The 72,089-nt window shown below is 37.1% G+C and overlaps 1 pseudogene; it reads right to left on the reverse strand.

Moving 5' to 3' along the window:
• Positions 1–14,190: 14,190 nt before the first annotated feature.
• Positions 14,191–59,093, reverse strand: LOC143681586 (serine/threonine-protein kinase RIO3-like; annotated as a pseudogene).
• Positions 59,094–72,089: the final 12,996 nt, after the last annotated feature.

Here is a 72,089-nt window from a genome sequence, read left to right on the forward strand (position 1 = left end):
CTATCTGTTCATTGACCTTCAGTTCAGTTTTTCTGGTCCTCTAGTTTAAGTTTTGTTTAACAGAGGGTAATTTTTCATTTTTTGTTTTCTTGTTTCTTGTCCTGCTTGTAATGTGCTTTTGCCCTCCCCACCCTTAGGAGGGTCTACATAGGTATTACAGACTCCAGCCGGGTTTTCCCAGACTAAGCTGGCCTCCTTTCAGGGGGAAGGAATCACCTGCATCAGTTTTCCCTGAGTGTGAGACCCAGCAGGTTGAAAGACTTTCCTGTGAAGTCTCTGGGCTCTGTTTTTCTTATCTTGCCCAGTATATGGCACTTGTCTGTCTGTGGGTCCCACCAGCAAAAGATGTTGTGGCTCCTTTAACTTTGGAAGGCTCTCCCTGCTGGGGGTGTGGTGGAGACAGAGGAAAGTTTGTAGGCTGGTTTTAATGTCTTCAAATTGCGAAGCCCTGGGGTCTGAATTCCTTGAGAGAGGATTCCACCTGAGTTGTGTTTCACCCCTCCCGTGGGGAAGGTTCAGGTGGGAGACAGCCCTGAAAGCAGCCTGTTTCTGCGTTTGGGATAGTTGCAGCGTGTGTAATCTCGCTGCTGAATCCAGAGGCAGCCAAACCTCCGTAGAAACAGCCTCAAAAGGCTCTGTTTCATCCCCTTTCCTCTTTTTCGGTTAGCCCAATAGGCGACCTCTGCCTTGACCAGTTTCACCTGAGCTGGGGGCCTATTTTTAGCAGTCAGAATTTGTTTATTAATGCCACTATTGGTGTTTGGTTGGACTCAATCTCTGCTACTATTAGAGTTTCTTTCGTTTCCCTCCAAGAAGCCACCTGTGGGGGAGGGGCGCCAGGCTCCAGCCTGGGGAAGTGCGCACAGCTTGGGGAAGTGCGTGCAGCTTGGGGAACTCATTGTTCCGGAGACTCGCAGCCGGTCCATCTGGTCCAGACTGGGGTACACTGTGTGTCCAGTCACTGTCGTGGCTCCAGGAGCTGTTCTGTACTGTTTCTTGTTATTTAGTAGTTGCTCTGGAGGATGAACTAAAAACGCGCGCACATTACTAAGCCACCATCTTGGCCCCTCAAGCACTAATGATTTGATACCATTAGTATTTGAATGGGAATCTACGAAGCTAAGCCATATATTTGTCCTGGGATACTTTGAGTCCCCATAGAAACACTTTGCTTTCACTGTGTTGGACTGATGCATTGGGACACAGGCAACCACCTGCGATGTGGACAGTTGTGGCTGTTCAGCCTAGCACTGACACCATCTAGTGGGAAACTGGGACTATACACAGCAGCCAGTGGGCTGAACTAAGAGCGGTTGTGAATGGTCAACATTCTTGAACCCAGGGATGCACTGACCATTTCTGCAGACAACTGCAGAGATGTGGGAAGACATCTGGATGGCTTGTCATAAATGCAATGTAACTGTTTTCCATGTTTCTGCCCTAAACACTGATTTCACTACCAGGCAACATCAAAGCAGATGCTTTGACAAAGATCTACAGCCTAACGCCTGTAGCACGTGAGACTGCTGGGAGGGGCTGCACCAGAACACAGGTCAGCAAAGATAACAAACCCTATGGCAACTGGCACAGCAATTTCAGTTGCCTATAAAATGACATCAGCTAATGGAATAGTAGATGCCTGCCCTTCATGTTCACTATGGTAGTCCAGGATGCTTCCACATCAACTTGGCTACATTGGCCGTGAGCAGCTCCCAGTCTCCTGGTGGCAGGTAGACTATAGAGGGCTTCTTCCTCTGTCTGAGAGTGCAAAGTACACCTTCCTGACTGCAGTAGGGTTACTGGACTGTTACTGGCTTTCTCACTAAGAAAGGCTAACCAAAGGGCTACAACATGCAACCTGGAAAAAATAAGTGTATTTTTTGGGGTCCCCATGCATGTGGACAGTGATAGGGGTCCCCATTCATTGGACAGTTGACTCCAGCCTGAGCAAAAGAGTGTGTTTTATGGACTTCTCACTTACCCTGCCTTGAACAACATGAATTCTAGACCCAGGGCAGCTGCCCCCACCCCAGTGAGATGGTGACAGCTATACCCATGGAGGCCCCGAGGATACAGGTAAAGGGGCCAGTGGCATTACAGCCACAGAGAGGTAATGGTAACAGCTTGGTTTTGCCTGTGCCACAAGCATTAGAAAATGGGAAAAATAAGGTCGATTCATCCTGGTCCTAGATTATACATCCACGTTGGTTAGGGACCCTAAATCCATAGAGGATTGGGATTGCTGTGAATTTAAGTATTAGGCCACAGTGCCTTCATAATATGTCAAAAAACTGTTTATGTTGTTAATCCTGGGCCCCTCATACCACACTGCATGTATGACTATGGACTCTTCTTATGCCTAAGCTAATGTAGACACTACGGGGACCATGTACTGCCCCAAGGGGAAAAAATACAGTGTTTGAGGCCTCCCCATGACACGCTTTCTCCAGGTTCTCCACCAATGGAAATTTATGCCTGCAGACTGTTAGACTACCAAAATCTGCCCATTATTGTTTCCCATAAACACCTTTCTTTTCACCTGTAGTACTGTGGATAATACACTCCTGCACTGAGCTTCTGCTATAACACAGTAGGTCTCAGCGCTGGAATGCACTGAGTCGCATTGTCCGGCGCCACTTGCCTCCCGTGGGCCATCACTCCTGCCAGCCAAACAATGTGGGATGCAATGCTGACATGGCAAAACACCCACAGGTGGCAAGTTTGGAAAAAAAATTCTTCTCTTTCTCTTCATCACCAGAGACTTTGCCCCTGAGGCTGACTCTTATTCCTATATATATACTCTCTGGTCCAGGAACAAGTCAACAAATCCCGGCCTATCCTTGGGTATTCAGTATTTGATGGCATAGGGTGGTTCACTGCTGAGATGGTCACTGTTGACAATGGCACCGGTCTGCATGGAGCAAACTGAAGGGCACAAGGACATAGGGTAACTGCCTGATGAACTTTGTAATTTGACCATATGCTTGGAAAACAGCAGCCTCTTCCAATGACGAGGTATAGATATGAGGCACCAGGTCTATCCCTCCCCCAAGGGATAGCTCTGGTCCTGTGGGCAAAAAGGCCAGCCCTACTGCCTTATAACTGGATTGGACGAAGTACACGGAGACAGCCCTATGTACCTGCTATTCTTTATGACACCTTACCACGTAAGCCCAGTAATTGGGAAATGGTGAAAACTAGATATAGAATAAAGTGAACTGCCTTGTGGTTCTACCATTTAGCTGTATTCATCTCAGGTGGAGCAGCTATAGGAACTGAAAACATGTAGTGACTCTAGCTAAATACACCACACACACACTTAATGAATCGAAATTAGCCATATCTTTACTTAATAAAAAAAACTACACAATTTAGAAAAGTAGTTTAGCAAAACAGGATGGCACTAAATATTCTCACCACTGCTCACACTGATACCTATGCTTTAATAAATATCAATATTCTTTATGTATACCTGATAGCTCACAAAATGTTACGCAAGTTTTAAATCATATGTAGGGTCACATACAAAATATTGAGCACCTATCAGACGATCCCCTGTCACAGTGGTTTAATTCCCTAACCTGGCCATGGCTCCACTTGCTGGTTAGATTACTCTCTGCGTACGCCAGCTTTTTTGTACTTTGTTGCCTGTTGTACTGCTGCTGTAGACTGTGGAGGCAATGCCTGTCCTATGGTCAACGCAAACTGCTGCTTGGAGGTGGATTGTGGAAGACCAGCAGTGGAGCCATTCCCTGAGGCTTTCTGCAACTCTAAAGCATGCAGCCACTTGCATAATCTGGGCCAGTCAATGTTTATGCTAACCTCTTCACAAAGGGAAAATGCGCAAGTGATCAGTGTACCCAAGAAACAGACTCCTCTCTGAGTAAAATGTTAATCTATACCCTACTTTCCCTTCCCAGAAACATGCTTACTGTTAATTTATAATCAGGAGACAGCCCGCTGACTTCTCAGGCCCTGTAACTAGCCCTGTTGATTCCTGCCTAATTGCAGAACACCTTCAGATTTAGCTCTGTACTGGCCACTGTCAGAGCAGCTTGGTTCCCTGATTGACTGATTTCTTTCACTCCTGTAAGTAGATTCCCATAATGAAGTTTCGTTTCTCAGTCCATGCCTAGTGTTTTCTTTTGTCTCTCGGCTGGAAAAGTCCCTGCGGGTCAGGACACTAACTCTGTTTTTACTGTTTGTATTTTTATTGGTATCTTATCATATCACCTTGGAGAAAACTAACATCTTTATGATGTTGATTCATACCATCTAATTTATATTTCCATTTGTTCAAATATAATGTGAATATCAGAAATGTTTGAAAGTTTTCCTTATACTTTAAAGGGCACAAATTTGCCAGTTTTATATTTTCCTCTTCCATTTTTATTTTGTGTTATTTCCATTTATTCAGAGCTCTTAGGAATTTCTTTCTAATGTTCCATCATTACTCTCATTATCTTTTTTAGTCTTAGATGTACAATTAAATATATGTGACAATGCTCACTAGTGCTACTTTGCCAAAATTCTCTCTTGATTGTGTAAATCTGCCCTGTAGCTGATTCCTCAGAAAGAACTTGGGACTAAAATTTTTCCTTAGTTCTTATATAGCTAAAACAGGTTTTCTATAGCCATGCTACTTGAAGGACTACATATAAAACCTTTGGCTCACAATTTTTTCCTTAAATTTCTTGAAAAGATTGCTCTACTTCTATTAAATATCGTATGTTGGTGCAGGCAATTTTTTAGTCTGAATTTTTGAATTTCTGAATTTTTAGAGTTTTATGTCTGCAATAACTTGTTTGATTAGATTCAGTATTGTGTTATAGTTTTTCTTTGTTTTATGGCTTTTTTTGGAGGGGAGAAGGTGATTATTATCTCACATAACTCTTCAATTTTCCTTTCCTTTTTTTTTTAAAGAAAAAAAGTGCTCATCATTTCATCTACAGCAGGATAAAGGATGTTTCAATATCAAAGTAAAAAGGAGCACAATTTCCCATTATCACTGCTTAGAAGCATTTTGCCCCTCTTATAACTTGATTTTATCTCCCTAGGGCTCAAATTTCTCTTTGCTATCAAACCCTCTTGCTGATTGCCCATTACCTATTTTCAATTATTCTTTCTAATGCTGTCTTCAGAAATGATGAGAAATTGAGCATTTTTTTTCCCTTAGGGAATATAACTTGGCTGTACCTTGCTATCTGATCCCCACATATCCAAAATCAATAACCTTAGTTTCTTTCCTCATTCTCTAAGTTTTAAAGAAAAATTAGAATCTTGTAAATAAATGTAGAACCAGATGCACTCCAGCAAATGATAGCTCTTGGAATAGCATCTGAAATGACAATGTGTACTCACTTGGAATTCAGAAATGAAAATGTCCCAGTGCCTTGCTTCATTACTGAAAGGAATCAGCCGTATACCATGGCAATTGCCTGTTCCCACCAGCTGACAATGAAATGAATACTCTGTAGGAGCTGAGATGATTGTGGCATTAAACTTAGCAGTCTCTCCATGATCCTGCAAGACTGCTACTGAATCTAAACTAAATTGGTTCTGAGAAGAGTCTGTACAGAACTTGTTCATCATTTAAAATCTGGAGGGGAAAAATGAGTGAAAGCAAATGAGTTAGGAAAGACATTATCAGCTAAGTGATCTGTTTTAGATCAGGCTGAGAAAACAGGACAGAAACAACCAAATAGTCTGAGGAGAGTAAACATCATCCTCGAAAGCTTGAGAGATTGTTTTATTATTGTCATCAGTTGCAATGATGATGCTAATCATAGTGATCTGGTGTTCAGTGAACACACAAAAATGTACTAACAACAGCAAGGGCTATAGAAAGAAAAGACTGATAAAGCTTCCCTGGCTGGTCAGCATGACATATAAGGCACCGAGACTATGACCCACAGCAGGTACATGGATGGAAATTTACTCAGGCTCAAGAGAAAATAACTGAGATGAGGCAAGCATCTGCACATACCATGGTATTGCAACAGCCCATATTCTTAGTCCTCTTGTCTAATCTCTTACTTAGAAGGGTAATGAGTGAAAGATTAGCCCTAAGGGTATTGGATTAGAGGGAGCAAAGTGAAAGAGAAGTATATTAACATCTTTGGATAAAGCTTTCTGAATATATCACATTTAAGAATCACAACAATGCAATCAGTTACCTACTATGATTTCCTTTTTACATATGAAGTAATTGAGGTTTGGGAAAGTCAAGAAAATTGTCCACTCATCTAGTAAGTGAAGGCTCTGGGATTTCAATCCAGTCTATCTGACTAGAAAGGTTCATTATTCCCCAGAATAAATGAGGTGTTTTCAGATCTACTACAATAAATCTCATATGATGTTTTAAAAATAGTCTATTAAACATGAAGTACATATGAAAGATATAAAATCAGCATAAATTATGAAGAATAATAAACATAAAAAACAAAACAAAAGGGACAGATGCATCCCTCATGAGTAAGGTAAAGGATACCAACAGCTTTGCATTCCATGGGCCCTCCCTATCAATCCCAATTCTTTTGGCTCCCCACTCTCTGAGGTTACCAGTATTCAAAAATCTGCATTTAATATTCCCATAGCAGATGCTGTGGTGCACTTCCAGTCCCTGTCCGTATTCCATTGATATTTACAGGTTTTGTGCAGCTGGCCTGTCAATTCCCAGCCTCTTCTTCTATTTGCCTAAGGGCAATCTTTGGCCAGCAGACATCAGTCTGCCTGGATGTGGCTGGCTAGAATTGTCAGTAAATTAGCACCACCCTACCACCTCCTCTGAGGTGCAGCTCTCAACGCATGCCTGACTGGAGCTAGAGGATAGATACCACAGCTCCTTCACTGTGGATGGATATGCTCTGAGATCTGTGTTCTTCACTCTCTTTCAGACTTTCCCGGAGGGTTTAAGGTCCAGTAGTCCACCCAAAGGGTGATCAATAATGCCCCCTTTAAAGCCTTCCTTCCATTCCTGTTTCATACCCCAACTCTTATCTTGGTGTTTTCTTGAACCACTTTCCAAATATATTTTCTCCAGGATCCTTGTCTCAGGATTTGCTTCTGGGACAAGTCACCATACTTTTAAATCTAAGTTTGTATCCCTAAACAGCAATGCTTTTTAATTTCACATGCTTTTGAATTTGATGTAACTGGAATCATTCTATATGTATGAAATTCATGCATATGATTGCACATAGCTATAATTCATTAACTTTTGCTATTGTATATTATTAGGCAACATGTGACTCTCCTAAATTTAACCTATTTCTCTGGAAATTTTAGTTTTTCTAGATTTTTTGTTATCAAAATAATTTTTTTTTCTCTAAACATTCTTATGCCTGTCTACAGTTGCACAATGGTAAGAGATTCGCTACGGTGTAATTTTAGGACAGAAATCACTACATCATAAAGTAGGCAGATTTTTTTTTTTTTTTTTTTTTTTAATGGACAGGTACCGGAAATTGAACCCGGGTCCTCTGGCATCGCAGGAAAGCATTCCTGCCTGCTGAGCCACTGTGGCCCACCCAAGTAAGCACATTTTAAACTTAGTTTAAAATAGTTTTCCAAAGTGAACAGTCTATGTTACATTTGGTAGGGAAATCCCAGATACCTTTTAGGTGGTCATCATCCAGACCTCACCTACCACCACCTCCTTCTCTGGGGAAGTCACAAACATACCTTAAGCTGCCATCCTTCAGCCCTCCTGCTACCCCCACCTCCTTTTTTATTATGTGCCACCCCACAATCTGGGGGAGATGTAATTCTAATGAAAAGGCTCAGTCAGACCTTAAACCCAGATATCAGGAAAAAGCAAACCCAGAGGCTTATAAGAGCAGGAATACTCAGTAGCAGCTTCCCACACCCCAGGGTGCATATAAAATTCACTCAAACTGTTTAGGTATGCCTCTACTCTCCAGTGCAGAGTGGGGCATGTGGAATGGCTGTCTACCCACCCTAACATGGAGCAGTTTTCTACCACCCCAGTAGACTCAACATGGTGGGTCTTCTTCCCCAGTTTTTTTTTTAACTCTGTGCCATGTAAGGGACCAAAAGATTATTTACCCTTTGTGGGCTTTTTATGCTGTGCGACTAATAAAGGGATCATTTGCTGAAAGTTTTTGTCATGTCCTGAACCTCTGTCCCCATGATGCACCATTGTAGCAACTTGGACCACAGCATTCACCCTAGCAATTTTAATAATTCCCCTAGTGCTACTTACTTGTCTACACATGAAAGTGCCAGAATTTTAAAAATTTGTTAGGCTTTGGTGTGAAGTGATATCTCAATGCAATGTAGGTTTTAATTTATATTTTTCTGAACATCTTTTTAAATGTTTATTTCCATGTAAGTTTCCTATTCTATGTATTTCGCCCATTTTCCTAATGATTTTCTTTCTTCCACTTATTTTTCTTTTCTCTTAGATTTGCATGAATCTCTACAAATAACACATAAATATTTTACCCAAATTTATCAGTAGTTGTTTCATTTTTTATGTCTTTGATAAGCAGACACATTTGATTTTATATGGTTAAATTTATAATCTTTCCCTTTATGATTTATACAATTATGTCTAATGTAAGAAGTTCTTCCTTACACTAACATTACAAAGATATTCTCCTGTATTATCTTCTAAAATGCTATCATTTTACCTTTAACTTTCAAGTGTTTAGTTTACCTAAAATTGATTTTTTTTTTGGTACTGCTCTTTTCATTTTTTAAATCCATATTCCGTGAGCAGGGAATGTCTTTCTACCTATTTAGATCTCCTTTGATTTCTTTTAGCAATGTTATGTGGTTTTCTGTATACAATTCCTTTACATTCTTAGTTAAGTTCATTCCTAGGGACTTGATTCTTTTAGTTGTTATTCTGAATGGAATTTTTCCCTTAACTGACTCCTCAGTTAGCTCATTGCTTGTGTACAGAAACATTAATGATTTTTGCACATTAATTTTATATCCTGTGACCTTGTTGAATTTGTTCATTTGTTCAAGTAACTTTATTGTAGATTTCTCAGGATTTTCCAAGTATAGTATCTTGTCATCTGCAAATAATAAGAGTTTTACTCATTCCTTTAAAATTTAGATGCTTTTTATTTCTTTGTCCTGCCTGATTGCTCTAGCTAGGACTTCTAGTACAATGCTGAGTAATAGTGGTGACAGAGGGCATCCTTGTCTCATTCCTGATGTTAGGGAGAAAGCTTTTAGTCTCTCTCCATTGAGTATGATGCTGGCTACTGGTTTTTCATATATGCCCTTTATTATATTGAGGAACTTACCTTTGAATCCTATCATAAAGGGATGTTGAATTTTGCTGATTGCTTTTTCAGTAACAATTGAGAAGATCATGTGGTTTTTCCCTTTTAATTTGTTAATGTGCTGTATTACATTAACTGATTTTCTTATGTTGAACCATCTTTGCATTCCCGGTATAAGCCCCACTTGGTCATTGTGTATAATTCTTTGAATGTGTTGTTGGATTCAATTTGCTAGTATTTGTTGAAAATTTTTGCAGCTATGTTCATTAGGGAGATTGGCCTATAGTTTTCCTTTCTTATAGTATCTTTACCCAGTTTTGGTATTAAAATATTAGCTTCATAAAATGAGTTAGAAAGTATTCCTTTTTCCTCAATTTTTGGAAAAGTTAAAGCAAGGGTTGGTGTTAGTTCTTTTTGGATTGTTTGATAAAATTCCCTTGTGAAGCCATCTGGCCTTGTGCTTTTCTTTGTAGGAAGATTTTTGATGACTGATTGAATCTCTTTACTTGTGATTGGTTTGTTGAGATCTTCTATTTCTTCCTGAGTCAGTGTAGCTTCTTTGTATTTTCCCAGGAATTTCATCTAAGTTGTCTACTTTGTTGGCTTATAGTTGTTCATAGTATCTGTTGTAGTTTGCTAGCTGCTGGAATGCAACACACCAGAGATGGATTGGCTTTCAATAAAAGGGGATTTATTTAGTTAATGTATGGTTCTTCAGAGGAAAGGCAGCTAACTTTTGACTGAGGTTCTTATGTGGGAAGGCACAACGCGATCTCTCCTGGCCTTCTCTCTAGGCCTCTGGGTTCCAACATCTTTCCCCAGGGTGATTCCTTTCTGTGTCTCCAAAGGTCTGGACTGAGCTGTGAGTGCCAAGATGAGGTATGTTGAGCTGCTTGGGCAGTGCTACATTGAGCTCTCTCATTTAAGCACCAGCCAATTAAATCAAACATTATTCATTACATCAGGCATGCCTCTTAGCCATCTGCAGATGTAATGAGCAACAGATGAGGTTCACATACATTGGCTCACATCCACAGCCACAGAACTAGGCAAGTTCATGTGGCTAAGTTGACAACTGAATTTCACTACCACAGTATCTTCTTATGATTTCTTGTATTTCTTCAGACTCTGTGGTAATGCACCCCTTCTCATTTCTGATTTTGCTTATTTGCATCCTCTCTTTTTCTCTCTGTCAGTCTTGCTACTGGCCCATCAATTTTATTGATTGTCTCAAAGAATCAACTTTTGATTTTATTGATTCTTTCTACTCTTCTTTTGTCTTTCCATTCATTTAATGCTGCTTTAATCTTTGTTATTTTCTTCTTCTACTTGCTTTGGGGTTAGTTTGCTGTTCTTTTTCAAGTTCCTCCAGGGGGGCAATTAGGTCCTCAATTTTTCTTCTTTCTTGTTTTTTAATATGGGCATTTAGGGCAACAAATTTCTCTCTCAGCACAACCTTTGCTGCATCCCATAAGTTCTAATAAGTGGTATTTTCATTTTTCTCCAGATGGTGACTGATTTCTCTAGCAATTCCTTTTTTGACACACTTGTTGTTTAAAAATGTGTTATTTAATCTCCATATATTTGTGAATGTTCTTGCCCTTTGGTAGTTATTGAGATCCATCTTCATCCCATTGTGGTCAGAGAAAGTACTTTGAATAATTTCAATGTTTTAAAATTCATAAAGACCTGTTTTGTGCCCCAACATATCATCTATCCTGGAGATCATACCATGAGCACTAGAAGAGAATGTTTATCCTTGTGCTTTGGGGTGCAATGACCTATATATGTCTGTTAGGTCTAATTCATTTATCAAATTGTTTAACTTCTCTATTTCCTTGTTCATCTTCTGTCTGGTTGTTTTATCTATAGAGGAGAGTGGTGTATTGAAGACTCCTACTATTATTGTTGAAACATCTATTGCTCCCTTCAGTTTTGGCAATGTCTGCACTTTGGAGCTTCTTGATTGGGAGGATAAATACTTATGATTGTTATTTCTTCTTGGTAAATTGTCCCTTTTTAAAATATATATATTGTCCTTCCTTGTCTCTTATGATGTGTTTATATTTAAAGTTTATTTTGTCCGACATTGGTATACTCCTGTTTTCTTTTGGTTACAACTTGTGTAAAACATCTCTTTCCATCAACAGCATTTGACAGACTGATTAGTATGTGTCTTGGGGAAGGTCTATTTGGATTTATTCTATTTGAGTTTCTTTCATTAGCATATTTATGCCCTTTGTAAGAGTTGGGAAGTTTTCACCTATTATATCCTCTTTTCTTTCTGTGACACCAATGATTCTTAAATTTGTGCACTTTATTTTATCTATCATTTCCCTGAGATCCAACTCAATTTCTTCCAACATTTTTGCCATCTGCTATTTTGAGTCTTTGAAATCAGTTGTCCTGTTCTCTAGTTTGCTTATTCTGTCTCCTGCCTCTTCAAATATGCCGTTGTGTGTCTCTAGTAAGTTTTTTACTTGGTCTGCAGCATCTTTAATCTCTGTGGTATCTGTAATTTTTCTATTTATTCTTTCAAATTCCTCTCTATGCTCTTTTAGTGTCTTCTGAATCTCCTTTATGTCATTAGCCACTCCATTTCTTTTATTTAATAGAGTTATATGAACATCTTTGATTAGTTGCCCCAACATCTGTGTCTCCACTGGTGTTTTAATCTGGCCATTAGGCTGGGCTCTATCTGTCTGCATCTTCATACGTTTAGTGATCTTCTGTTGTCTTTGAAGCATGTAAATGTATTGATTGGTTTACTTTGGAAGTTGTAAAGCCCTGTATTTTCAGGATGGATGTGGAGCAGGATGCAGGGCACAGGGTGGGGCACAGTAGTGTGGTGATGTGTTGCAGTGCAGGTCCAGGCACAGGTTGTGGGTGTTATGCTTCTAATTCATTTTTATCATTTAAATTTCAGAAAAACATTTTTTAAAACTATTAAATTAACTTTGATCACTGCTTTGACCACATTCCATAGAGTGTCGGTGAATATATTGGTTAAATTTTTATCATTTTTGAAACATTTTACTATTGTTTTCTTGATTTAGTTTTTTTCTAAAACAATTTCTTAATTTTTAATTCTTTAAGAAAGCATGTTCATAGCACACTCCAAGGATGCCACACAGCAAGGACTTGCTGCTCTGTCAAACAGTATGCTAGAAAACAAAACAAAACAGCATCTTAAATAGTTAATGGTTTGAAAATTAAAGAGTTTGCTAAAATTTCTGTAATGCTAATAATTATCAATCATCTAATCTTGTTCCAGAGTAGTAAACATTTCAAAAATGTGATGCATATCTACCCCAAATCTCACTTCTTCGAAATTAAGTTAAAAGTAAACAACAAAAACAAAAATAAATATTTTTCTAGAAAGAACATATTTGGCATTTTTAACTAATGTTAGAGGAGAAGCTCTCAAATTTCAATGACCTTCAGGTTTTATCTTTTATTATCAGACAGAAAGTTTTGGTTTTAGTGACTCTAATCTGATTTTGGAATAGGAAGCAGTTAGGGAGTATCAGCCCTAACAAACCTAGTGGAAAAAGCACAGTGCTTGCCTTTTTCTTAGAAGTGGAGTCTAGCCAGTACTAAAAATTATTAAAGGTGAGATAAGATAGTTCAAATAAGTTGGCTAATTTGGTACCTGAGTTGCTTTATATAGACTTTTCCTTTTTTGTTTATTTGATATTTTTATTAGCATGCCATATTTCTCTCAAAAAAAGTCAATAAATATATAGTCTGTGTGAAATGCAAACTGACCTTTGTGTCTTTGATTTCATTAAGATATATCAAATGTGGTCAAGTATTAAATTCTGTTCTTCCAGAAAAGTTGCATTTTTATTGTAAATGTATAACTACACCCAGAGTTATAACCTAACCACTTCACACAAATGTAAAAAAACTGCAAATTAAATTTTTAAAAATCTGGATAATTAAAAAGTTCTTATATATGTTTACCTCTTTCCTTGGTACCTTTCCTTGGATTTAAGTATGAAAAAAGCATAATTCATTTCATTTTCATGAATGCAATTAAGTATTAATTATTTTATTTTTATTGATTACTTATTAATGTGTTATAAATTAATACAACATTGCTTAGTTCTATTTCTGTCAGCCATTCTAAAATCAAAGTTTCATTTATAATACCCACTAAGAGAGAAAACAATTTTGCCTGAAAGAGAATTGAGAAAAGCTAATTTTAGGCCACCAAAATACTCAAGGAATGATGCCTCACAAAACAGGGAGGTAAAAAAAGTAAATGTATTGTAATAAAACCCTCTCTTGTAAACACCTCTGTCATGTCTTCCCATATTTGAAAATGGTATACAAATTTTTAAAATTCTCAACAAAACATCTTATACCATAAATCATGCAAAGTCAGGTCCTAAAAAGCTAAATAAACTTTAGCTATTAAAGAATTATGCTGTTCTATTTATAAGATGAGAGTAGTGACATTCTATTATCTAAATGCTGAGTTAAAATTCCACACATCTGGCACATAGGTTACAAGTGAAAAAGCATAAGCACCATTGTATACTCCTTATGTTTCCTTTTTTTTTGGTAATTTCAAGTCACCCATAACTCCATTTGCCATTGACAGCCAACAATCTCCATTGTGTTAACATTATATATGTATGAAAAAAAAATCCCAGTTTTATTTATACCATACAATCCATCCTAAGTGTGCAATCAATGGCTCCTGGTATATTCACATCCTTACTCACTCACTACCACAATCTATATGAAAACTTTAACATTTCTTCCAAAAAAAAAAGTCCCATATCTCTTACATCCTCTATTATTGACATTTACTTTTGGTTTAGTGCCTTTGTTATAATTAATGAAAGAATATTACAATGGTACTGTTAACTACAGATCTTAGTTTGCATTAATTGTATTTTTCCCATATACCACCCTATTATTAGTACCTTGTCATAGCGACATACATTTGTTGTTGGTCATGTAAGAATTTTCTTATATTTGTACAAGTGTTAACATTTAAAGGCAGAGGGGACTGGTGCCATTTGTCATATAGTTTTGGTGGACTCCATTGTCTTTCAAAAATGAAGCAACCTGTCTTCCATTCTTTTGAACATGACCTTCACTTATTTTCTCCAAAGTTTCTATTTCAGCTCAGAAATCAGCTTCATTATTTGCTGAGATGTTTAAGCCTGAAGAATTCTCTTTCACCAAGGATTTCCTTTACTCTTCCCCTCTGGAGAAGCTGTGAGACATTCTTAGAGTACTGGAACAAGAACTGCAGGGCGTGGGGATGGGTTGGTTCTACGGACTGACTGGCATCAGTCAACCAAACCTTTCAAGCATGCCACAGCGTGTTATACTCAGAGGTCGTCACATTCACTATATAATTGCAGCATCATATGAAGAGTTTGATAGTAAGGTTTCTTTTGTTTCTTCACTACTGAGTTCTACTTTTAATTTAGGAGCTGGAGCTTGATTATGGCCAATAAAAGACATAATTCAAATGTATTTCTTGAGCATTACAACTGTTGGGCAAGGAATTTCAGCTCTCTGCACGCTTGTGAAAATATGCATTTCTTTTTCTGCCCACATGCAGATGATCTTACATGGATTTCAGTTGCTGAAGCAATCTTTAAATCTGAAATCATCTTTGATATATTTGGCACAATTCTTAAACCCATTAAGAGTTGTTTTAAATACCTTGATGGCATATTCTGAAGAAACTTTTACTATCTTCTTTTGCATCCTTCATGCTCCTTCTATATGCATGAAAGACAGATTCTTTTCTTGTACTAATACAGTCAGTGATTGTCTCCAACATTCCAGAGTGGATCATTTTATTCATAAATGAACATGTCTTAGGATCAACTACGTTTTCTGTAGTAGAATGCTCCTTTTTATCAGGGAGGCAGACACTTTGACCTTCTTTTGAAAAGACATGTTGCATCGAAGCATTGAAAACATAGTTTGAAAGATGGCCAAATAGAGTAGCTCACGATTAACCCTGCTCCACTGAAAAGTTAGAGAAGAAACAGGAAGGCAACTGAGACAGGGATTTGGGAGTGCAGCTGACCTGGGAAAACTTTCTGCACCACGTAGTGCAGCCCTAGTTGCAAAGGCTGAGGAACTGAGAGGCAGAAAGTTGGAGGCTGGTGCTGAGCTGCAGAGCCCACGGGAATGCACAGACAGGAGCTGGGGAATGGGAAGTAAGCCAAGCCATGTTCCTTGGGCATGCTACCCTAGCCAATGTGGTCCCGTGACCAGCAACTCACCCCACACCCCACACACCTGAACCCTGTCACCCGGTCCCATTCCCCGTGCTCCAGGCACCCCCACCCCACTAGCTGCTAGTGCACATACCTGCCCTATAATCCCAGTCCAACTGCAGTCCCACCACCCTCCCGTGCACTACCTCCCAAGCACTACCTTCCCCTCTTTGCTCCCTGAAGGCTGTTGCCAGTGCATAAAGGCTGCAGGCACTAACCAGGCTACCCCTGCCGCCCTGCCCATAGTGTCACACAACCTCACCCTACGCCCCCTGAGTGCTGCACATCAGTTTATGGCACTTCTAGATACAAAAACATGCACACAGGCCCTCAGCCACATTTCCCAGCTCTGAGAAAGTGTTGACCTGCACAGCCAGGTCAAATCTGCTCCCAATCCATGTAGGCATAAGACCGACCTGCTGCCACAGCTTTATGAATGTACACAAAGGGCCCCATGCCTTAGAATAGCGCACACCAGGGTTACACCCCCGAGACCAGTGCACCCACACAGCTACATCCTCCCAGGCTGCTGGGTGCCCATGTTCACAAGCATCAGTGTAACATCCCCAACCCGTGCCTATACTTGCCTGGAAATAAATCACCGCATTGAGTGCCCCACTCTGCACCCTGCTCCCTGCTGTACATCCATCCCACAAACACAAGGCCTTAGATTACTAAAAAAAATAAACTCCCAAAGTAAACCAATCAAGATATTTACATGCCACAAAGACAGGAGATCACTAAGCATATCACAATGCAGACAGATATAGCCCTGTCTAATGACCAAATTAAAACACCAGAGGAGACGAAGACATTGGAACAACTAATCAAAGATGTTCACACAATTCTACTTAATAAAATAAGTGGGATAGCAAATGACATAAAGGAGATCAAGAAGACAGTAGAAGAGCATAAAGAGGAATTTGAAAGAATCAATAGGAAAATAGTAGATATCATGGAGATTAAAGACTCTGTTGATCAAATAAAAACATACTAGAGGCACACAATGCCAGATTTGGAGAGACAGAAGAAAGAATAAGTGATATAGAGGACAGGATAACTGACTTCGAAGACTCAATATAGCAAGTGGCAAAAAAGATGGAAAAAAATTGAACTGTATCTCAGGGAAATGATAGACAAAGCAAAGCACTCAAATATCGGAATCATTGGTGTCACAGAAGGAGAAAAGAGGAGTAAAGGGCTAGGAAGAGTAGTTGAGGATATAATCAGGGAAAATTTCCCAATCTTCATAAAGGACATAAATATACAAGTCAAAGAACCCAACAAACTCCAAACAGAATAAATCCAAATAGACTTTTCCCAAGAAACATAATAATCAGTCTGTCAAATGCTGAAGAGAGGTAGGAAATCCTGAAAGTGGCAAGAGAAAAACAATCTATTGCATACAAGGGAAACCAAATAAGACTGAGTTCAGACTACTCAACAAACACCCTGGAGGCAAGAAGGCAGTGGTATGATATATTCAAGATCCTGAAAGAGAAAGACTTCCAAACAAGAATTCTTTAACCAGCCAAATTGTCCTTCAAAACTGAGGGAGAGATTAAAGTTTTCACAGACAAAGAAGTCTTGAAAGAATCTGTCAGCAAGAGACTGGCCCTATAAGAAATACTAAAAGGAGTTCTGCCAACTAAAAAAAAAGACAGGAGAGGGAGTTCTGAAGGAGGGCACAGAATTAAGAGTGTCACTGATGGTAATTCAAAGAATACAAAGTAAGAAGAAAAAGAATATATAGATCTGACAAATAAAATTAAAAAGATAAGATGATGGATTCAGGGGATGCCTTTTCAGTAAAAACTTTGAATGCTTACAGACTAAACTTACCAATTAAAAGATACAGATTGGCAGAATGGATTAAGAAACATAATCCAGGCTATATGCTGCTTTCAAAACACTCATTTTAGGCACAAGGATACAAATAGATTGAAAATGAAAGGATGGAAAAAGATTTTCCATGCAAGTTGTCACCAAAAGAAAGCAGGAGTAGTTATGCTAATATCTGACAAAATAGACTTTAAATGTAAAGATATCATGAGAGACAAGAAGGACAATATATGCTAATTAAAGGGTAAATTCACAAAGAACATATAGCAATCATAAATGTTCATGCTCCCAATCAAGGAGCTCCAAAGTACATGAGATAGACATTGGCAAAACTGAAGGGAGTGATAGATGTTTAAACAATAATAGTAAGAGGCTTCAATACACCATTCTCTCTATAGATAGAACAACCAGACAGAAGATCAACAAGGAAATAGAGAAGTTAAACAATTTGATAAATGAATTAGACCTAACAGACATATATAGGTCATTGCACCCCAAAGCACAAGGATAAACATTCTCTTCTAGTGCTCATGGTACAGTCTCCAGGATAGATGATATGTTCCTATCCTGGGCACAAAACAGGTCTTTATGACTTTTAAAACATTGAAATTATTCAAAGCACTTTCTCTGACCACAACGGGATGAAAATAGATCATAATAACCACCAAAGGACAAGAACATTCACAAATATAAGGAGACTAAATAACACACTCTTAAACAACAGGTGGGTCAAAGAAGGAATTACTAGAGAAATCAGTAGCTATCTGGAGATGAATGAAAATGGCAATACAACTCAAATAACTTATGGGATGTGACAAAGACTGTGCTAAGAGAGAAATTTAATGCCCTAAATGCCTATATTAAAAAACAAAAAAAGAGCAAAATTTGAGGACTGAACAGCAGACTTGGAGAAACTTGAAAAAAAACAGCAAACTAACCCCAAAGCAAATAGAAGAAGAGAAATAACAAAGATTAAAGCAGAGATAAATGAATGGGAGAACAAAAGAAGAATGGAAAGAATCAACAAAACCAAAAGCTGATTCTTTGAGAAAATCAATAAAATTGATGGGGCACCAGCAAGAATGACAAAGAAAAAAAGAGAGAAGATGCAAATAAACAAAATCAGAAATGAGAAGGGCTGCGTTACCACAGACCCTAGAGAAATAAAATAAATTATAAGAGGATACTATGAACAACTATATGCCAACAAACTAGACAACTTAGATGAAATGGACAAATACCTGGAGACTCACAAACAAGCTACATTGACTCAGGAAGAAACAAGATCTCAACAAATGAACCACAAGTAAAGAGATTCAATCAGTCATCAAAAATCTTCTTACAAAGAAAAGCCCAGGGCCAGATGGCTTCACAAGGGGAATTTTATCAAACATTCCGGAAAGAATTAATGTCAGTCCTGCTCAAACTTTTCCAAAAAATTAAGGAAAAAGGAACTCTACCAAACTCATTTTATGAAGCTAATGTCATTTTAATGCCAAAATCAGGTAAAGATAACAAAAGAAGGGAAAACTATAGGCCAATCTCCATAATAAGCATAGATACAAAAATTCTCAATAAAATATTAGCAAAGTGAATCCAACAACACATTAAAAATATTATACACCATGATCAAGTGGATTTTATACCAGGATTGCAAGGATGGTTCAACATAAGACAATCAATGTAATACAGCACATTACCAAATCAAAAGGGAAAAATCACATGATCATCTTGATTGATGCTGAAAAAGCATTTGTCAAAATTCAGCATCCTTTTCTGATAAAAACTCTCCAAAGATAGGAATCAAAGGTAGCTACCTCAATATGATAAAGGGAATATATGAAAAACTGATAGCCAGCATCATACTCAATGGAGAGACTCTGAAAGCTTTCTCCCTAAGATCAGGTACAAGACAAAGATGCCCACTGTCAGCAGTATTATTCAATATTGTGCTAGAAGTTCTAGCTAGAGCAATAAGGCAAGACAAAAAAATAAAAGGCATCCAAATTGGAAAGGAAGAAGTAAAACTCTCAGTATTTGCAGATGATGTGATACTATACTTGGAAGGTCTTGAGAAATCTACAACAAAGTTACTTGAGCTAATAAACAAAGGTGGCAGAATGTAAAATTAACGTGCAAAAATCAGTAACATTTCTATACACAAGCAATGACCTCACTGAGGAGTCAGTTAAGGAAAAAAATCCATTCAAAATAACAACTAAAAGAATCAATAATTAGGAATGAACTTAACTAGGGATGTGAAGGACTTGTACACAGACAACTACATAACATTGCTAAAAGAAATCAAAGGAGATCTAAATAGGTGGAAAGACATTCCCTGCTCATGGATAGGAAGGCTAAATATAGTTAAGATACCAATTCTCCCCAAATTGATCTACAGACTCAACACAGTACCAATCAAAATTCCAACAACCTACTTTGAAGATTTGGAAAAGCTAATTACCAAATTCATCTGGAAGGGAAAGAGATCCCAAATAGCTTAAAGCACCCTAAAAAAGAAGAATGAAATGGGAGGATTAACACTTCCTGACTTTAAAACTTATAATAAAGCCACAGTTGTCAAAACAGCATGGTACTGGAACAAAGATAGAAACATTGACCAATGGAATCAAATCAAGAGTGCAGAAATAGACCATCAAATCTATGGTCAACTGATATTTAACAAGGCCCCCAAATCTTCTGAACACTACAAAATAGTCTTTTCAACAATTCGGCATGGAAGAACTGGATATCAATAGCCAAAAGAATGAAAGATGACTCCTCTCTTATGCTCTATACAAAAATTAACTCGAAGTGGATCAAACACCTAAATATATGAACTAGCACCATAAGCTTCTAGAAGAAAATGTAGGGAAACGTCTTCAAGACCTAGTAATAAGAGGTAGCTTCCTAAACTTTACACCACTAGCAATAGAAGAAAAAAACAGATAAATGGGAACTCCTCAAAATCAAACGCTTCTGCACCTCAAAAGACTTCGTCAAAAATGTGGAGAGGCAGGCAACTCAATGAGAGAAAATATTTGGAAATCACATATCAGACCAAGGTTTGATTTCCTTCATATACAAAGAAATCATAAAACTAAACCACAAAAGAACAAAGAACCCAATTATAAAATGGGCTAAAGATTTGAATAGGCATTTTTCTGAAGAACAAATATAGATGGCTGAAAAGCACATGAAGAGATGCTCATTTTTATTGGCTAAAAGGGAAATGCAGATCAAGACTACCTCATTTGAGATACCACCTCACACCTATAAGAATGGCTGTTATTAAACAAACAGGAAAGTATAAATTTTGGAGAGGATGTGGATAAACTGGGACACTTATGCACTGCTGCTGGAAATGTATAATGGTGCAGCCACTATGGAAGACAGTTGGCAGTTCCTTAGGAAGCTAAATATCAAGTAGCCCTATGATCCAGCAATAGCACTACTTGGTATATACCCAGAAGAGCTGAAGGCAATGATGCAAACAGACATTTTCACACTGATGTTTATAGCAACATCATTCACAGTCACCAAAAACATGGAAACAAACCAAAAGCCCATCAACAGATGAGTGGATCAACAATATGTGATATATACATATATGATGGAATATTATGCAGGAGTAAGATGAAATGATGTCCTGAAGTACATGACAAGATGGATGAGCCTTGAGGACATAATGTTGAGTGAAATTAGCCAGACACAAACGATAGATACTGTATGATTCCACTTTTATGACTAGCATAAAGGTATAATCAAAGGCTTAGAATATAGAATATAAGGGACTTAGAGAGACATAGAAACTAGAGATGAGTGAATCATTAGCTAATGAGGTTGAACTCCAATGTAAGGGAATAGACAGGAGTGAATCTGGTTCTCTAGTGGGTCTAGAAGTAATATTACCATATTTAAGATGAACAGCATTGAAAGGGGTTGTATAGACCTATGTGTCCCACTAATTAATGCTAGAAATATGAATTAGTTCTTGCAAGAATTACTTCGAAGATATGATTCTTGTAAAAAGAGTGCTTAAGTCCAGGGTACAGGGGGAAAACTGCTATTGCATGGTATGAGCTATGTTCAAAAGGAAACCATCAGCACTTCCACAGCAACAGCAGAGGTAAATAATAGGGTGAGGGACAAGAATTAAGAGGAGGTTTAGATTTCCTATTTGGAGAGGGTGTGTTTATTGGTTTCTTTCTCTTGGGAAAAATGAAATTATTTAAAATTGAGAATGTTGATGGACTGTGCACCTTGGGCCTTCTACATGATGCCCAATGGATGCAGGTGGCTGCAGGATGCACTGATGGAGGAATAAATTGGCAAACAATGGTGTATACTTATGAACTAAAGATGTGCTGCTACAAAATGTAACAAAGTTGTGAGGCATGCAACGATTTGAATGAACATATGAGACATTTGGTGAGACAAAATAAGCCAGAAACAAAAGGACGAGAACGGTATGGTCACCTTTAGAAAATGCTTATAAGAAAACAGGGGCCTAGAGTGTAAGCTTTTAGAGCAGACACATTAATTCCGGAGTGGTGATTACTATTTCTGGATTTTGAGAGTCTGTTTTATATGAAAAATCTGATATTTAGATATAAGAACGAGGCCAAAAAGGTTGGGGTTAAAGTAACTCAGAACTAGGGGTAAGGAAGACAACATACTCGTTGAAACTAATGGGAGAAAGTTTTATTTGGACTGGAACTGAAATTTTCTGTAGTGTATAATCTAATTCAATCTATCTGTATAGCTCATTTAAATAATTAAAACAGGGAGCACAGAATAAGAAAGAGGTCCTTTAATCCTGTATAGATTATTGTAATGCCTGGAAATATCCTGAGTATATTAATCAGATAATCAAAAAGTATTGGCAAAGTCTCCTGAGGGATGGGAGAAAGAATATGCAACTATTACACCTTATCATCAGGGAATACCCTGATACTGTGTCAAACTTAAGGGATACCTGGCACCAGGAGATCAACAATTCCATCCTGACCAGGAGGGGAAAAAGAAGTGTAACTAACAAAATATCAGTGGCAGAGAGAGTTCCAATAGAGTTGAGAGACTACTCTGGAGGTTGCTCTTACGCAAGCTTCAGTTAGACCTTGCTACCAATTATAACCTCCCCACCCCCAACCAGGACCATTCTAGCCAATTGTAAAGAACACCTAGGGCAATATATTAGATTCCACAAGGGTTCAATGCACTAGAGTAACTTTACAGAAACCTACAACCTCCATATGGGTCCCTGGTTCAGATAAGTCCTGAAACTTAGCCCAGCCTCTCCAGAACATCGGATAGTTCCATCTCCCTACCCTGTATTAGTGACAGACCCTTTCAATATGAAAAATTTAGAATTGCCTAAAGAGAGGGATGGAAAGATTAAAGATGATGGTGGAGTTATACAGAGAAGATAGGATTTAACAAATGAATATGAATCCTGAATCATTAAATTGATATCTCTTTTAGTCTCCAGCATTTTAGAACAGCTAGAAGTAAAAACCTAAAATTGTGGAATTATAATCCATGTCAAAGTCTGAAATATTTTCTACAACTAATTGTGGTGGTATGCTTTGAAATTTATAGCTTTTTTGTATATATGTTATTTTTCACGAAAAAAAAGAAGGAAAAAAAACAGATTGTGATGATAAAAAAATATCTACGCCTCCTATATGGAGCAGCTATAAGGAAAAATCTGAGGTGATCGCATGGTAGCCCATGACAAACTCTGGGATCTGTCCTGGAACTGGGTGCTGAAGACTGCTTTGAAAACTGTTGCTTTTTTATTTCTTTGCTTTGTGTATAGTTACAGTATACAAAAAAAGTTAAAAAAAAAAACAAAACATGGCTACATAGTTTGATAGTTTTAAATCCATTCCAATTCCATCTCCTACCTGAAACCCAGATGCAGTTTTCCATTTCTGCCATATTCTTTCTCCCACAGACTACTTCTGTAAGTTTGGTGGTAGTGTTTTTTCCTTTTCCAATGAAATCCTTTTAGGGCACAGGAACTGATTTTGCTGATTTGTAGGGATCATTAGGAATATGCTACCAGTCTACCTCTTCTTCAGAGATACCACTGTCTTCATAAAGATGCACTTTCTAACTATTTTCAAAGGAAATGGAAGCTTTGCTATCTCCACCCATTTTTTTTCTTTATGCCTAAACTGTACGTCATATTCTCTGTCAAATTCCATCCGTAGCCTCTGAGTCAGCAGGAGGTGTCAATGCATTCTCAAGTAATAAATGGTCTTTCAGCAATAGCAACTTCAGGTAAAACAGCAGCTGCTTCTTCTAATCACAATTCTTTAACCAATGTTCACTCACTACATCAGCGGAGAAACAAGATACTGTAGCCAGTGAACACTTGCTGGGTCCAAAGGCCGCTGTGGCCAGAGCTCAAATGATGACACTTCGATCAGATCCACGAGGGGAGGAAACCAGCAAAAACAACAAGGTGCAGATGTGGCAGTAACGGGAAGTGGAGTCAGCTGAGGAGAGATGGGGCCGTGGCGGGGTGGGGGGTGGGGGGGCAGAGTTGACTGCTGTCTGCTGGTGTCAGAGCTGAGATGACTGATGGCATCCGTGTCCAGCTGCCCTCCAGCTTGATTTCTTGACCCAGCTGTTATTTAAGGAAATGAAGTTTTTATTACAACTATGTCAGCTACCTTGATGTGAACTCATTTTTTCCCCTACTTTTATTGAATAATGGTCTAAGAATACATTCTTCATAATTCTGCTTTTTAAATTTATTTGGGTTTTCTTTGATTTCTGTTGTACAAGCAATTTTGATATGTAAACAATGCACACTTAAAAAAAATGGATAATCCTTGTTTATGCTCTGTAAGTTTTGGAAAATAGCAATAATTTCCAAGTCATTCATTACTCATTTTCTCTGTAATTGTTTGCTTTAGGATTTGGCACAAATAGTATTGAACTAAAATGAGCATGGTCTGTGGAGGAGAAATATTTGTGTTCAAATTTCTTAGGCTTTGTGTGCCTCAATCTCATTATCTGTGCCTCTGTTCCATTATCTGAATGATGGGTAGAATAACATTTGCCTCATAGGGTTTATATGAGGATTCAATATTTAAGACTCACACTTAAAACATACCCATAAAATCAATACAATACTAATGTTACCTATTATTATATTTGCTTGAAAAGCCAATTAAAATTTATATTCATTTGTTTTTTATTCTGTATTCAAACTTCTTATTTTTACACTCTCTGTTTTAGTGTTATATTAATCAAACTATTATATTTTATTCTTTATTTAAATACAGTCTACCACTTTTAGGCATTGTCATTTACATAAATAATTGCTATGCTAGTTCTTTCACTTGACATTCTTGTTTGCTTTATTTTAAAGTTATTCTGCGTTTATTGGGGGGTTATATTATTCATTATTGCATTTGTTATTAAACAGTTTCCTCTTCTTGGTTTTGCAAAATTAGAACTTTTATTAGTCTATCTTTGAAAACATGTTTTAATAATCAAACAAAATCATCCACCAAAGTTCCTTTCAAGCTAACCACTAATTTTTTTTTTCTCAGCAACCAACTCAGTAACTTCAATCCATTTTAAGAAAGAGAAAGTACTTCACAATTTTTGGTCTTCCCTCCTTGTTTCCTCTACTTCCTTTATCCCTACTTACTAGTCTAATCCAAGGGCCCATTTTAGTGGAGTGCAGGAAGGAGTTGAGTTGAATCACGCTTTGGTCTAATAATTAACCAAAATCATCAACATCTCCCAGCTCACTATTTTTCTCTTTGCTTACTTACATTTCTGTGGCAGTAAAAAAAAAAGGTACTTTTATTTTAAGACAGCTGTTTTTTTGCATTATAGGGCTAGATGGAGGCTACTCTTTTGTTTAGGAAAACTCATGTAAAAACAAGGCCTGGTCTGGGGGGAAGGTGGGAATTTAGTCTAAGTGAATTGCTCTATTAAATAACAGGAAGTACAATCTTGTCTGTGAGCTGGATGGCATCACCTACAAAGATAGTAAGATTTTGCATTGGGAAAGGTAGAAGGATTGAGGGCTCTAGGTATAGGAGAAGGAAGCCAAGAAGGAGGTGACCTGAAAGAAAGGAAAGCATCATAGGGCAAGAGGAACCAAAAAACTTGGGGGCAGGTTTGGGAATCTTTAATTTATAAAAGGGTTGGGATGCCCTTAAGAGCAGTGATTTCTGCTATACAATTTAAAGCTACCTTTTCTTTGTTAAAATTCCTTAGAAATTTCACTCATGGCCATTGCCAATTGTAACCAATAGAAACTGGAACAGGATGAAGGGGCGGTTGGGCGGGGGGAGGCATGGTGGAGGCTGCCTTGGTGTGATACAGACCCGCAGCTGCTGAGTAGTACAGAGAGGCTGGGTATGTGGGTATGTCAGGAAAGATGCCCCATGCAGGGTCTGGTGCAAGAAGAGAGGAGTGTTGCACTATGGGTGGACATGGGCATGATGGTCCTCACAGATACCACGGGAAAGGGGGCTGCATTTCCTACAACGCCTTCGAAATGGAAGCTAGATATTAAAGTGTGACCATGCAGAACTGAAAAAGCTGGAACACTGTATTTACATTTAAATAGGTAATATGTTTCATAGATCATATTGAATTGTTTTTCTCAATAGACTTCCAACTTGAGAATTTTCCATTAAAAAGCAGCTCTAAAAATTGTAGAAAAGTCTCAACTACAATAATTTTTCTTAACATTTTGGCATCAGATGTCTCATTGGGGGAATAACAGATGCCCGCATCAGAAAAATGCAAACAAAATTTCACCTAAAATTTAACTGTTGTTAAAATTCCAGAAACTTGTACCATTCATTTTTCCTTTCTAAAACTTGATAATTTCCACATGATAATATTTCTACTTATTGCTATTTTCAAGTCACAATGGGTATTTTTAATTTCTGGTCCTGTTTTAGTTTTAATTTTATGTCTTATCAATTATACTCCTAAAGATTGATTCTGTTTTATCTACTCTATTTTCAGGGGCTGCTATTATTTCTATTAATCTGTCTGCTTGTATGTCATCTTATCTCACATTCTCTTGATACACTTCGAGTATGTTCCTCAAATCTCAAATCTCTCTTTTGTGAGCTGTGTTAGATGCTCCATGAGGGCAAGGAGTAGAATTATTCTCCTCGGTCCTCCATTCCCAGCATCTTGAACAGCACCTGGACATGGCTGGTAAACCATAAAAATGTATTGAATGGACTTGAATTCTACTAGTCTGATTTATTATAGCCTACATGATTACTATTTCCAGTAATTATTCAAATTCCTTAATAGTAGGATACAACCTGTGCATATCTCTTAAAGAGTGGCTAATAAGTCTTTCATAAAATATTTGTGGATTTCTTAGGAATAAACCAATCATTAATTTGTCATCCAAAGAAGATCCCTTTTTAGAGGACTATCAAGTTATGTCAGGACATCAAGCATAGAAAGGCATTATACTGAGAAACCAGAACATGTGGTCATCTTGCATTTGAGGGAAACTATTTAATGGATAAGACTGACCTCACTGCAATTTTTCTTTCTTGCTTTTTCAAATATATTCATTTCTTTATCAAGGTCACAAAATGGTGGATCACCAGCTACATTAGCTCCTTATTTATTCAGCCTGCAGTGTGTTTTAAAAATTTAAAGTAGCTGCCAACTGTTAACTGAAAAGTCTAGATTTCTAGAAAACCTGACATTGGGTCCATATTTACCATGGGAGCAATACCAGTTTCAGTCATTTTTGATATGTGTGACAAACTCTTGGTATTTGAGTTTTTGGCCTTTGCTCTGGGTGACTTGAATCTTCTTACTAGGTAACATAATTAACTTGTTTTCCCCTTTGGTGACCGTATTTCCTTGCAATTGGCTAATCCTTAGAGAGCTTGTTAGAAGAAGGGCTGATCTGAAGACTCCTTTCAGACACACTTAGTTGCTGGGTCCTACACAGCGGTTTGGTGCTTGGACAGGCTCACCCGGTCTGTCTAAGTACCAAATTCATTTTGATCGAATTCAGTTCTGAGCAAGTTCTGGTCTTCAGTCAGAAGTTGGAAGTTGGGCCACTGGGGCTATTTCTTCTTGATTCGGTTTCAGCCTTATGACAGAGGAGAATTTAACCTGCCCAGAGGATCATTTCTACCATCTCAGCCTTCGTGGCCAAAGAAACCTTGAAATGTGGGATTGGTGCCTCTTCTCTTTCCTGTGTTCAAGGCTGCTAATGGTCCTTCTTTCATTACTTTTAACTGTGAGGATTGTACTTAGGTGACCCACCTCAGGCTGAAGGTCATTCTGTTTCTTAACCCTGGCCTTATTGGAAGAACACCAAAGGAAATGCATCACTGTTAGTAAGAATGGGACTCTTTTCCCAGTGACATCTGTCACTTAGTCATATTGCCAGAGTCCCTATAATAAGGATCTAGCATCCTCCTCTGCTAGATGCTAAAGGGATGCCAATACAAATATCACATATAAGTTTACCTTTAGGACATTTCCAATCCAGTTGTATGTCTGCACAAAAGTGATTCTTTGTGCAGACAAAGTTTTGCAATAACTCATCCAAGTAAATGTGCATTTCCATATTAATCTCTTATACTCCCCAGGGCTAAAATTATGTAAAAACACCCCCTACCCCCCTCAGTATTGTCCCACACTCCTTAATAAGTTGTAGACACAACTGCATGGTGCTCAGGAAGGCTCAAGTTGGGATACCTGGGCACTTATTGCAGGTGAATCATTATCTCTCTGTACTTTAGTTACATTTTCTGCGTATGGTCCTCTTAGAATCTCCAGGCACATAGGACTGTCCTCATTATTAAATGAGATAATATTTATGTTAGTACCTGCCATAAAGTAAGTGCTATATAAATAATAGCTATTACTAATAGCCACAGAATTGAAAGAAGAGCAGGAATGGAGATAAGAGGCGAGGTGCCCAGAATCCATTCCTCATGGAAGGAAGGAATACTATTTTTTAAGTTGGTCTTCAAACAAAGCCTCCAAATGTGCCCTTTGTTAAATGTAAAGAAAATGAACCTCTTGCTCCCTCTGATGTAGGGGATTGGGTTGGTATTTACACGGAGAAAACCAGGAGGTGGCTGCTGACGCCGTTTCACCAGTGTTCCCCTTCTCAATTGGCCTTTGCCTTTTTGTAATAGAGACCAAACTTTCGAGAAACTGAGTAACTGATTCCAAGCAAGTAGAAGTTTTCTATAAATGTTGCATAATTAAAGTCAGCATCATATGTAAATGCTATTTCACAGAAAAATTGAAATCCTCCTTATTGAATTTGTGGTAGCTCTGAGTTACTTACTTCTCAACCCAATAATGTGCCTCTTGGATTTGTTCTTCCGGGTACCTATGTTTCACCCCAAGAAGCTCCTTAGTTTAAAGGGCTACTGAACAGCAGAATTATCTGGAAACAAGTTTTAAACCACCTGAGTTCAGTTTCTTACCCCTAAGGAGCTGGTTTCTCATCTTGAATGTCCACTAACATATTTCTAGTAGGCACTTATGTAATCAAGAAGTTAGGATTCAAGGGATTGTTATGATTACTGAATCATTATCTAGATATTACTTTTCACTTTCTGGTATATTAGAGAAAACAGAAGGAAATGTCTGAAATTTCTGAACTGTAGTCCAGATGCCTTCATCTCTGATAATGATCACATAACCTTTATCTTGTGCATTTGTGACTGCAAAAATCTTGTGACTGACTTTCAATTTCTACCCATTTTTTTTTTACTTTAGAGTCTTATGATCACTAAAGATAGCCCCTAATGTTTACCATTAAGGGTAATGTTAAGGGTCTTGTGTCAGCCCAGAACTAACCCGCCCTCCAAAGTTTTCTTGATAACCAAAATGGGTCCGCCTGACATGTGCAGAGGCTGAGACTTTAACCTATAAGTTATCTACACCTAATTATAATACTAAAAATCACACCCATCATCATATTAAGGCCTCCATCTTCTTACCTATGTTCTGTGACTGAGCACGTAATCAATCTGAGCATGCTCAGTAATTAGATTACCTAATTATGTCATCTTGGGCCCCTGTGCTCATTGTCCTAAAACCTGCCCATCTTTTGATACTGCAAAATTTTCAGAATTACTGTAGTTTTGAGGAGACAGATCTTTAGGCCCGTAGGTCATCTGATGTCCTGCTTCACACCAAGTAATAAACTCTTTCTCTCTGAAACCCCAGTGTCTCTGGAATTGGTCATTATATATCAGGTGAGAAAATCACTGCCTTTGTCCAGTATCATTTGCAGAGCAACACCCTGTCCCTTAAGACTCTTAAAAACACCCTACCATGCTGAAGCTATGCCCTCTGTAACCATGCTCTTAGGACCAGCCTTCAGTGTTCACATTCATATTAATTCAGCAAGCATTTCCTGAGCACCTACTTATACACACAGTACCAAAAACAAACAATACAGATATGAAATGCAGATCCTTTCTAATCCAGCCTAGCATGCTTCTTAAGTTAGTTTAGAAAGTGGGGACATCCAATTTAGGGCTCTCATTGTAGCCAAGTAATCCTGGCATATCCCCTTCAGATACAGACGTAGCAAGTATCTAATGATGCTAGGTCACAGCAGTTTAAATACCAAATGAGTCGCAGGGATATTAAAGGCTAGAGAAATTTAAAAGAAAGAGCACAGAATTTTCTGAAATTCCTTATTCATTAAATTAAAGGATTATTTCAGCTTGAAGTAAACTATTTTTACCTTATTTTCAGTGAGTATCCCAGGAACATGGTGTTCCACATTATTAGATTTATTTATCTATATGCATAAAATACTGAAGGTGTAAAGATCTGATAACAGACTTTATTTGTATGGGAAGAGATATCAGAGAGAGTTTGAAACAATCCAATATCCTTCCTGTGGACAGTATATGTACTTTTTAAAGGCAAGAGCTGTCATTTTTAGTTTGTAAGGCAACACGATTAGTTACAATCATTTCCATAAGTTGAATTGACCCTCGTGCAGCTAGCTGGTGAAAAGTAAAATCCCTGCTTCAGGTCAAATTTAGGTCCATGAGCCTTAGGCTTGTTTTCATTTAACAGCAAAGAGTTTTCTTTTGTTTCCCAAATATATTCAGTCACACATTCAGCTGGTAATCCCAATCATCCATGTGTTCCCCAGTCATCTGAAGTGCTTGTTAATAATGCAGATTTCTCAGCCCTAGTTCCCATGCCTAGGAACCATCTTTTTTAATGCCTGGATATATCCAATGCAGGTGGTCCACGGAACACTGATTTTCAGAGAGGAAATCCCATGAGAACAGGTCAAAAGAAAAGAATAAGTTAGTGTGGGGAAGGGGCAGCCACGACCCATTTGGTGAATGCCTTGAAGTATTAGAAAGGCCTGTACAGAAGCGTTTTCTAAGATGAGCAAATCAGGACCCAGGGAAGTGTCTACCCTCTCCATTCCTACAGAGTGGACTCTACCGAGTGAAGAGGAACAGCTGAAGTGCCCAAGAGGTGGGTCATGAGCAGTTTGAATCTCACTCTGCTTTTGTTCTTCCAACAGTCCACTCTACACAAATTCTTCTTCTTTTTTGGAATTCTCTTGCCAGCTGCCCATTACATTCATGCTCCCTTTTCAACAGGACAGACCTGAAAGGACCCCTGAAAAAAGTACAAAATGATTACAGTGAGTCACAAATATTAAAATATGTACTATATTTCTTTAGAATCGTGAAAGACCCAGCACTCTTTTGGTCTATATTTCTTCCATAAGAGTGGGGGGGAGAAATGAAAACTTATTACTAAAATCTTTTTGAGACCTATGGATGGTATATGACAAAGGGAGATGTTAGCCAAGTGACCAAATAGTAAACTCCACGTTGGCAGGGATTTTTATTTCATTTATTTTATCTTATTTCAATTTTTATTTTCTACATGGGCAGGAATTTTATTCTTCCTTGCCATATCCCTAGCACTTAGAAAAGGTTCTGGCACATATTAGGTGTCTAGTAATTATTTGTGAAGCAAATGAGTGGTCTTCATCATACGTGTAGTAACATAATGCCCACCAAGTAAATTATAAATCTTAACGTGTCCTGCTTCTGGGTTACTCAAGTTGTCTCATCTCTTCTCTTCCTCTTTTATTTTTCTGGCTCTTTCTTTTACTTTCCTTTCAGTATCCATCAAATTGACTTGCCCCATCTTTTTTGATTCTCTGTCCCTCAGGGAAAAAATCAATAAAACATTGCATCATTTATGTAGCAATGCTGGACAAAGGTGGGGTTGATTGATTCACTGAACAGTACTTGAACACCTGCCTTGTGCTTGCCTCTATCCTACTGTTGGGATCCTTACACTTAGTTAGTATTGTCTGTTGAGAGCTTGGTTTAATTTCAGTCAGATCATTAAAATGCTGAGTATTTTTCAAACGAAGATTAGTGTTTAGAAAGTATTTACTAAAACTGTGTGATTCAAGTGATAAACAATAGTGAATCTTTTCTAAAGATACTACCTTTTGAAAGCAGTAATGAAACTTAATATGTGCATTTATCCCAGTAGAAATATCTAAAAAGAGCATTTACCCTTACTTCTATGTACCAAAAAAGTTTCTGAAAGAAATCAACTTCAATCCTGGGTCAGATGAGATTGGGCACATTGAAGGTGGTTTGGTGGGAGAACTATTTGCAAGGCTGCCTAGAGTTAAAAATGATTGAAGGTGTATTGTTCATTTTGTTTTTTTAAATTGCTTGCTGGCTAGAGTCTAGTGCATTTTGTTTCATGTCCAACTGGATTTTATAAACACCCAAAGATGGGGATTTATAATGTCAACACTGACAGAACAATAGCTCTATTGGGCCCAACTATTCAGTCTTCTAACTGAATTTCTTGTTTTGTTTCTTACTTTGCTATACCTCTTCAACACTACAAATTACAAAAGCAAACAAACAAACAAAAGATTCTGTTGTCTTCCTTTATGGACCTAGAAATATTTATGCCATATCTCCATTCTCTAAAAATCAAAACTAAAAGCACTATGCTCTTCTTTTTCTCAGATTACTAAATTCCTTGAACAAGTTGTGTCTTCATCTGAGTGTAGCCAACAGATACTATTTGCATTTCTTATGCCAGAAATCCCGCTTGGTAGATTTGATGTGGGATGTGGTAGATTTGATAGATTTATGGTTGCTTCGCTGAAAGCACATCATACTTCATCAGTGTTTTAAAACAGAACTACATGAACTACAGAAGAGAGTCTCAGAGCATAAAGCAGCTACAGAATGCATATCAGACAGAAACAAAATCTTACGGGCCAGTGATCAGTTATGCTTGCTAATGTACATAAAGCCAGGCTAAGTAGGTAACTGCCTACATGAAACCAGTAGAGAACCCCCAAAATACCTTTCCTGTCCCCAAAATATTACCCTCACATATTGCTATTTTATCCACATTCTTTTCCTACCAGTCTGAAATTCTCACCATCTCTTCTGGGCTATACAACTAAATAGGTACATATTTAGAAGCACTATTAATATTTATATAAAGGTGGGAGAAAATTTCTAGTCATCTATTAATGTGAATATTATACATAGCAATCATATTACCTTGACTACATCAGAGATTCCAGATACACCACACACACACACACACACACACAGTGACACCTACACACATACATATATTTATATACCAATATATGTTTGTGTGCATGTATTCCAACGTTCCTAGTTTTTCTTGAAAGGATACTGGTCTACTATTAGCTGGTTTGCTGTGACTGGAAACAGAAGTCATAGTGGGTATTTTGAATTGAAATGGCATGCCAATGGAAGAAGCTGGGTGAAAAGGAGAGCCAGTAACAGCTTTCATTTTTTTGCATTGTTTTTCCATTTGTGAAAGTTGCTTCTCAGCAACTGGTTGACATCAAATTTTCTCAAACTCTTCCTCAAGGTGCTATGACTCTGTCCTTCCCTCTTGGGACCAGTCCTTTGGAAACACCAGGGCTGGTTTGGCCCCTTCCAGGTGGTGGTGAGTGCCCTTTATCAAATCTGTTATCTGTTCCTATCAGGTGGCCTCTGGCATTTTTATCGTAGAAATCTATAAGTAAGTAAGTATTTTCTTAATGATTTGTCACAAAAGAAGTTTACAAAATAATAGTTCTTCCACAAGCTTGAAAAAATAATAGACCTTTAAACCTAGACAGGACCTTCGAGAGCAAATAGTACAGTTTCTCATGAGGAAACCAAGTGGTGCCCAAAATCACACACTGCTTGGTGGGAGGACCAATAACGGAGAAATGAAAAGTGAATTTCTTGACCAGTACTTTATTGACAATACTTTTTGCTTCCAATAAATAAGTTACTTCATGGGAAGATGTTCTGTAACTGGATAATGCATGGATTCTGTAGCTATAATGTAATCCTTAGAGAAAAGACTTTTGAGAATTTTGCCAGTCAATCTTACTCCTAATTTTTTTTTTTTTGAGATACTGGTTTAAGGTGTCAAAAGATGACTAATTTTCAAACTTACATATTAATGTGGCTACGTAATTATTGTCTTAAGTCAGTTCTCCATGAAAATAGACTCTGAAGCAGAGATTTGCATGCAGGAAGTTTATTAGGGAAATTTGTGGCGGGATACAGGTAGTAGGGAGGAGCAGAGGGCAGAGGGAAGTTTTAAACTGGATGAAATCAGAGCAAAGCCTCACCCAAGCACACAGGAGCTCTAGAGCTGAGAAGGCCCTTAGAGGTTTCCTGCCTCTGTGTGTCTAGCTGAGTAAGTCAACCACTCAGTGAAAGCGGATTCCCAGGGAAAGGGTATGTATGGCCTCGAGCAAAGTGATTCTGTTTAATTGAATCAAAGAGGGACTCAATTGAGAGCTATATGATGATAATTCTCTCGGGCCTCGTTGCTGAAAGAGGAATCTGGGCAGCATACCACAACATCCACTACAGGTGCTTAATTGAATCAAAATCTTTAAAAGTAAAAATTATAAGGGAACAATTAAAAATGAAAACAAACTAAAATTTATCTGTCTCTGTCTCCCTGTTATGTTGCCCTTAGAATTTAAAGAAAAAAATAAAAGGAATAAACAGCAGCAAGTGTCTGGAAGTGAAATAACCTAATCGTTTTATTTAAAATTTTTTCACTTGTTATCAAAGACAAAGCATTAGGGCTGGATGGCAAATTTCACATTCATTCTGACTCTCAGGCGAGGATGAAGGTTATCAGGGCTCAGGTAATTGCTTAAGAATATCTTCATGAGAGGTTTGGCAGTATAACGATCTTAAAGTCAAAGGAACTAAATAACAGAAATCATCCTCCAAAGTCATGCACTTGATCATGCATGTTCATTTAATAAGAATTACTATATAGTCCAAAAAGGAATGCTTTTAGTTTTCTTTAGCTAAGACTCCAAGTATCAATTAATATTTTTAATAAAGGAATTAGTGTCCTTCAAAGAAGGAGACATGTTAATATCCTTACTGAAAGAGACGTTCTGCTTTTGTACCCGTCCCAGCTTTCTTGTCCTGCTCCCCATCTCATTCCTCTCTGTCTGCCTGCCTTGAATGACATCCCAGGACCCTCTTCCTCAGCCACTGGTGTGCTAAGTTCTCCCGAACTTCCCTGGGCCTGGAGTGCTGTTTGTGAATCCTTTGCTTGTGATTTGAGCTCTTCCTACCACTAAAAGTCTGCTGTTTCTATCTGGATATCTGCCTCTCTAGTGACAGACTTCGTCTAACCCTGACTCCCTACACCTGCCGCACATCTACCCAGCGCCTGCTACTTGTCTTCTTCATATGGAATTGCCTTTTACTTTGCTATTGCCTACATGCCCCTGGGAGCATGTCTGTTATCCTATTACTCTTTGCCCCAATTCTTGACCATCCTGCTGCATCTAATCCTTATTAGCAGCGATGCATTAGAGAATTAAAAAAAATAACAGATGATGTTTATGATTAGATAAGTAAATCACTGTCAATAATTAACATTGTGTTGTGTTCCTTTTAGTTATGTGTGTGTGCGTGTATGTATATACATTTAATCATACTCTGTAGTTCCCTAGTTCTCTTGGTTCGCTGAGCCCTTAATGTCTCAGTAATGTTTTCCATGGCAACTGCAGGACAAAAGAAATACCTAGGAGTTTCATTTATTAATACTTCAATCAAAACAATTCAATAAGTATTTATAGCCTCAAAATTCATAGCCATTTGAAAAAAAATGCACATAAATTGAAAAAATGTTATTTTTATTTGATCTTTATATAATTACAATTGTTCACTTATGGGTTAGGTATACTTGTCTAGCACTACACAGCTATTTAATCCTTGGAATCAGACTGGACATCACCATCCTAACGTCCTGTTCCACAATGACTGCACAATGCTTTCAATCATAGCAACTGTTGAAACTTGAGCTTTGCAAAGATATAATATCCTTGAAAGGCATGCTGGATGATCTATTGTTGAAAATGAGAATTACCTTGAGCATGAAGTTTGTGTAGCAACCACTAGATATTGAATATCATTGCATTTCTCTCAAAAACGAAAACGTTAATATTCTGTAGTAACCTTGAGAGTTTGATATGCTACCCTAGTGTCTTTTCCACACAGTTTGGAAGCTATGGCTATGTGGGATTTTTAAATTTGCTATTTTTACTGATATTGTACATAAACATCCCATGATATCAAAAACTTTCAAAAAGTGTTTTCTTTTTTGAGATCACATCATCTATGAATGTTTGAATCCTGCTTTTATTCACATACTATTATATCACATTTCTGATTCCAACTAAAACAGAGTAACAGGAGTTGGATTTGCCCCAAGCCTGAAATAACAATAAAAACAAAGAAAATATGAAGCAATGGTTTTGAGACACTGGATATCAGGGAAGAAAAAAGGATAGTGATCCTTGAGAGATGGGAAACAAGTGAGGTGAACCCTATGATTTCACCAGCTTCTAGGCCTTGAGAGAGTCTCCAGACACTGGCATAGGGAGAGGGAACTGAGAAAAGCAAAAACAGAATACCAGATAGGAGAGATCTGCACCCCTTCTGCAAAAGGCAGTATTTGCATCTTCCACCAAGGGTTAAATAACACATGTGAGGAAACCCCCTAAAGCTGGAGAAAGAATGTTTCAAAAAGATAAGAGAAATCAGTGCCTGACACTCACCTATGAATATGAATATTGCCTGTTATCACCAGCCAGACTAGAAAATTTCATGATTCATGGATATTTAGGTACAGTAGTCAGGAAAGTCTTACCTCAATAATAAGAAATATTAGCCCTAGACTGAGAACTTTCCCAGATCCACTTATGAAAAGAAAATAAAAGCAGATTTAAAGGATACAAAGTTTTAAGCAACTTATCTGAATTCCAGAAAAAAACATAAGATTATGTACAGTGATACAATGTAAACTTATACAGTTAGATGTTCTTTTCTTTTCTTTTTTAAATACAATGGGACAATCTCAGCCTTTTAGGTGTTTATACCATTTATATTTAATGTGATCCTTGATATGGGTAGGTTTGTTTACATTTATCATAGCTTTTTGTTTTCTATTTGTCTCATTAGTATTTGCTTGCTTTTCATTTTATTTCTGTTTGTTTCATATTAATTGAATTTTCTATATTACATTTTGTCTCATTTTTTGGTTTATTTGTAATAACAATTATATTACCCACTTGTGCAGGGGTTATATGTGCTATACTTATCAGTGATATATTCCTCCCGGACAGTCAGATGGTAAATGACCAAGGAAAGATACTTTGGTTCAAGAAGGCTGATGACGTTCAGAGTTTTTCTCTCAACTGAAAAGGCACATGGCAAACATGGTGGCATCTGGTGCTTTCTCTCTAAGTTTCTTGATGAAGATCCCCTGGGGGCATTTTCCTCCTTCATCTCCAAAGAAGATTCTTCATCACTGGCTGTGTGGGCTCTCATGGTTGTCCTGGCTCTGAAGCTTTTTCCAAAATGCTTCCTCTTTTAAAGGATTCCAGTAAACTAATCAAGATCCAACTGGAATGGGTGGAATCACATCTCCCTCTAATCAAAGATTAATACCCACAATTGGGTCAGTCACATCTTCGTGGTAATAATCTGATCAAGTTTCCAAACTACAATACTGAATAAGGATTAAAAGAAATGGCTGCCTACATAAAATAGATCAGGATTAAAACATGGCTTTTCTAGGGTACGTAATACTTCAAACTGGCACAAGTCCTAACTCCCAGTTCCATGAATATGACCTTATTTGGAATAGGGTTTTTGAAGAATAAATTAAAAAAAAAAAAACTCCTTATTAAGTTACTTTAAGTGTATGAATCAAGCACATGATCACTGAAATTGTCAAAGTCCAAATGTCTGAAGCCATAATTTAAAAGATCAGTTATTTATATACCTTTTGCAACATTCTCAGTTCTAGCCAAATTGAAAATGAAAACAAGTTTTTATTGCCATTTTGAAACCCTAAAACACATCTCCTAATAGTCCTTAAAATTATCTTCAGTTGGGCGTGGATGTGTGTATGGTTACTTTTAAAAGTCACCTTGAATAGACTATGTATTTGAGGTCATAATGTCCATAAAGAGATCGAAGAAAAAATAACCCTATGTGAAAGCACCACACAAGGAAGTAAGGATTAATTTGAAAGGATGGAAAAAAACTTCTCATGAATCCCTGATTCCTTTAACCTGCCTGAAAAACCTGATTTTGCACACCCAGTCTAATCCAGAACTAGCAGTTGACTGGAGAGCTGAAAGCAGCTGGTTTTCCTGTGTTCTCAAATTCTAAGACACAGAAAGACTACATAAAATTATCAGGTATATATGTATAATGCAATTCAAGGAATGTCTCAAGGTCACATCTGATCTTAGGTATCTTTTCCCAAACAATCTCCCAATGTCTTACCTTTTTGATCTGTCCAGAAATTCCCTCTATTGGAGGAATTAATGTGGAGGAACTAATGCTGTTACTAGCAAACATGATACCTGGAAGGAAGCACAGGCCCAAGGTAAGTTATCTAGATTCAGTTTTCAGTGCATATTTGATATATGATGCTTCAACATTTTTTGTTGTTGTTAACACAGAGCAATTGAGCAGATTATCTGTGGGAGAGTTCTGAAGAAATGATAGCACAATGTAGGTACTTTTCAGATGGGAAAAGGACTGGCAAGAAATGGACAGGGAAGGTCTCTGGCCACTGGATTGCAGGGATCTTGAGTATCCGTGGCCAGGAGCTGTAGACAAGGACCTAAAGACAGACTTTACAGACTTCATAGTTCTCCCTGTGCCAACCTGTTAGCTGCCCTCCTCTTTTCTAATATTCTCCCAAGTCACAATTCCCTCTGATTTATATAGTGGGCTTCCTAAGACCCTTTTATATTTTATATTTGAGAATTACATTAGTATGCCTCTCATTTCTTTCTCTTCTTAGCTCTAAAGACAGTTATTCCCAAGTATAACCAAAGACCACACTAAGAAGTAAAAGTACAAACCTTACCATCTAAAAGCAGAATATTGGCTGCTCATATCTTACTGTGAATGGAATAATAAACAATATCAAGAGGAAGAGGCAGCTTACTGTTTCTTCAATTTCCGAGCTAAATATGGATTCTTTCTTCATTCATTCTTAACAAAGATTATTAGGGACAAGCTGATATGATTATGTCTAGTTACTATTGTGTGTTTTTGTGGTATAATAGTCTCTTGAAAATTTATCTGATGATTTCATTAATTGCTCTTTTATGTAAGATTCTCTGCTTCTGAATATTTGGTAAAGTCTGTATCGAGGTTTTTATTACTTTTGGGAAAGAAGTGGGAAAATATTTTGAGATTACTGTTTAAAAGTTCAGTTAGATTTTAAAGAAATAATGGCCTCCAAAGAATATTTTTGCAATGAAACCTATAATAGACCTCTCAGTTAATATAGATGACTTTCTGCTGTAGATAGCTTTTGAGTGTTGTCTGTATTAGTTAGCTCATTATACAGAAGTAAATCTGAGCATTGATTCTGACTCCTTGATAAATTGTATTTCAAAAATACTATGGGTATTATGTATAGTGATGGAAATAAAATTATGGAGAAAATATATATGTGTACATGTTTGTAAATAGGTATGTATATGGGGGTACCTATCCATGTAAATACTATAATATAAGAATTTTTTTTACTTTTTAAAAAATATTTTTTATGAGAAATATCCATACACATCACAATCCAAGCATATTATATAATCAAGGGCTCACGGTGTCATCACGTACTTGGTATTCATCACCATGATCATTTTTGTAAGCCGCTTTACTTTTTCCTTTTTAAAAAATATTTTTGTTGAGATGTCTTCACACACATACAATCACTAACTCACAACATCATCACGCACTGTGTATTCATCACCATGATCATTTTTAGAACATTTGCATCACTCCAGAGAAAAGAAAAAAAAGAAACAACTCACATCCCATACCCCCTACCCCTCCCTCTCATTGACCAGCAGTATTTCAGTCTACCCAATTTTTACCCTTTACCTCGCCTGTTAATTGTTTTTTTCTTTTTTGTTCCCCCTACTATTTATTTTTATTCCATATGTTCTACTCGTCTGTTGACATGGTAGATAGAAGGAGCATCATACGCAAGGTTTTCACAACCACACAGTCACACTGTGAAAGCTTAAATACTGTAATATAAGAATTTTTAATGAGTAGTGTCAAGAATGTAAATACTAATCTGTAGATAAATATGGCATCTAAATATGAATTTCTGACATGGCTTTTCAAAGTGCATGTTTTTAAATCCTAGAAAAGAAAATTCATGTGCTTACATAATTTAGCATGTTTGAAGATCCAGGTGTTTGAGTAGAAAAAGCTACCAAAGTTTTAAGAGTTAAACTTCAGAGGCATATTAGAACTTGGAAGGTTCTAGGATTTAACATGAGCAATTTCCTTGCTCCTTTGCCTTCCTGGTACATTATTTATTCCAGTGGGCAGAATTTTTCTTTTAAAAAACTTCTTTTGAAAAAAAATCTCAAAATAGAGTTGAAATAGGAGCACTGTGTACTTGCTCTGGATACAAATCTACCAAAATAGAAAAGTGGTTGGCTTTTTATGTAAAAGCCAGTGGGAAAATGGAAGGAATGAGTTTTAAGTGAGAAAAATGTAGTTAAAAAGACTTTCTTCAAAAATGGAAGGAAAACTGAAAATTATTGGATGGGGAGAGTTCAAACTTTGGTATTACATGCGCTACACCAGTGAACATTTCATGCCCAAAAGACAAGACAAAGTAACCCTGGAGTTTACAGTTCATTTACATCTTCCCTACCCCATGCTCCAGAGACAGAATAGAGTCTTGCTAGGAGCAGACAGTCCTGAGTCCATGTTACAAGTGTCCCGACAATACCCATGTGTATTTCTTTAAACAGCACAGAAAGGAGAAATGGTTTTCAGCAACAAAATCGTAACCAGGAAAGAGGGTTTTACATAAAATAGGGATCCAAAACTCTCACAGCTAGGCATTTTTCCACATCTCAAAAGGAGAATTTACTATCTATTTCCCTTTCCACTCTATTATTTCAGACTTACCATAAGTCTGAATAGCATGTTACATATATTCACCCACTCAAAAATATATCTAAACAGACCCTTCCAATATGAAAAATTTAGAATGGCCATAGCCCAAACACCCCTAAAGAGAAGGATGGAAAGATCAAAGGTGATAGTGGAGTTATGCAGTGAAGATAGGATTTGACAAATGAACATGAATGCTGAATCATTAAATTGATATCTCTTTAGTCTCCAGTATCTTAGAGCAGCTAGAAGTAAAAACCTAAAATTATGGAATTGTAACCGATGTCGGACTCTGAAATATGTTCTACAACTACTTGTGGTGCTGTGCTTTGAAATTTATTGCTTTTATGTAAATATATTATTTTTAATAAAAAAAAAGAAGGGAAAAAAGTCAATTGTGATTATAAAAAAATATTTAAGTCTTCTAGCCTCTTATATTCTGGAGCAGCTAGAAAGAAATAAATCTGAGAGGATCGTATGATAGTCCATGACAAATTCTGGGATCTGCCCTGCAACTATGTGTTGAAGAGTGCTTTGAAAACGATTGTTTTTTATTTCTTTGCTTTGTATATATGCTATACTACACAATAAAAAAGGTTATATATATATATATTTATATATATGTATCATGGCATCTCAGAGTACTTTACTTCTTCTTTTCCTCCTTCTTCTTCTCCTTTTTAATATCTATAGCTTCCAACTAATAGCAGGTAAGCAAATGCCACTTACCATCAGGTAATCAAATATATAGTATAAAATACGTACACTTAGACATTTTACAGCCTGGAATAGATTGGTGATTAAAGGTCAAGAGACAGCAATTGGCCAAAACCAGTAGCCACACAAGAGTAATTTACAAGGTAGATTCCAACAGTTGGGACTAATTAGCCAAAAATGGATTGGAGTGGAAAAGGGAACGCAATCAGAAAGCACCAAGTAGCTGAGGCTGGGGGAGGAGATTCTGCCAAGCATTGTTGTGGCCTTGATTATCTTTTACTGGGTTTGTACTGGGTTGAGTAGTTTCCTCCCCAAATTCATGTCTACCTGGACCCTCAGAAGGTGACCTTAACTGGAAACAGGTTCTTTGCCAATGTAATTGAGTTAAGGGTAGGTCATTCTAGATTAGGCTGGGCCTAAATCCAATGACTGGTATCTTCATATGAGGAAGAGAGGCCATGCAGAGATGCAAGGAAGAAGGCCATGTGAAGACTGAGGCAAAGACTAGAGCTGTGCTGCCACAAGCTGAGGGACACTAAGAATTGTGAGCAGTCACCAGAAGGTAGAAGAAAGGCGTGGAACAGATTCTCTCTCAGAGGCCCTAAAAAACAACAACCCTGCCAACACCTTGATTTCAGACTTCTGCCCTCCAGAACTGCGACAATGCACATTTCTCTCATTTTACGCCACCAAGTTTGTGGTATTTGCTGTGGTAGCTCTAGGAAACTAATACCTACCTCTACAGCTTAAGGAAAGTATACATGATTCCTAATTAACAATGTGGACACAAAGAGCTTTTGAAACCTTAACTAACAGGGTAAACTAAAACATATTCATACTCATGCAAACTTTTACCAAAAGATGGCTCATTGTAAGCCCCATTATTAAATTAACAAGTAAGATAAGATCATTTCAAGTGAAATGTATACCCTAAAGGTATTTAATGATATTCCACATGCATTCCTAGTCAATCATGAAAATTAGTTTCCTTTTAAGAGTATTTATTATTAATGAAGATATAAGATTACACATAATGACAAATTTCACAGGCACTTTTAAACTAAAGAAATGATTGGGGTAGAGGGTGAGTGAGGAGAGGGACAGGGTTTCCAACATGAGCCAATGGCTGTCATGAGAGAGTAGAGACAATATGAATCACGGGGGTTATCAGGCAGTCTAGCTGGAGGAGAGGGAAGCAAACAGACCCAGAGGAGCAGAGGTGCCCAGGTGCCAGGGGCTGGGCACTACTTGGATGACTTTCAAGGTTGTAACTTCCCTGAGATTTGGCCACACCTTGATTGCAGTCCTGGGCTGTTGATGGGCAAGTGCAGGGAAACATACCTTGTCTTCTGTTTCTCTCTCGTTGAGATCTAAGGGTCACTTGAAGATCAGCAGCAGCCTTTATGTTTCACTGCTTTGCTTGCTCTGAAACCCAATGGATCATATGAACCATACTTGCTGGCCTTGTAAGGAAGAAAAAAATTTAATCCCATCTTCTCAATTATCTTATTTCCTATTTTCCTCACTTTTTCCTCTTTAACTATTCTACAGAAACCATCCTCCTTTCCTGTAGTAACTTCCACGATGCCATGCTGTGGGTTTACTATTCATATCACTGCTACTTTATTACCCACCCAGCCAACCCAAAAACTCTAATGCTGGCATGGTTCTGAGGAAAACAACACTTTATTTCAAACTATGCTGATTTCAGGATAGACTAGTACAACCTTTTTGGAAATTAGTTTGGCAAAATGGAATATGAGCTATAAAGATGTTCTATTTTCAGTCTCAGTAATATAAAATACAAAAAATACATTCTAAGGAAATAATCCAGAATATGAAAGGACATATTTGCAAACATGCTCATTGCATTATATTGAAACTGATAAAAATTGGCAGTAACTTAAATACTCAATAATAGGCACTTAGAAATGATAAATTTGTATATGTGAAAATATGCAGTAACTGAAAATTATATACGAAACCTATTTAATGAAGTGTAAAAAGTGATGTAATGATCTATTTAAAAGGATCAGATTATTTGTATGCTATAATTTCTAATATAGAAATAAAAAATATACATAAAAATATTTTAGCTATGTGATGAAATTGTGAATGTTTCCTTCAATTTCCAAATTATTCATGAGACTCTTTATATTGTTTCTATCATTTCAAAAATAACTTTAAAACTTCTGCACAGTTATATTCAAAACCTCCCCAATGTTGCAAAGTGACGGAAGAGACTAGCTTTGGATTAGGTCCTGTTTCTAGCAGATGCCCTGGCTTGTGGCAACACTATTGGCAATTGCAACTTTGCCAGCACTCAGAGATAGGAGCACCAGTTTGTAAGTGTCGCCTGCAGTGGCCGTGCTGGAGATGGTTGCCCACCTTGATTTCGGCTGTCAGACAGCAGCACTGTGCTTTGGTGGTCATTAGTCAAACCCTCCAAGCTCTTCAAGAAGAAGCTCCTGATCCACAGAGGCAACCAGGGCACCTTCGCATGCTGACCCTTTAGGGCCACCCAGAGAAAGGATGGAAAGTTGTGCTTGTTAGAAGTTAACTTTTAAACTATGAAAAGCAATGGAAACTTTTCAGTCAGGCTTTAAACACACTTCATGGAAAATATCCCATCTTACACGATATTTTAGTCTCTAACAAAGTACATAATACCCCAATATATAGTATAATTTGTATGAGCCATGCCATTGGTAACAAAAAAAGAGAGAGAAAGAAATAGTCTCCAGGGGTCCAGACTGAAAAGTATCCCAAAATGCAAAAGAAAACGAAGAAAAAGAAAACACAAGAAGAAAATTATCTTAGTCATTACCGCAAAATTATACTTCTTTGTGGTTTAAAAATCATAGATGAAAGATCTAAACAACACCAGAAAGCATACTTTCAGCAGACACATCAGTCATAAATGAGATTTCATCATTTATATGCTTGTCCAAAGTGGTAATTTAGAACTACTGCTACCAGCTCTGCCTGTATCCAGAATGATAATTATAAACTAAGTGGTGAGCAGATGCTTGGAAGTAAACGTTTGCTCTGGGCTATCAGGACTCTAAGGATAAATCTAACGGTCCTTATAAACCATTAGTTTGAGAATGGAAATGTCAATATAGCCACGGTCTACCAATTTGCTAAGTATCAATGGACATTAGCCATGTCATACAAATATGGATTTTTTAAAAAGCAATCGTCTCTGCTATATCATCCTTTTTGCCTTTCTTTCCACGAATCTGTGCTTACTCTGAATATCTTAGAACAGATTGCTACTCAAAATTAATTCACAAGAAAAGAAAAGGCTAGTAAAGATTGCATATATAAGCTCACAACAAGAATTACGTGCTTAAAATGGGATTTATTATTTCTTATTGCTATTGGAATGGACACTTAAATTTCTCCCTAGAATGAAATGAAACTTTTAGAAAATTTATGGCTGCTGAGAGAGCAATTTCTCACATGCCAGGCTGTGTCAGCAAAGTTGGGGATAAATTGTCAAAGATATCTGACTTGTGCTACACTATAGTTCATGGAAAACAATATTTAACTTTCTACCCACAAGAAGGAATTACAGGACAACCATCATTAATGACATCCTCGATTCACAGACAATTAGCGTTCCGCCTCTTTTCCTTGTCTTTTTCTACAGTCTCTTCTTTTCATCCTCTCTCCATTGCTGTTTCTCTAAAAAACCTTCTTTATTCTGCCATTTGAAGGTTTCCTCAGTTTCACTCCTTCCTTGCATCTCTCCTCTTCATTTCCCCTCTGTCACTGGTATAATACTGCTTCCTTGGAATTTTCATCTAAACAAACTGAAAACTATTTCACTAACAATTACAAAACTTAAAATTTCCAGAGACCCAGGTTCAATTCCCAGTGCCTGCCCATGGAAAAAAAAAACCTTAAAACTTTTGAGGTGGATTGTTTTGTCTTTATCATTTTATGGCTTCTAATTAATAAATTACCACTGATTGGGAAAAGAAATTTCTAGATAAAAAAATTATGAGTCTCTCTAACACAAACACACACACACTCTTTTCGTCAATTAGAGCATAAAACTCCATTACGATAAGAGAAAACAAAAGTAATAATAAAAACTATGTTTGGAGTGTTAAACTATTTGTCAGAGAGTTTACATTTGTTATTTGAAGTGTACACAACCTAATGACAGTTATTCGCTATTCCCATTGCAGCAATGAGCACACTCAGTTTCAGACAAGCTTTGTCACTTGTCCAAGTCCTATCTTATTTAGTCTCTAATGGCCTCAAATATAAAAATCCATTTTGTTTGCTTCCCATGATTTAATATGTTTGACTAATTTAAAGGACATGATTTTATTTTGATACAACATAAACCAGTATATAGGGAAACATTTTATAATGGTCTGTTGTTATATTTTTACTTCACTCCTGTAATTCTTCATAGCAAAAAGCTGTGGGTTTGATAGTCTAAAATCATGAGACTATAATCCATACTTCTTTTTGAGTTGTGTTATTTAAATCCCTCTCTCTTTGAAGAACTTATGTACTTCAGGGCAGGCCAAAGGCAAGAGTGTCAAACTGTCACCTAAGCAGCAGGTTCCACCTCAGATTCTTTTCCAAAGCATGTCCACTTAACCCAAGAGGCATTCAAATAAGAGAGACTTTTCCTTAGCAATCAGGGTGATTCTGACCGCAAGGAAAATGCTATTGAGGAAAAGGCAGAGCTAGCACTTACCAACTTGCCCTTTGGAAGAACTTGGCAGATGTTTTTTGTTCCAGGAATTCGACTTGTCACAGGGTAGTCATCTGTAAAGTGAAATCAAGTTAATTATCTCTTTCTATGAAAATGCACTTCTGGGCATACTGGTTAAACATTAGGACTTAGAGAAACCAATTTTCTAACCTGCCTTACCTCAGAATTATTGTAGTGAGAGAAAAGTCTATTGAAATATTTGGGAGGGAAGTTGTGTAAGCAGGGACTGGGCACCTGTGCTTACTCAGAATGCATGAATTATTCCAAGAAGTTTCCATTATTGAGATGAATCGTTCATACTCATTGCCTACAAGGCACAGGCAGATTGGTGATGATTCACAGTATTAAATTCAATAAAGGGCGTCCTCATGAAAGTGTTTTCCTCAGTGGAACTCAGTGGAAGGGGTTCACCCTTCACACAATGGACCTTTTCTTATAATCTTAGCATCACCAGAGTCTGTTACAGAACTTAAATAGTTGCTCAATATATGTTTGCTAAGCTAAAATAAAGTATCAAATGATATAACCTTAGTAAATTCTTCTTTAAACAGGAACTTTGAGATATATATATAGTAATATCATATTGAATACATAATGCTTATCATAACTTTATATGCATTTAATTTTGTAATTTTTATAACCCTGAAATATGCACTGTTTTTGTCCCCATTTATAGATGGGGAAACTGAGGCATGGGGGGGGTAAGTAATATCCCCAAGATCACATGACTACTAGTGGACTAACTGAATCTTAAGACTCCTCTTGCCCCAGTGCCTATGCTACTAGTCATTGTGATACTCTAGTTTCTCAAAAAGTTCCATTAGAGGGGATTCCCTTCTTAAATCATTATAGTCAATCATGCCCACATGTTGTCACATCTGTTATTATGCTGCAGACTCTTTCAGGAGCAATAAAAACTACTCATCTTTTAATCTGATCCATCAAACTTGAACTATTTGAATAAGTATATCAAACACTGTCTCAAGGGAAAGATGAGCCATAGTGAGAGTCTTCACAGATGGTACAGAGGCTTACATAGTGATTATGCTTGAGTTCTTGATAATCAGAGACAAAGGCTTCCATTCACTCAAACATTTCATGACTAAAAGTCTCTGAGAAAGGAAAGTGAGAGCAGTTTCTACGTTAAGGCCTAGACCAAATCAAGGAAACGTGAGCTCTTTGGGAGAAGCCTGGGTCAGGATTAAAGTGTCAACACCCCAAAAATTATGTTAAGAGAAGACTCCAAATCCTCCAGGTCAGAAATGTCTACCAAGTGGTAACATGTAGCAGAGTCTTTTCCCTTTGGGTTTTTTTTGTCTTCTCCCATTAGCAGATTGATCATTGCATCATCACATTAGTTGGTCAGCACCTGTGGAATAACATACGGGATGGGAAGACATTAGTGAGTGTTGAGTATAGAATCACATCCCTTACAAAAGACAAGTTCAAATCTTAATCCTTGTTCTTTGACTGTGAACCCATTTGTCATTAGGACCTTAGATTTTATTAGTTAAGGTGTGACTGAATTGAATCTGAGTGCACCATCATCCATATGACTAGAGGCCTGATAAAAAGAGGAAATTCAGATGTGGTCCTTTAGAGAAAGCCACAGGAAGAAGCCAGAAGTCAGAAGAAGCCAGAGAGAGAGAGAGACATAGATGACCATGTGACAGAGGCTGCCCTTACCAAATGCTACCAACCCCAGGAGAAAGCATGGCCTTGCGACCTCCTGATTTTGACTTCTAGCCTTCAAAACCATAAGACAATAAGTGTTTGTTGTATAAGAACACCACCTGTGCTTATTTGTCATAGCATCTCTGGAAAACTAAGACAGTGAGTTAGTGGAAGAGGAAATACAAAGAGCACAAGAATATGGCTTTCAGATGTCACAGAGCCCCCAATGGTGGGAGGCAGTTTAAAGGTCTCAGCAGACCTCTGATATGAGACAATCTGAAAAGACTACAGCCATCATTTGGACTTGTAAATGTGGGTTATAAAGATGTTTTTTGGTAACGTGGATACTGAAAAAAATACTAAATTAGGTATACAAAGGCCTGACCTTTCTACAAATTGTGTAACATTGAACTGATGGTTGTGCTTCATTGGGCTTCAGTTTTCCTCATTTGTACAATAGGAGGGGGACTGAACTAGATGATTTCTCTGGCTCCTTCCAGCTGTCACATGCTGGAGGGTTTACAGCAAGGTCATTCTAGCCAAAGAGACCTTTAATCATGCACTCCGAAAAACTAAATTGAAAATCTTCTCAGGAGGAATTTAACAAAGGATAAAGTAAATCATGAATGGATACACTCATTTGAGAAATCCCTCCAACTATTAAAAACAAAGCATTTCAAACTAAAAAATTAGCTTTCAATTATGTAGTATTCTGTCATGCTGAAGTTTGGCACTGTGTCAAATATGCAAACACAGTAAAAAATTATCTTGTGCATTCTCTAAGGGTCCAAAGTTTTCTAAATTCAAGCCCATCTTCGCATCGAAAGGAGTGATAAATCTGAGATGAAAACAAGTCACATGCACAGAAGGGATCTAAAATCACAGTCTATTTATTTACAAATATGTACTGCTCCTATACCATATGGTTTGAACAAAGATATCAAAAAGTGAAAACAACAGCAGGTCAGGCATTAGCTGCCATAGAGATAGCTCAGTTTCCAGGTCTGGACTGTTCTCAGAAAAACATCCACTCACAGTCTGTTCAATCACAGACACTTCTGTTTTAAAATTGTATCTACAGAACTCCACTTTCCCCTTTTCCCTGTGAATTTAATAAACGCTTTGCACACCAGGTTAAAAAAAAAATGACCTTTCCTTATTCCTGTGGTCCTGGCTTTCAAGAATGAAATGTATTGTCTGGCCATTCTGATGCTGTTTTGAATGATTTATGAGAAGGGCCAACCCCGTTACTGCCCATATGTTGATCCCTCCACCCTGCCTTAACTTAGTGCCCCCACCTTAACCCCTTCCCCCCCTCCCCCTGCCTCTCAGCTAATCAAAGCTTCCCTCGTTAGTCTCCAATTTCTCTGCCCTCCCCTGGAAGCAGCTGATAGCCCAATACCTTCTCCCTATCATCCTCTAGCCTGCACTCACTTTCAAATCATACCTATCCTATGTTACAAACATCTGAACTATAATAGTGGGCCTACAAAATGTACATTTAGAGAGGCGGCCTAAAAGAGTGGATATGAATTGCTTTGGGACCCAAAACATAGACTGAGATCCTTGCACTAAGCATGATAACTTATTTTCTTCTTCTGGGTGTATACCTTGTATTTGTCCCTTGTAAAATAACTATTTCAGAGATTGCTTGAGCACTTTCTATGCCAGCTATTGTGCAAGGCATTTATATGCATTACTTAATTTAATCCTCACTACTATCTTAGGAGCTGGTATCATTATCAACCTCACTTTAAAATAAGAAAATTGAGGATTAGAGTGAACAAGAAGCTTAAATAGATCTAGGATCTCAACATAGATCAATATGAACCCAGTACCAAACTTCACCTAAAAGACTTCCGTGTAGCTCAAATAAGACTGCGTGTGAAAGGCCCTGTTTAGGTTATGAAGTCAGTGTAAACCAGTCTCCAGTCCAGGACTTAAAGGATGGGAAGGGGGATGATCAGAGAGTAGGAATTAAAACCACAAACTTCCTATTGTAAGGAATGAGGATTTAGCATTCCTAGAGGTATATAATGTTGTACAAGAAATAAATGTAAATATAATGTACTGTATGGCTTAGATGAAAAGAGAAGCCTCTTTGGGCAAGAGGATTCAGGAATAGAGAGAGGTAGGTCAGGAAAACTTTGAATTTAACAGCTACTTATTTCTTCAAACTCTGAATGCTATTTTCCATGTATCTAAGCACATCTGATAATTAGATCCATTTTTTTCTTGACACATCTATTCTGAAACTCTCTCCTACTTCAGGCTGGACTGGTTGCTTTTCTAGGCCTGATGTGTAACTGTCAATCTGCCCTCCCTTTGCCTCTCTTCCCTTATCTGGAGCTTATTTTATATCTGTTTAATTCCTTGATTTTGTAGAATACATTCTCCATTAACTCCCTGAGACATGGTACATGAAACTAATTTTTCTTTAAATTAAGAAAATTTGAAGAGACTTTTTAATGAGACTTTAAATGTCAGAAAAAGTTTTCTTTTTCTAGTTTAATAAATAATTTGGCTGAGTATCAAATTCTAAAAGTCACTTTTCCTTTAAAATTTCCACTGTCTTCTAACTTCTGTTATTATCCTTGAAAAGTCTAATACTGCTTGGTCTTTGAATGTGACTCATTTTATCTCTAAAAGCATTAAGGATATTCCTGTTATTATAATGGGTTGAAAATTTCATGATGTTCCTTATTGGTGTCTTATTTTGTTCATTGCACTGCACATTTAGTTACCCCTTTCACTCTAATATCACATTTTTTTTCAGTTATGCAAATATTGGATTTTTTTTTTTAATGATTTTCTCATCTCCACTTTTGCTGTTCCCTCTTTGTGGAACTCCTATGAATCAGATGTTGGATCTCATAGATTTATCACATAATTTTTCTCCTGCTTTAAATTATCTTTGCCTTAGTTGACCTTTCCAAAAGATTTCCTAGGTTTTGGATTCTTCTATTAATTTATTTAATCTTATGTATTATATTTTCATCTCTAAGGCCCAATGTTCTATTGCATCTTTTTAAATAGCATCTTGTTTTTTGTTTTATGAATGAAACAGCATATTTCATTTCTTTTAGAATATTCTCTTAGATTTCTCCTAGGATATAGGTTTCAATGTTATGTTTAAAACCCCCTGTTTTGTCTTTCTGTCTTCTGGAGTTTCTTATTTTTAATTGTTTGCTTTATTGGTTTATTTGTCAACAGTCTTTCAGTTGGAGACTTTTCTAAACTGTTGTGCAATTCTTGGCTGTCCATCTAGATTCAAGAATGGCACTAAAGAGTTACTTGAAAGCTCATTCTAGCAGGCTTCCACATTGCTGAAATTAGAGCGCAGAAATTTTATTGAAGTCAGTACTTCTGCTAGATGTCGGCATCTTTGCTAGATATTCAGTTTGTGCACTGCTCCCGTCATGTCTTTACTCCATTCTTTTCTGTCTTACTCTGTACCCTCAGAGGCAACTCAGAGAACTACCCTGGACAGCCAGCCTCTCATGGGCTTGAATGTTAGTGTGTACTAGAACAATAAATACTGTTAGGAAGAAAGAGAGAGAAATCACAGTATTTTTCTTGGTTTTTCTCTGCTACAGCAGACGGTTTCTAACAGTATCAATAATTCCACAAATTCAGCTTCTGGTGTGAGAGCTGTGTTCTTCTGTTCTAGTTCAACTTAGAATCTATTTCCTTCCTCCTCCTTCAGCCCTGGGAATGTACTGATTCTCACAAATGCTAGTCACTAATGTCTCACCATCCCTCATTTTTCACTTGCTTGACTGTAAATAGTTCCCTTATTATCATCTCTTCATTTGAACTATCTAGTGCAAGTCTGCTTTCCTGCCAGCACAATATCCACAGGATTTTTCTTTGGAACATATTAGCTTCTCCAGAAAAGAATCCTAAAATATTTTTCTAGGGGATAAGAGGAGCATATGCCTGCCTATGAATGTTCACAGAGCAAGGAACATTAGGGCTTGATTTTCCATACATAGACTTTATCATCACTTTATTGACATTTTATTGCAGTACCTCTCCTCTGCCTGCTGTTATTCTCAGTACCCTTAAGATTAACTCCCCAAAAGATAAATTTCTAGTTTCTTGGTGGGATTGGGCTACAGAAGACGGAGAAGAAGATAACTAAGTCCAACTGTGTCTCAAAGAGCCTTGCAATCAACTTTTTTTTGTGTTCGGTTCCATGACTCATCGTAGACTCTGCATCCTGGCACCAGTAATGGGTGCCACAAAGTCCTGAGTCTTCTTGAGTTTCATGACAGGATTTGACCTGATTTTTTATGACAGACCTATTTTCTGGCTCTTGTTTTCTTAGCTCCACGTGCTCCCTACATTTATTTTCCATCCTTCAAAAATATTTATCTAATCTGTTATTCCTGCCCCCTCAGTTCTCTTTATCCTTTGGTGTTTGAACCATTTATATACTTTTCCTCTGATTTTAAGAAACTTTCAATGGGATTTCTAATAAGATTGGAAATAAACATATTTCCATTTCACCACATAAAGAAATCTCCCAACTAGCTGCTCACAAGTGAAGGTCCTGGTACTAAGAACATTCTTTGTGGCTGAGAGTTAAGCTAGGTGGGAATGAAAGGACAAGAAAAAACAAAAGTTGCTGTACTTAATAAAGTATAGACACATAGAATTACACTGCACAAACAGTGGACCCTAAGTTAAACCATGGACTTTAGTTAATAGAACAATTATAAAATGTCCTATCATTTATTGTAACAAATGTTTCACACCAATGCAAGGTGTATGGGAATCTTGAATTTTATGCATGATTGTTCTGTAAATCAAAAACTTCTTTACTAAAAAAAACCCTAAAAACTAAAAAAGTTTTTAAATGCATGTTGTGCTGGTTTGAAAGGATGTGTGCCCTAGAAAAGCCCTATTTTAATCCTGATCCAATTATATGAGAACAACAATTTCTTTTAATCCTATTCAACAACGTAAATTGGAATCTTTTGATGAGATTATCTCTGCAGAGATGTGATTTGCCCAATTGTGGGTATTAACCTTGGATTAGAGAGAGTTTGACTCCACCCATTCCAGGTGGGTCTTGAATAGTTTACTGGAATCCTTTAAAAGAGGAAGGATTTTTAGAAAAGCCTTAAGATTCTGAGCAAGCTAGGAGAACCATGAGAGCCCACACAGCCAGAGACCTTTGGAGATAAAGAAATAAAATACACTTGGGGAAGCTTCATGAAACAAGAAGCCTGGAGAGAAAGCTAGCACATGTCACCATGTTTGCCATATGCCTTTCCAGTTGAGAGAGTAAACCCTGAATTTATTGGCCTTTCTTGAGTGAAGGTAACCTGTTGTTGGTGCCTTAATTTGGACATTTTTATAAATTTGTTTTAATTGAGACATTTTCAAGGCCTAGAACTGTGAACTTGCAACATAATAAATTCTCCCTTTTAAAAGCCATTCCATTTCTGGTAGATCGAATTCTGGCAGCTAGCAAATGTTAATGGACATGTTAATACACACATACAAAGAGAATATAGAGAGACCCAAAGAGAAGATTTGAGACAGAAAACTGGAACAGAAGGATTTAGGGACTGTGTGTGTGTGTGGGGGGGGGTGTGGGTGTGCAAGCATGAGTGGTGAGGATGTGTGTAGTGGAGGTGTTCCAGAGGGGATGGCCTGAGCATGAACTGCAGGATAAGCACTTCAGAGAACAGCAAAAAGGTCAAGCAGAAATTTCTAAGAAGTTAGGCATGTGTTGTGTGTTATAAAACCTCTTCTTTATGTCCTCACAAAATCTTCACACAAACACCACGTAAAAATTACCGTATTCACTCATGCTTTCTGGCATGGGTATGCTTTAAAGGAAAAAGTGCTGAGTCCCTACACCAATTAATACTATGCATGGAGTCAAGCAACCATTTTTAATTAATTAATTAATTTTTGCAGGGACAGGCACCAGGAATCAAACCTGGGTCTCCACCATGGCAGGCAAGAACTCTGGCTGTTGAGCCACTGTGGCCCAACCCAGGCAACCTTTTTAAACTGCTTTTATTTCATTTTTATTTTTTTACTTTTTTCCTTCCTTTCTTCCATTCAACAAATATTTATCAAACACTATCTGTTAAGAAATTATTCTAGAGGATGTGTATTACAAAATCTGTGTTTAATAAGTTTTCAATATAGTTGTTGACATTGAGAAGCGCATTGGTAGTATGTAAAAGTGTGAACAGTGTATCAGTGCTACAACTGACTAGTGTAGAGATGAACAAATCAGTTAGCGTCTCCTCTCAAAAGCCCTACACTGCATAAGAGGGAGCTTAAAATAGAAGAATTAATAGAAAAATAATGTAGGAAAGAATATTTCAGGCAGTGCAAAGTTATGTGCAGAAGCAATGAACCTGAGGCTGAATGGCAGGTGCAGGTGCAGGCATGTCATTCAGTATGGATGGGCACAAGTGGGGGTTATGCAAGATAAGCTTAGGGACAGACTGCGGAGGCACTAATTATTAAATTAGTGTACTTTTTAAAGTACATTCTGAAGACCGTGGAGAGATTTTCAAGAATTTTTTAGATATGAACGTGACCTAAACAGATTCAGATAATTAGGTCTTTTGAGAGCATTGGAGAGGACATATTGAAATGAGACAAAATGAAAATCAGGGAGTCCAGGAGGGATGATGAAGTTTAGCCAATGTAAAGACATCACATGATGATGGAGTCCCAATAGTGGCAGGGGACCTGGAAATAAAGAAGAGAGGAGGGAAGAGATTGCAGTGGGTTGTAAAATCTATAGAATCTGGTAATTGGATATAGGAGTAGGAGAGAGGCTGAATAAGGCCATGAGGATGGAATATCTATGATGATGAAGTAATGAATAATATCTGCTTAGGTGAGGATAATAGAGGCAAGACATTTCTAATTATGATTCATATTTAAGTGAGTTTCTAATGTTTTTCTTATATCACAATTCAAGTAGTCCAGAGGAACCTTAAGTAATACAGGAAAAAATGTACACATTGTAATGGACTGATATTGGCACCCATGCTGAGTAAATTTGAGGTCTTACAAGGAAATAATACCAGGTTCCTCACTGAACATGCTGAGAAACACAGTCTGCTGGATGGCTCAGTGCCCCATCTGGGGACATGCTTAACACTGGAAACATCATCAGGTGTTTAGTGTTATAGAGGGATGTAAAACGTAGCCAAATGGGCAAATTCTTGGAGATAGAAAGTAGGTTAGTGGTTTCCAGGGACTGAGGGGGAGGGAGAAATGAGGAGTGACTGCTGATGTATATTGGTGTTTGGTGTTGCCGGAATGCAATATACCAGAAATGGAACAGCTTTAAAAAAGGGAATTTATTTAAGTTACAAGCTTACAGTTTTAAGGCCATAAAAATGTCCAAACTAAAGGACATTTAAAGATAATCAAGGTATTTAAAGACACCTTGACTCAAGAAAAGCTCATGGGTCCAGAACACCTCTGTCGGCTGGGAAGGCATATGGCTGGCATCTGCTGGTCCTTTGACTTTTGGTTTCAAAAAGCTCCCCTGGGGGCATTTTCTTTCTGCATCTTCAAATGTCTGGGTCTCCTGTTGACTCTGAGCTTTCTCCAAAATGTTTTCCCTTTTAAATGACTCCAGTAAACTAATCAAGGCCCACTTTGAATGGGCAGAGTCACATTTCCATCTAATCAAAAGGCCACACCCTACAATTGGGTGTGTCACATATCCATGGAAACATTCCAGTCAAAGTTTCCCACCCTAAACAATAGGTCTGGCCACAAAAGATTGGATCAGGATTAAAACATGGCTTTTCTGGGGTACTTAATAGTTTCAAACCCGCTCAGTGAGTTGCTTTGGAGGTGGTAGAAATGCTCTGGACTTCAATAGTGGTGACAGTTGCACAACTTTGTGAAAAAACTACTAAAAACCACTGAACTGTATACACTAAAAGGATGAATTCTATGATATGTGAATTTTATCTCAATAAAAGAAAAGGAAAAAATATAGTCAACTCCCAGGTCACACATGGTATCTTGTCCTAAGGGCCATAGCACTCTCCTCTGATCTGAGCTTGCTTCTCTCACAAGAGACCTTCTCTCTTCTCTCTTGGCTAATAGAAGCTTTGGGCATGCTAGCAGCCTTTATAACATTCCTGAGTAGCTAGTTTCTCTTGTCCCCAGAGAGGAGCCTATTATCAAAGAATCAAAATGGGAAAGACAAGAAGAGAAGATAAACATTCCAATCAACCCCAGTGAAAAGTATCACCAGCTTCTAGTTGACATGTGGCCATTTTCATAGAATACTGAGACTTAGTTCATCAAAGAAATAAATGCATACACAAACACACCCATGCATACATCTACAAAGGAACCACAACATCTGTCTCCTACATTTTCATTAGGTTTGATGCCTAATCAAATTTTTGCATGGGTTATAAAGTAATGATATATTGAAATTTCATTTTAATAGGACCACATTGGATTTTCATTACCATATTTCATTTTAGATACCATATGTCTTTGGTTAGTATGGCACAATGAGGAAGTCATAGGTCTTGAAATCAACACGTTTCTACCACTATGGCTTGTAGATTATAGTCTTAGACAAGTTATTTGAACACAATGAGCCTTCCTTTATTCAACTTTAAATTGAAAGGTAATACCCAACTCAAAGGATTAAATGCCTTGGTGCATCAATGTGTCTTTCAGCATCTGGCATAGTGTTTTCAATGACCATTAGTCCATTCCCTATTATGACAAAGAAGGGTGTACCTCCCTGGAGTCTTTTTTTTTCCCTTTTTTTCTCTCTCTGTCAATCTCTGTCTCTCTCTGTGCCTCTGTCTCTTCCTTTCCCCCTCTCTCTCCTTTATCTTCTCTTATATACTACTTAAAAATTACTGGGATGTCTGAAATTCCCACTAAAAGCAGGTAGCAAAATCTATGATATTTTAAGATTCTTTGACTGTTTTCTTTAAAAGAAAAGAATATAATATACATTTTAGTTTTTATTTATTTCTATGAATCATGTAGGCATAAAATAGAGGAAAGTTCTGGTAACTCGGTGATTTTCCATTGCTTAGGCATAAAAATGTAGCTGATAGGTCCCTTTCACCTTTTGATCATCACTTTCATCCAAGCCATGCTAGGTTAGCATATCATTTGCATGTTGGCAAGACAGTTACTTTAATATGCAGTAATAAAAAAAAAAAAACAGACAGAACCCAAACAGAAAAATAGAACACCTTTTTAATAACTGATCATTAAATGAGGAACAGTTTTCTTTCATGAGAGTATATTACTTGACCTTTTGCAGAGAGTTCATTGAATTTAATTTTGAGGAACCAATTACATTTCTTCTAGCCAGAGATGGCTTGATCTGACTGAAGTCTGCATGGGATGCAAAGAAGCTATTAAAATGATTTTTGCATTTTTTTTCCTAAAAAGTGGTCCATTAATTCTTGTGAATATTCATCCCTCAAACCTCCTACTCTATTAGACTCAAACCAGAGTTGTAAGATTATGATGTTTTTATTGATGCAATTAATAACAAATGTTACTCATTAACTTAGTTATAGCCAAATTGAACTTCTGAAAACTGTATTCAGGGCTTTGCTCCAGTGAATTTAATATAGATATGAAGCACGTATCAACTTCAAAAGATGAAATCAAGAACATTGCTGTGGAAATTTTAAGAAAAAAGTGTAAAAAGCATTTGCCAAGTTTTGGGAAAGCAAGATATAATGCTTTTTGAAACTAATTGTTTTTAGGCTTATTCGAATGCCGTGTCAAATAAAACATTTGTTCAAAGTATACCATCAGATGAAATGTTAAAAGATAGTTTAAAATACCAGAAGCAAGAATAACACTACAAAAAACAATAATATGCAACATACAGAGATTAGATCATGAAGAAAAATAATAATCCACCACTTTGTTTTACTACTCATTCTATAATGGAGAAAATCTAGCTCCTTTATAAAGGAAAATAGGAGTTAACAGCAATGAAAACCTTCTTCCCTATATCTACATTTGTAAACTTGAAATTTGTATTCAGATGTGTACCAAGTGATCTCAACTGGGAAAAGGCACAGGAAAAGGCATTTCCCCAAGTTGAATTCTTGATATTCTCGCAAGCAGTGTGGACAACCAAAGCTATAGGCTGAGCCCCCAGTCTTGGGGTTTGTTCATATGAAACTTAACCCCACAAAGGATAGGTCAAGTCTACTTAAAACTTAGACCTAAGAGTCACCCCCAAGGGAAAAAAAAAAAAAAGGCACAGGGAACTAGATTCACAAATGCAGTCAATGAACCCAGAATAAAATTTTAATTTAGACTACATCGATTTGGAATTTGTTCGTGGGTTGAATTGATGCCTGCCTATAAGGTATTTGAAAGAAAAGGCATGGAGGTGGAGAGCAGAGAATGGGGTAGACACCGGTATTGACTTGGCCAGACATAATCACTAGGTAAGTAGAGAAGATATTGGATTTCATGGGTCTGGAGTAGATTCTATTTTATCCCACTGTACAGATCAGGAACTAAAATTAAGAGGTTAAGTCACTTATGCAGAATCACACAACTGGCCTATTGTAGTGCTAGGAATGACGTTTAAGGCATCTAGCTCTAAAGCCCAGACTTTTCCCACTAGGCCATCTTCAGAAAGACAATGAAAGATCTTCATAGGGTACATGAGCAACTAAACACCTTTATGATTAAGCCCCCTTTACAAGAAAATTGACAGCTGGGCAGGGTACTAAGCGTTCCCCATGCCTACACCTTTAGGTGCTTCTCACCTCTGATTTAATTTTAATTTAGTTTTAATTCCCCAACTGCCAAAACAGAATGTATGGAATGGTTTGGTTTAACAACAGGAAGTTATTGGCTCATGAATGCATTGGCTTATGATTTCAGAAGCTAGAATGTTTATGTCTTCCCTGGATTGGTATCTTCTGGCTGCCTGGCTATCTTTGGGGTTTGCAGCTTTTCTGTCACTTTCTGATGGCGTCTTCTTTACCTTTCTCCTCTGAGCTCCGTTGGCTTCCAGGGTCTGATGGCTCTCCATGTCTTCTCTCCCCATCTGACTTTCTCTCTGCTTATTAAGGACTCTAGTAATACGCATTAAAGCTCAACTGAATCACTATGACTGAAATAACATCTTGCAGAGATCTTATTTACAATGAATCCATACCCACCAGAATGCAGACCAACATCAAGACCATGTTCAAACTGGAGTACACAATCCAACCTCCCACTCCTGGTATATATGCACATCACTGTGTTATACACTATGCAGAGGTTCAAAGATGTAGCAGGTGATCCTTGTTAACAAGATGCTTATAGATTTAGAAGACAAGTACAGGGCTATCCTTTTTTATCCAAAGAAATAAGTATTAAGAAAATTTCAGGCACCTATGGAAGAAGTCGGGAGAGAGATTTTCAGTGCAGAGGATTTTCAGCAACTCTACATATTAGACACAGGGGTGGGAATCAACTTCACATATTCATGAGGATATGTGGAGCTATGTAGGTGTAGAATTGCTGCTCCGTTCTCCCGTATCCACTTTCTTCTTTTTAGTGTTTTCACATCTAAATGGTCCTATTGCCTACCTAGGATTTGCAGCTGCCTAAATCCTGCCTAAACTGCAGGATAATTTATGTTCAACATCTTTTGTTTCCTTTTCTTTCTCTGCAAAGCCTATGGGTCCTATTTTCCCTTTATCAGTTCCCTGTTCTCTCCTGGGAAAATTCGAACTTAAGTGTTGACTTCCAGGTAAAAATTACCATTCAATGGCTGCAAAGGATATCATTGACAGTATTAGATATCAAGTTACATTATATAGATATCTTTAAGAAGATCACAAAAATCACTTCTAAAAGAGTGCTTAGTATATGCATACTTGGTTACACCATATCTTATGACATCACCGAGTTACCAGAACTTTCCTCTATTTTATGCCTACATGATTCATAGAAATAAATAAAAACTAAAATGTATATTATTTTCTTTTCTTTTAAAGAAAACAGTCAAAGAATCTTAAAATATCATAGATTTTGCTACCTGCTTTTAGTGGGAATTTCAGACATCCCAGTAATTTTTAAGTAGTGTATAAGAGAAGATAAAGGAAAGAGAGGGGGAAAGGAAGAGACAGAGGCACAGAGAGAGACATAGATTGACAGAGAGAGAAAAAAAGGGAAAAAAAAGACTCCAGGGAGGTATACCCTTCTTTGTCATAATAGGGAATGGACTAATGGTCATTGAAAACACTATGCCAGATGCTGATAGACACATTGATGCACCAAGGCATTTAATCCTTTGATACATAAACTTGTCTTAGAAAGTTTTTAACTATATTTTAATTAAAAAAAATATGCTTTAATTTATAAAAACAATGAATACAGCCAATATTTTAAGCCAGGCAACTAACTTGACCTTTGTTCCAATTTCTTAAAAAAAACACTTTTAAGTTCATTTAAAAAGCATAAGCAGGCTAAGCATTCATTTTAGATGTTTAAAGTGTTTCAATATTTGGCCTATGACTCAAATGCCTAATTAAAAAGAAATTTACTTTGACTTCATCTTCAAATTTCACTTTCTCTTACAATTATTGACCCTAAATAAATACTGAAAATTGAAAACTACAATGTGAGATTCCAGTACACCTGCACAAATATAAAATGGACAAATAGTCTTATAAGCAAATCTCAACCAGAAGTGAAACAATATAGAAGGTTAAACTGCAGTTACCATTTATATTAATAGCATCAAAATTTCAACAAATATGTGTGATCCAATATGTAATCATTAAACAATAAGTATTTGCCTGGCATAACCAAACCCTGTTCACTTCTGTAAATTCGTATAAGGGCTTCAGATTCCAAATAAGGTACACTTTGAATATTGGTCAGAAACAAAAGCTAACAATAGTCAATATGAAAATGATAGAATTTGCCATTTCTTTAAGAATTAACGCTCTATGAAGAATTGTAAATATGTGCTCATATAGCTATGATATTTCTTAAATCTCAACAAGCAACTTCTAGTACCTTGCAAAAATAAATAAAGCATTTTAAAACATAGTTAATTGGGAGAAGTATAATATTGAAAAATACTACATCCTTTCTAAAGAAGAACAATACTATAAAGAGTAAAGTTTATGGTGACTGATACATCCTTCTGAATATAAAGATTCAGTAGTAAAAATTCATGATTGTGTTTCTATCACTATGTAAGGTATACTGGTTAATATCCATTTAGAAATAAATTCCCGTACTGGAGATGGCTGGCAGTATTCTTCAATTTGAACTATTGTTTTAATTGTTCCAAAAGATCTGTGACTCCCCACTCTGTGATACTGTAGCTGCCAAGCAGCTTTCTAATGTTGATATGATTTTTTGTAAATAGACTGTCCAGTAGGAAACACAATCTACTAACCAGCTCAAATGGTATTCTGATCTATTTCCACCTTATTTTTTGTTTTAAATTGATAAATTGGCATTCTTGTATGGTAACCAGTTTCCTCAATGGACAATCTTTCAGAACTTACTCCTGACTAAAATGAGAAAATAGGCTTCTGTGTCTGCCAACTGAAGGGGGCACGATGACCCCATCCAGAAACAGACACTCTGAGGCTCAGCTCTGAAAAGCAGCTATTTTTCTTGACACTTTGCCCATTCCCACAGCAAATGTTGTTAATGTTAAGATTATATTCAATTACCTTTTTTTCATGCATGGTTAAGGCTAATTTCTATTGTCTTAGTCTCACTTTAGGAAGGATAAATTACCCACATATTTCCACCGGATGTCTTAGTAAAGCAAATTTGTAGTCCACTTAATTTGAATAAAAAATATATGCCAGGCAGTATTTAAGAAGGAGAAAGTAGCCTACACAATCACAAAACGGAAGAGTGAGTCGAGAAAAAGAGTAAGCTCTCCCAAGTCTGGAAAGATAAGGACCGTTCTAGGGAGCCAGGGATGTGCTGTCACAACACGACACAGGCTATCTGGGGCAGCAGAGCCCAAACCAGGCCTCCTGGGCCAGCAGCACATGCTCAATTCATAACTTGTTGACTCACAATTACCAAAAACCATGACCAGTTTCCTTTTTTAGGAGTTACAGAATTTTGAGACTGAATGATACTTTAGTGGTCATCTAAGCCAAATGCTTCGAATTTCAGATGAACGAAAGGTTTGCAAAGGTTTCAGGATTTTCCTGCCATCATTCCATCAAGTAGCAAACTGCGACCATCAGATGGTCTTGTCCAGAGCTCTTTCTATGGACCTAACCTCACGACCATTTTAACTTCTAAACTGAATGACAAAGCGCAAGCCCTTCTATCCCAGCTATGGCTTCATTTCTTGAAGCACTGTATTGAACAGAGGTGAATAATTGTTTTATGTAGGTCTAATGAACCTCAGGTTGACCAACATTGGCCAAAAACTTTCTTTATTCCCCAAAGTCACTCTGATATGGGTAATTGAATCCGTTCAGTTTGGCACGTGTTGTGGGGGATACATACATTTGCTTGGCGTAGGAGAAAAGGAACCAACATATTGCTGAGCAGAATATATCAGCTGATATAGAAAATTGGAAATGAACTAAGCCATCCTGCTAAAAAGATAAAGGAATCATCCAAGGAAAGAAAGTTGGAAACCAGGTTGGTGTTCTCTGTCTGCTTTATGTTTTAAAAAACATTTGTAAATAATTCCTATCCTGAGCTAAATTGAACATTGATTTCTTCATTTAAATAGGCCAAAATTCTATCTAAAAAAGCTTTTTTTTGACAATAAGTTAGCGTTAAGTGAGAAATGGTTCATTTAGCACCTAACCTACTATAAATGAAAATAACTCATAAAGAACAAAAATGTTCAAAAATTTTCCTCTTCTATCCTTTAAATAATTAGCTACAGGTTGTCTTTTAAATGGTATCAGAGACGTTTAATTTTATTTGTGTATGTGTTTGCTTCCTATCTCTGCTTCCACATACCCTATTTAATTAATCCACTCTGTTCATCAAAAATAAAACAGGAACATGTAAGAGAGTAGCTGGCTCAAAACAATTTGCCTGAGGACTCAACAATTCCACATATATTGTACCACAGAAGTGTCTAGAATCATCTAATATAAAGGATCATACATTTGCCTTGAGCTAAACTATTGTCCAAGGTTAAATGGTGCTACATAACCCTGAATTCACTACTAAGATTTCAGGACCAGGTTTGGAATGAATGCATAACCTTTTTGATATCTCATTCATTCATTCGTAAAAACATGTATGACTAACTATATGCTGTGCCAAGTACTCTGCTGGGTGCTAGGAAAAGTTGAAGTTGAATGCAACAAATTTCTGGCCCTTAAGTTGCTCTTGGGCTAGTCTGCAGGGATCACATATCACCCCAACACATCAGTGCTATCGAAAGCTAGTTTCTATTCTGATTGGTCGGCATCTGTGCTGTGCCGGTTTTTAAATGTTTTGAATGCCTTTTTTCCCTTGCTGCTTGCAATCATAAATTTTAGGAATGTGGAATAATCTCAAAGAACAGGTCACAGAGTGAGTTTTAATAGAGTTACATACAAGGTCCTGTGAGAGAATCCAGCAAGGGGTGACAAATTTCACATGATGGCATTTGAGAATACGTCACAGAGAAGATGGCTTTGGAGCCAAGTCTTGACGGATGAGGTTTTGGGGTAAGGATAGGGTTGGGAGAAGAGACTGCTGGGATAGGAAGAGCCTGGGCATTACCAAAGTATTGCTCTTACTTAATAATATTTGGAAGTAGCTCAGTAATGCACAGTATAAAATAAATACATCAATCTCTCTTAGATAATATAAAAGATGAGGCTGTCTTTCATATTTTCACCAATTATTGAAGGCTATCTGGGAACATTTTTTAGAAAAAGAAAGGAAAACATGGTGAGAAGGCAGAGAATAGGAAAGATTGTGCGTCCAAAAGTTAATAAAAATCTTCTTAGATGGAAACCTTCTCTAATATTCCATTTCCTGATTGATGGCCTTCACTAGACATGGAATTATGGACCAAGGATGGCCTGGAGCTGTGAGGACGCTGTCACTGGCTGTCTCCCATCCTCCAGACTAGGGCTGATAAACCACTTAAGCACAATAATCAAGGCAAATTATTCTCTCTTATTCCAAATGGTTTTAAAATTATTTGAAGAGTTTTAAAATGCTTTGAATTAAGAGAGTGATTGCAATACTAAATTTTAAGAATGTGAACCCCTACGTGATTCTATTATTTTAAAGTTGAGATATATATTTTTAAATGTTCTTCTTCAGAGCCCTCTTTATTTTAACAGAAAATAATATGGGTTCTTATTTAAGTGTATAAATCAAATATATGTTCAACACATAATGACAGAGAATGTTGCATATTAGCTTGTTGGTTCAATTATAGTTCATGAGTAAACAGACTTTGCGTTTATGAATGATACCAGAGGGAACACCAAAAGTTTCAGTTTGCAATGTTTTGGCTGGATAGGCAACAAGCAGGGACGCTTAGCTGTGCCACTATGCCTCAACACTGACCTCCAGAGGCCATTCTAGGAACGACAAAGGATATCTACAGGCATTCAACGGTTGACTGAACTTTACCAAAGCCATTACATTTATCCACGTGCTGTGGTTAACCAGCCACAAATCGCAGCAAACAAATGGGAAAATTACCCTGTTTAAGTAAAAAAGAACAATTCCAAACCTCTTGTATTCTTGTTGGGGTTTGAATCATGTCCCCCACAGAAAACAGTTCAGGTTCCAACTCCTGGTCCTGTGAATGTGAACCCACCTGTAAACAGGACCTTTAAACAGGTGATTAAAGCATGCCCAGACGGAATGATGTGGCCTTGTTCTAATATAGCCGAAATCCTTATAAGGAAAGGAAATTGGACAGAGGAAGAGAAGACTGCCTGAGGTTTCCAACCTGTTTCTAGGGCTACAATTAGCATTTTATTCACTTTTTCTTATTCTTTATGAATAATAATAATAATTCACTAACCTAGTCTCCTTACCTTATCCTTGAGGATGATCAACAAGATGGTTCTCAGAGCTTGTTCCTATTGGTTAAGCAACCCCATATTTTAAGATCAGAGAACTTACAGCTATCAGGACCAACACTTCTTTAAAGGGCTGATTGAGAGGCACTATTTTGACAAAACTTCATAACTACCCCAGACTACCCAGCAGATTTTACTTTCTCATTCCCAAGATATATAAAATATGAATCCCTAAAATAATGAATTTGGGTCATGAGAGGGTGGTGTTTGTGGAACTGTCTCCTTGCTAAGCTTCACCGTCAAAACCTGAGGCAAAGAAGCAAATACTCAGTAGAATGTGGCAAGACTGCCTCAGTGATGTGCTGATGTCTAGGGGAGCAGGTTGAGTATAAGCACCCTGTGGTGGGTGGTGGCAAATGTCCTATATCAAAAAGTTGGAACAGCAGTTACAGCCAAACAAGGAGAGGGCTGTAAACTATCAACGTAAGTGAGAACACATGTGCATTTTATTTTGCAACTTCCTTTTTCTCACCACATCACCAAAGGTGGAAAACACAGGAAGTTGGTGAATTCGTGCGTCACTCTAAGGCCCTAGAGCCAATCTGTAGTCTAGAATGGAGAAACAGGCAGAGGGACTTGTATTACAATAATATTAAAGATATTATTTAAATCCTTAAATGAACAGAATTGAATCTTAAGTAAATTGAGACTCTTTAATAAAAGCTAGTGAATGAAAATAATGGAATTGGACTGAAATGCCAAATGAAATGCCAAATGCCAGATGAAATGCCAAATGTAAAGACTGCTACCTTCAGATCACATTTTATAATAGTTATTAGAAAACCAAAATCGTTTTGTGCTTTTTTATGCCAGTTACACATGTAAGCTCATAAACTAAACTATTGAATTATATTTTTACTCCAAATAAGTTAAGTTCAACTTTAATTCAACAAAGTTATTTAGCCCCTATTAAAGTCCATGCTATTTATGTATATGCGTGTGTGTATATGTGTGGAGAGAGAAGAAAATGATGAATATGGATCACACTTTTACGCAGCTTGCCACCTAACAGAATAAATCAATATGATTAGTTTCAAATAAAATACTGTAAAGTCACATGTATAAATAATTATTTAGCAATTTGCTGAAATATATAGTAAACTGACCTATTTTTATATGTCGCACTTATATAAAGCCAATTATATGTTAGTTCCTTGCAAAGTGTCAATTTCAGTTCTGTTTCTACAATATGATCTGATCCAAGTGTGACCTATATATCCACTGGCCCATAAACACAAGCTACAAATACTGCAGGCTGTTTACAGTCTTCTTCACTCATTCCTGACCTGCTTCTGCTTCAAGCAGGTTCATGCTTTTATCTTCATTCTTAGCATTGCTGGTTTTTAACTTGATCTTGCCACCTTGGGCCTGGCATTTCTATATGATTCTTTGGCCCTTAACTTGTAGCTCTGACTTGGATCACCTAACAATTTTCCCTGTTTTCTCACCCTGGTGCAATATTGACAGGATCAGCTCCCCATCCATTCAGACTTAAATCCATACATCCATGGTTAACTTGGGCCAATTAGCACCCACAGAAAATATTCACTTCTTAAACTCTGCAAAAGCGATTGTTTTATAGAGTTTTACCATCCTTGATGCTCTCAACACAGTGCAAATGTCAGAGGTTAATGTTTAAGGATTGTTGCCAGTCTTCCAATGACTATTTTTAATCTTGAAAAGCACGTAGGATACTGGAAATGAAGGACCTGAAGTAAGTCATTACAGAATCATGAAGGCAACTTGATGAAGGCAACACACAGGTAAGTTGGAGACCCCATCACAGCTACTGAAGCCACCAGGTTCATTGGGATCACTGGTTCCCAACAGGTAGGTACTGCCCCTTTGTGGCAGGTACTTTTTAAAATGCCATGGGGGGGTGTTGGCTGTTAGTGATTGAAAGGTACTATTGAAGTCATTGGGCATAAGTCAGGGATGCAATGCATCAGACAGAGCAGCCCAATAAAGAATTGTCCCACCTCCCACTTGTGAATGTTATGTCTGCATTCATATAGGCAAACAATCTGCCTATAATTATCTGGGTCTAGAACCCATTTTCTTTTTTTACAAAATGCATGAAGTATTTTTATGTTTATTTTATTTATTTATTTATTTATTTATTTATTTATTTATTTTTGCATGGGCAGGCACCAGGAATTGAATCCAGGTCTCCGGCATGCCAGGCGAGAATTCGGCCACTGAGTCACGGTTGCACCACCCATGCATGAAGTATTTTTAAACAATTTTAATTATACTGAATTTTCCAAGAATGCTGCTATGATGATCAAATCATCAAAAATTTATTTTTTTTCCCAAAGTGTTGCTAATTCAAGCAGGCTCTCTCTAGTGTTTGATGTTGGAGAGTGCATCAAAGGGAATGTGGCTTAGAAATAATAAGAAGTCAATTTTGAAGATGTTATTACAAATGGACAGAATCAACACTTTTTTATTAGGAAGTCAAAATTTACACTCAAATTATTTCACGTGTTATTGAAAGTGTGTTTTCTAGGTAACCATTGTGTTCATAACTGAACCAAAAGAAAGAATGGCTTCAAGAATCCACAAAAATCAACCTTCAAATCCAGATGAAGCTCCTATCTAGAAGCCCAGCTGGGAGTATAGAAAATAAGTTAGAGAAGGGTTCTTCTTGGCATGATCACCTATTCTATTTCTTATGAGATAGTAGCCATACCTTGGACAAAATAGCAAAGACTGTCAATCCTATTTTTAAAAGATATTTATTAGTTTCCATTTTACTAAAGATACATATTTTAGTATAACAAAGGAAGTAAAATTTTCAATAGCCTTATAAACACTGTTACAATAAAAATTGAGGAAATAAAAACATTTTTGCTGACGTCTTTCCATATCACAAGAATCCCTTCCCACAAAAGATAGCAGGTGGTGAGGATTTGATTTGTATCACCAAGACACTGGATTAATTTCCCATCTCTCCAATTTGTTACAATCACATTTCTTTGCTGAGAGGTACATTTCAATTTTTGGTGAACATTGAATAAATCAGTTTTATGCCAGTATTTTGTCAAGTTTGTATAAATTAGCCTCATAAAATTCAATATAATCATTATCTGGAAGTAGATTTTGAAACGATTATTAATTAAATAAATTTGTTATTTTATTTTAAGAAAGAGAAAGAAAACATTTTCCAAGGGAAAACTTTTTAATTAATAGATTTGTTTGCCAAATTGTAAGACATTAGCATTCACAGCTTGCCTCTGCACTACAGCTAGATATACTTTTATCATTAAGAGAAGGAAATTACGACGAGCACTCTAGCACTCAACAATAGGAATATGGCTTGGAAAAATGAGTGTTCATCTCATTAAGGCTTTCAAAATGACTTCTGAGATGATGATACATTATTTTACATTCCAGAAAAAGAAGAGATAACTGTAACTATAGTTACCAAGCATATCAGGGACTCCTGCTTTCCAAATTAGCCTCCAGGCCAAGTGTTTACTCAATGAAGTTGTCATGTGAACACACTTAGGGGCAGGAGGTTAGGAAAGAACTTAAATGTACCTGTCACAAACATTTTAATATGCAACATTTCTCATCTTCATTTTTTTCATGAAACGTTTTGTACTTTGAAAACATATTTTAAGAGTTATTCTCACTTGAGATGTCTAGGATAAAAACCACTGGACGGTCTCATTCCTGGTACAACAGGTACTTCTTTTTTAAACTTGCAGCCCAGGATGTTATTCTCATCGACAGCCTTGACTTGCTAAATATTTTTAACTAGAAGTAATTCCTATTGTTTAAGAAGACAGAAGGTAGAATGTGCAGTTCACCCTCTCTACTTACTTTGTGGGGTTATGTAATTCCAGTGTCTAGGTCACCTCCAGAAGAATTGTTGTTTATCCCTGGGACTGTGCTAAATGATATATGACTTATACACATGTCAATACTCAATGCATTTTACTGACTCACGGTGTATAAGAATGTAGGATTTAAAATCCGTTACCTGTTTTTGAATACTGGATCTTCACTAGCTTTATAAGTATGAACAAGTTATTTAAACTCCCAAAATTCTACTTCTCCATCTGTAAAATGTAGAAATAGCAGTATCTTCCTTACAGGTTGGCTTTGAGGATAAAATGAGGTAATTTAAGTACAGTACAAAGTATAGAAACAGCAAACATTCAATGAATGTCATATTTTTATTATTGTTGATGTTTTTACACATGAGCATTATCACACTCATAAGTTAAAATTACATTAAGGTGGAAGAAACTCATGAACTTTTTAAAAATATTCTGCAACCCCGTTGTTAGCTTCCCCTGCTTCAGGAGTTGTCTGTTTCTGGTGCAATTGGCAAAGAGGAGAGTTGTCTTACATCTTTCCTAAGTCATCTTCTTAGCACTTATTTTTGTGACCCTTGGGGCTTCCTTTGTTTCACTGGATCCACTCTCTTTAATGCAGTGTTGATGCCAAAAACCTGGGAAAGACTGCACTTGCCTTAACTCCCAATTCTTAACTATTCTCAACACTAATGCACAAGGCTTATACATCTATCAGACAGAAGAAGGGTAAGTTAAAGAAATTAGAACGTTGGAGAAAAAAATAAAATTGCATAGTAAATAGGATGACCTAATCCAAAGAACAAAAGGCATTTTTTTTTCCTCCACAGAGCTCCTTTTTGTAGTGACATCCCAGTTACTATACTTGCTACTCTTACTTGAGAGTTATCTTTCCTCCTTCTCCTTAAGGGAAGTCTCTCCTTTCTACTCTCGCAGGGCCAGAATCCTTCCTGCTTTAGAGAAACATCATTCTCTCCCTGCCCACGAAGGTTGTCTCTTCTGAGGATCCCACTCCCTTCCTTACTAATGTGATCTAAAAGACATAAAAGCTGAAACACACTTCTCCAAGACTTATTCAGTTTAGAATTACTGTTTGTGCATAGCTGGTAATTATGCCTGCAAACAGCTCTCTGGGATTTATTGTCTCCCAAGACTCTACCAGGGTTAGGAGAAGATAATCTTTCTCATCCTTCCCAAATAACCATCAGGGGAACTATTTTCTAGCACACACACACACACCCCTCCAAAGGGCAAATACAGTTTTTCAGAGATGCTATCATATGGAAGAAAACATTTTAGAAAATAAAAAATACAAAGTCCATAATCCCCAAAGATGATGCCCTGTTACATTATTATGAACAGCAGCATTCAGTTTCCTTTTATTTATCTAGTTGAGACTCCTGGACTACAATCCTAACCTCAGGCTGCTCTCTCCTGATGGAGCTGAGTTGCAACTCCCTTTGGAAAACTTCAATCATCCCCATTGCATTAGCTGGAGAAATGAGGGGAAGCTATGGAATTCTGCCTCAGGCTGCTGCTGCTCCTCTGTCAGGAGCCAATAACAGTTTTAGGCAACAGGAAAACTCTTGATTTTGTTTCCAAGTCACTGGATTATCTTATGAGGTATAATGAATTGCAGGTGATTCTTTTATATTTTCAAGGTAAAAATAGCAGTACTCCAAATTATGATGACTTAAATGCTTCTTATCTAATACTTGTGACTCAGATAATTCTTAGGACTTAATTTTCAGAGGGTGCAGTCTTACATATTCTTTTAAGTTATTGATATTAAAATATATAGCTTCAAATAGCAATCTTAATTATTTGATTTTTTTAAAACAAAAGTGAATATAATAGAAATAAAATGTAGGCCTTCACATCACAGAGGAAGAATAATAATGAAATTTATTCAAACAAACAAAAGTCAGGACAAGATAAGAATAGAGTGAAGAAAGTATGATAAGATGTAAATAAGTCTCTTGCTTCTGGTCTTTACAGAGCAAATGATACAAAACTTGCTCTTGAAAGTGAAAGGATGGAGAAAGATATAAGATGCAAACAGTAATGAAGAGAGCTGATGGAGCTATATACATGTCGGACAAAATAGACATGAATGTAAAAATCGTTACTAGACATGGAGAAGAACATTTTATAATGAAAACAAGTCAATCCATCAAGCTGATATAGCAGTTATAAGCATGTGCATATAACAACAGAGCTCCAAATTAAAAGAAGAAAAACTGACAGAATTGAAGGGAGAAATAGACAATTCAAAAATAATAGTTGGTGACTTTCCTTCACCACCCTACTTTCAATAATGGGTAAAGTAAATAGATCAGCAAGTAAATAGAAGGAGTTGGAGACTTACACAAAATTATGAACCAACTAGATCTAATGGGCATCTGTAGAACATTCCATCCAACAATGGTGAAATACATTTGAGTTTACATGTAGTATTCTCCAAAGATGGGTCAGAGTTTAGAGCCAAAAGCACATCTCAATAAATTTCTAAAAGACTGATATCATACAAATATGTTTTCTGGCAATGGTGAATGGAGTCCATAATAGAAGAAAATTTGAGAAATTCATACAGGTGAAAATTAAACAAAATGTTCCTGGTATCAACAGCTATCTAAGGCATGTTCTCATGGCAGCAAGCAGGAGTGCAAGAGGGCAGGGGTCATTGTGCAAGCCTATTTCAAGCCTCTGTTTATCCATTAACATCCCATTCACCAAGGAAGTTACATAGCCAATCCCAAAGTCAAGGGTTGGGAATGTATATTCCACTCAACAAGAGGCCATGATGAGGGTGTGGATGCATGACAATGGTTCCACAATGGTGGATTGGGAACAATAATTCAATTACTACAAGATGAAAGAAAAATTCTTCAAAATATAATTTAAAATCACAACTTACTGTAGATTAGCAGATCGCAGCAGGATAGATGGCATAGTTCTGGGATCCAAGAGCTTGAGGATTCTTTCTTCTTCTTCTATTACTTTTTTTTTGCAAGGAGTGGATTAAGAGGACAAACTAGAGTCAACACTGGACATAATATTACAAATTACAAAAATGTGACTGATTCCAAAAGGCTATTTTCATATTATTCCCATCTACAATTCCTCTTTTATATTCTATTACAGAGTTCTCCTTTTATGTAGAAAGTG

Source organism: Tamandua tetradactyla, chromosome 1 (genome assembly GCF_023851605.1).
Source record: "Tamandua tetradactyla isolate mTamTet1 chromosome 1, mTamTet1.pri, whole genome shotgun sequence".
Classification (NCBI taxonomy): Eukaryota; Metazoa; Chordata; class Mammalia; order Pilosa; family Myrmecophagidae; genus Tamandua; species Tamandua tetradactyla.